Source organism: Vombatus ursinus, unplaced genomic scaffold (assembly GCF_900497805.2).
Source record: "Vombatus ursinus unplaced genomic scaffold, bare-nosed wombat genome assembly UNPS02014794.1, whole genome shotgun sequence".
In the NCBI taxonomy this organism is placed as follows: domain Eukaryota; kingdom Metazoa; phylum Chordata; class Mammalia; order Diprotodontia; family Vombatidae; genus Vombatus; species Vombatus ursinus.
The window spans coordinates 20,700,109-20,769,248 of NW_020954572.1; the positions used below are offsets into that span (position 1 = coordinate 20,700,109).

General features: G+C 47.7%; 4 protein-coding genes and 1 pseudogene across 7 annotated transcripts in view; 2 read left to right on the forward strand and 3 right to left on the reverse strand.

Annotated features, from left to right (window-relative positions):
• Positions 1–6,033: 6,033 nt before the first annotated feature.
• Positions 6,034–32,113, forward strand: RPAP1 (RNA polymerase II associated protein 1). 4 transcript variants are annotated; one of them, XM_027869954.1, is made up of 25 exons: positions 6,034–6,090; positions 15,820–16,085; positions 16,510–16,658; positions 16,936–17,028; positions 17,259–17,379; positions 19,016–19,237; positions 19,604–19,780; positions 20,798–20,913; positions 21,180–21,281; positions 21,476–21,577; positions 21,818–21,985; positions 22,335–22,508; positions 22,685–22,819; positions 22,916–23,086; positions 24,307–24,464; positions 25,526–25,696; positions 25,841–26,042; positions 26,486–26,595; positions 28,103–28,298; positions 28,517–28,669; positions 28,962–29,104; positions 29,252–30,008; positions 30,835–31,011; positions 31,400–31,459; positions 31,592–32,113. In XM_027869954.1, exons 2-25 carry the CDS (start codon positions 15,905–15,907, stop codon positions 31,739–31,741), a joined length of 4,188 nt encoding a protein of 1,395 aa, XP_027725755.1. In that variant the 5' UTR covers positions 6,034–6,090; positions 15,820–15,904; the 3' UTR covers positions 31,742–32,113. The 4 variants fall into 4 exon arrangements, with proteins under 4 accessions (XP_027725755.1, XP_027725757.1, XP_027725756.1 ...); XM_027869956.1 differs by having other exon boundaries at positions 19,070–19,237; XM_027869955.1 differs by having other exon boundaries at positions 6,057–6,095.
• On the reverse strand, positions 13,008–13,428 carry LOC114048842 (annotated as a pseudogene).
• A 5,012-nt stretch (positions 32,114–37,125) lies between the features above and the next one.
• Positions 37,126–47,657, forward strand: LTK (leukocyte receptor tyrosine kinase). Its single transcript, XM_027870068.1, is given in 22 exon segments — positions 37,126–37,238; positions 38,513–38,659; positions 38,990–39,155; positions 39,615–39,765; positions 39,906–40,010; positions 40,012–40,053; positions 40,214–40,370; positions 40,476–40,658; positions 41,656–41,754; positions 42,587–42,739; positions 43,428–43,526; positions 43,727–43,922; positions 44,271–44,361; positions 44,793–44,857; positions 45,061–45,190; positions 45,393–45,490; positions 45,720–45,812; positions 45,945–46,046; positions 46,281–46,415; positions 46,518–46,608; positions 46,998–47,396; positions 47,398–47,657. Coding segments are annotated over 22 exon segments (2,865 nt in total). The 5' UTR covers positions 37,126–37,195; the 3' UTR covers positions 47,518–47,657.
• A 96-nt stretch (positions 47,658–47,753) lies between these two features.
• On the reverse strand, positions 47,754–59,662 carry ITPKA (inositol-trisphosphate 3-kinase A). Its single transcript, XM_027870069.1, has 7 exons — positions 59,135–59,662; positions 50,180–50,276; positions 49,763–49,979; positions 49,408–49,612; positions 49,158–49,259; positions 48,948–49,019; positions 47,754–48,843 (listed from the first exon to the last, which is right to left on the reverse strand). Exons 1-7 carry the CDS (start codon positions 59,660–59,662, stop codon positions 48,640–48,642), a joined length of 1,425 nt encoding a protein of 474 aa, XP_027725870.1. The 3' UTR covers positions 47,754–48,639.
• Positions 59,663–65,631: 5,969 nt separating this feature from the next.
• LOC114048925 (carbohydrate sulfotransferase 8-like) overlaps positions 65,632–69,140 on the reverse strand; it is a 4,089-nt gene continuing 580 nt past the window's right edge. The window contains exons 2-4 of the mRNA XM_027870091.1: positions 68,242–68,410; positions 67,817–67,936; positions 65,632–67,276 (exon numbers count right to left, since the gene is read on the reverse strand). Of these exons, the coding sequence (XP_027725892.1) occupies positions 66,429–67,276; positions 67,817–67,936; positions 68,242–68,278 (1,005 nt within the window). The 5' untranslated portion in view covers positions 68,279–68,410 and the 3' untranslated portion in view covers positions 65,632–66,428. The remainder of the gene's footprint in view (positions 67,277–67,816; positions 67,937–68,241; positions 68,411–69,140) is intronic.

Below are 69,140 nucleotides of genomic sequence, written 5' to 3' on the forward strand. Positions count from 1 at the left end.
GGTTTCTTTTTTTAATTATTATTTTAATTTTATTATTTTCAATTTTTCTTATAAATAGGTTTCCATTGGCATCCAAATTAATGAGATCATAAATACATTTGAGGTCTGTCATGCTATCTAATGTCAGCTATTATTATTAGTCTCTAAGGTCCCTACTAGGTCATAGGATCACAAAAATTATGATCCTGTATGTGAGGGGATGTATATATATCACCTTGTGAGGTGGGTACGAATGTGAGGGAGAGTGCCTATTTTTGTGGGCATTATTATGAAATAATTCTGTTAGATTTTGTAGATGGATAAGGAGAAAATTTATATGTACGTGACTGGGGGAGGTTGCTTGTATAATATATGCCAATAAAAGCTCCCTCTACTTCAAAAATTCATTGCTTGGAAGGAGTCTAATCAAATCAACAGGAAATGTATTTGGCCAAATGTAGCAGCAACAGCAGCTGTCCTAGGAGTTCTTGTCCTTAGAACATAATCCAGAGCCAGACCTGGATAATCCCATGGGAACATGGAGGAGCCATGGAGGGCTGTGTTTGTAGGCAGGGGCAGGAACAAGCCCTATTGAAGCTTAGGACCAAACTCAGAGACCATGCTAGACTGCCGGGCACCTCTATTCCTCTCCTTTCTAATCCAAGAGGTCCTGACTCTGCCACAGGTCTTGCTAGGAACTTCTGTACCTAAGTCAACTCCCACCACTGAGTCAAGTCATATGGAACTTTAGTTGCAGGTCATGGAGAATACTGTCCCATATGGGAAGGGGATAATAGAGGCTCTGGGACACTGGAGAGATTATATAGAAGGGGACAGAGCAAGGTGGGTTGCTTCATATTTTATTTTATTTCTAAATATGTTCTTGATATCTTTTATTTTTACACCATTTTTATTTCTTAATATAGTCCTTTCTTCTTTCCCAGAGAGCCAACTCTCACCCTTGTATAAAAAAAAAAGAAAGAAAAATCAGTAAAAATTATGAGTCATTTGACTCATTGATAAGAAGGAAGTCCACATACACAATAAAAATATTTCTAGTGGCACTTTTTTGTGATAACAAAGTGTACACACTGCTCCACACCCATAAATCCCCACCTCTAGAAGGAGGGGAGGGAATCACATTTTCTCATCTCTTCTTCTGGGTCCAAGTTTGGTCATTATAATTACAGAATTTGGTTTCGATTTTTGTTGTCATTGGTGTTTCCATTTAAAGTGAAGCAGTAATTATGTGCATTATTTTCTTCCTTCTTCACTTTGCATCAGTCCATATATGATTTTATGTTTATCTTATGGAGCAGTAAGACTTCCTATTTTTAGCTAACCGTTTTACTAATTAGTTGTTAAGTTCTGTTGTTTCCATGTGCTGAAGGACTACAAGCACTGCCAGTGCCCTCTAATCTTGGCTCCTTCTAAATAGGGGCTCTGGGATAAAGTACCTGGTGTCCCACCCTAGTTACTGCTCTTTTCTGCCATCTACTGTTCTGGTGGGCTTTTTGTCCCAGAATGGATCCGGTTGTGTCTCAGTTACTATAAGGTTTTGAAAGGAACAGAGAAAAAGTTGGACACAGAAACCAACATTTCAGAATAGCGGGATTTGCTGGTTTTCTAATAGCAAGCTTCCAGCAGGTACCAGAGCATCTGTTTAATGTTCTCAGTGTTAATGTCTACCCTTCAGTTGCCAGGTCAATGGGGAACCACGCCCTATCCTGGGATCCTGAGAGGCTAAGACAGAGTGTGTTCTCCATCAGGATTTGGGTTAGCCTCAGTCCACATTCATCTTGCCCTGTCTCACTAAGGAGTGAGAATTAAGGACTTCACTATTTGGGAGGTTAGGTCCTCATAATGCAAGGCTCCTTTGCTCATGAGGCAACTAGGAGGCTCAGTGGACAGAGTGCCGGGCCTGGAGTCAGGAAGACACATCTTCCTGTGTTCAAATCTGCTAGGTCTAGTAGGTCAAATCTAGTAGGTCATACCTACTAGTTGTGTGACCCTGGGCAAGTCACTTAATCCTGTTTGCCTCAGTTTTCTCATCTGGAAAATGAATTGAAGAAAGAAATGGCAAATCGTTCCAGTATCTTTGTTAAGGAAATGGAGTCACGAAGAGTAGAATACAACTGAAAAATGACCAAACAACAACGAAACCTATGCTCACGTCAAGGCTAGCCAAAGTCAGCAGCCACCGGTTCTGTGATTTGAGTCTGCAACTTTCACCTGCTCATTGATGAAACTGCAAAACAAGAGACCAAACTTTTTGTTCTCCTCTCCATTAATACTATTTTGCTTGGTGAACTTATCTGTTTCAAGTCATCCTCCTAATCCCCCAGGTGTACAGCGTGGGCATTATCCTTGACTCCTCACTCCCTCTTATTCCACTTACCCAATCGCTTGCCAAGTCCAGCCGATTCTGGCTTCACAACATCCCTCATATGCTCCCTCCTCTCTCCTCAGACTCTGCCACCACTCTGGCTCAGGCCCTCATCACCTCACACCTGGACTATTGCAATAACCTGCTGGTTGTTCTCCCTACCTCAAGTCTTTCCCTTCTACAATCCATCCTCCCCTCAGCTATCAAAGTAATCTTACTAAAGCTTATACCAGAGGTGCTAGTCCTCCCTGAGCAACTTTTTCAGGACTGCTCATCTACCTTTGGTGTCTCCCTGTCACCCAACTCTCACCTGTGGCTCCAAGAAGTTGTAGCATGCCACCCTGGTAAAAACCACCTCAGCAAATGGGCTAAAACCAGGTTGAGGTAACTGACAGGCCCTAAAGCTGTCGGTGAGTTAGGGAGATGTCTACCCCAAGCATATGAAGACATCCCCCGGAAGAATGGGTGGATGAGAACAATTTGTTCCGATGGTGGCCATGAAGGAGGCTGAAGTAACCACTGTGATGAGCTTAAGCTTGGTTAGACATTGAAGATGCCAAGGTCATCCACTGCATCCCAGCCATCACCGGTCGTTCTGATGTTTGCCTTGCCCCTGGACTTTGTGGACTCTGGAAGAGAGAGTAAGGCTGATGACTTTGTGCAACTCCACCTCACTTAAATCCAATTCACTCAAAAGTCAAGACATCACTATTTTCTGAATCCTGACCCCGACATCGTGATGTCATTGGTCCTCTTCCAAAACAAAGGACTGACAACAACAGAAACTAAAGCTTAAGTCTGACTCTAGTTCGTTAAACTCTAGTGTCTCCTTATTAACTCCAGGATCAATTGTACAATCTTTTAGGCTTTCAAAGCCCTTTATAAAATGTCTCCTTTCTAACTTGCTAGTCTTTTTCTACTTTACTCCCTTCAGTGTACTTTATGATCCAGTGGCACTAACCTTCTTGCTATTTTTCTCTCACAACACCCCACCTCCTGACTGTGCATTTTTGCAGGGTGGCCCTCATGCTTAGATGTCCTCCTGCCTCATCCCCTCTTTCTGACTTCCCTGGCTTCGTTCAAGTTCCAGCTAAAATTCCACCTTCTTTAAGAAGCTTTTCCCAATGGATCTTAATGTTAGTGCCTTTCTTCTGTTGATTATCTACAGTCTATCCTGTCTATAGCCTGTTTATACCTAGCTATTCACTCTTTGTTTCCCTTAAGCTCCTTGAGAACAAGGATTGTCTTTTGTCTTTCTTTGTATCATCAGTGCTTAATACAATGCCTGGCATATAGTAGGCAGTTAATAAACACTTAGCTAGCTGTGTGACTGTGGGCAAGTCACTTAACCCTGTTTACCTCAGTTCCTCATTTGTAAAATAAACAGGAGAAGGAATGGCAAATCACCCCAGTACCTTTACCAAGAAAACCCCAAATAGGGTCACGAAGAATTGGACATGATTGAAAAATGACTGAAAAATAACAACAAAAAAATGATTGTAGACTTGATTTGGCTTGACTTCATTTCACAATTGAGGTTAAGACTTAAAATGCAAATACTCCTGGGGACTGGATTGACTGAGACCAGATGTGTTCCAATCAATTAATCATTTATTAATAACCTAATATGTACCAGGTACTGTGCTAGTCTCTGAGAATACAAAGACAAAAAGCTAAATAATAATAACTAACATTTATGTAGCGCTTTGAGCTTTCCAAAATGTTTCCTATTCTCTTCTTTGATCCTCACAACAGCCCTGGGAGGTAGGTGCTATTATTATCCCTATCTTACAGATGAGGAAACTGATACAGACAGAAGGAAAGTGACTTGCCTAGGGTCACACAGCTGGTTAGTGTCTGATGCCGGATTTGAACTCAGGAGTTTCAGGTCCACGTGAGCATATGATAACCTTAACACGTATAGGTATAGACAAAATGCAAAATGTTCCAAAAGTCTTAATGCAATTTCAAAGCCTATTAAAGTCGAAAACTATCGTAAGACTTTTGGGACACTTGTAGCTATGGGTTGATTTTTTTCCCTAGCATCTGGGTAGGTGGGGCTTTACAAAGAGGAAGAAAGAGGGTACTGGGGATGCTGAATGATTTACTCATATCTGAAAATGTAGTTATTTTGCATATTATATATACATTTGTCTGGGTCCATCCTCCCTACGGGCCTGAGGACTTGTCCTGTGGGATTTTGAAGATATGGTTCTGTTTCATTTCTGGGAAAAATAGGACTTGGGGTCCACTGAGGGTAGGATCACACTATACCCAGACCCTAAGGAAAACCTTGAACTTACCTAAGGTGTTTCTAATATACTTTGCCCACAGTCATCTTCCTCAGACCCACACACCTTGACCCTAAGGATGCAGATTGACTGATAGGGGCTGCCCTATTTCCCCAACCTCCCATCCCCTTTCATACTCAATAATGTAACAGAAAGAATTATATAGATCGCATTTATACAGTGCTTTTTCAGCTACAAAAATCTTTCTTCATAAAAACTCAGGTGGATCTATGTGAATAAGGTGGGTTGTTGATGGTCAAGGTTATTTATGTGGGAGGGGGGAATAAGAGTAGAGGTATAGATTTGGAAAAGGGGGTGGATATCTGAATCCATCTGAGACTCGGTATAACCAGTGGTGTTATCCATGGGAATGCACAGGTATTGATGAAAATCACATGTACATCAAGAAGTTATCAAGCTTGGGGATGTAAACTCTTTGAGAGCCCGGAATACACCACCTTGGTATTTGCACCTCCAGGACTTGGCACATTTGGAGTAGAGGAGACTGTTGGGGTGCTAGACCTGTAGTTTCATGGGTATAGAGAATTTCCCAGGAAGATCCAAGGAGAGATGACTGTGGGCAGAATCCAGCCTGAGATCTGAGGTCCTATGGATAGAGAGCCCTGTTATCCTCATTTTACAGAAAAGGAAACTGGCAGGCACTATGCTAAGTATTTTACAAATATCTCATTTGACCCACAAAACCACCCTAGGAGGTAAGTGTTATTATTAGCACCTGAGGAAACTGAGGCAGACAGAAGTTAAGTGACTTAACCAGGTCACACAGCTAATAAATGTCTGAGGCTAGATTTGAATTCAGGTCTTCCTGACTCCAGGCCCAGTGTTCTATCCACTGCATCATCTAACTAGCAGTTGGAGAGAGCGCGAAAGGTTTCAAGCAGGAGATGATGACTGGGACTCTTTGATGTGGAGGTAAGGAGAGTACATTCCAGGCATGAGGTAGGGCCAGTGCAAAAGTATGGAGATGAGAATTGGATGGTGAACGTTAAAAAACGGAGGAAGGGCCAGCTTGGCTGTGAGAGGGGGAGCCAGGATGTTTAAGGAAGGAGATGGCATATACAGGTAGCTGAGTGCAAACTCGTATGTGATGGGGTGAGTGTGTGTATACGTGTATATGTGTATATGCATATGTACATATATGTGTATACATGGGCGTTTCCTGGTCCCTCCAGATTCCTTCCTGGATCACTGTAGAGCTGGAGCACGAACGCCGCCTACTCCTGCGTGGCTCAGATAGCAGAACTCCCGATCCCGCCCATCATGGTATTATCGAGAGCCTCGCCACGCCTCCCGGGCGGATCCCGTTTCCGAGAGGGGAGGAGCCCGGGGCTGCGGGGCGGAAGTGCTTTCTTGGCAGCGGAAGTGATTGGTACTGCGGGGCAAGATGGCGGCACCCAAGGGGCCTTAAAGCAGGTTAGGTGGGCATCTCAAGCGGTCTTTTTACCGGGTGGAACTTCAGCCATGGTCCCCGGCCCGGGTGCAGAGCTGGGCATCCACTTCCTGGTTTATTTGCCCGATACTGGCGCCTTCTCTTTGGGAGACCCGCGGGTCCGCGTGGGAGAGTGGGGAGTGAGAGCGCTTTTTTCGCCCGGGGTGCGTGGAGAGCCAGCGGAGATATCCCGGGCTCTGGGGGGAAGGAGAAGTCCAGGCCTGGGAGCTCGCCCCAGCGGCTGGTGGCGTTCTGTTCTTCTTCCACCCCGTGGGACTTGCATTAATTCTGTTATTTCCATTTGAGTTCTCTGGTCTACACTGAAAGCCCCAGTTCAATTCAGCAAGCATTTAGTGAGCGCCTACTACATGCGTGTCCTCTACTGTAGGGCAGGGACTGTGTTTTTGTCTTTTTTTTTTTTTTTTTTTTTTGCTTTCCCAGCACTTGGCATAGTGCCTGCCACATAGGAAACGCTTCATAAATATTTGTTGAACGACTGACAGTACATACAGAAACAGAACGATCAATCGTCGGTCCATAAAAACAAAGAAAAACGATTTCTAACACCCAATCAACAAACATTGATTAAGAAGAACTATTTATTAACGTCTCATTTTGTGCCAGGTACTGTGCTAAGTGCTTTACAAATATTAACCTCATCTGGCCCTGCTATTATCCCCGTTTTACAGCTGACGAATCTGAGGCAGACAAGTTAAGTGACTTGCCCTGGATCATGTAGCTTAGTTAGTGTCTGAAGTCAAAGAAAATCTTTTGACTAAAGACCTAACATTTTACTGCTCCACCTGCCTGTTCTGAGTCTACCGTGTGCTGGTATTGGGCTAGATGTAAAGATAAATATAAAAAAAGTGAAAGTCTCCAACTTAAGGAGTAGATTATAATTCTTTTTATTCTGAAGTTATCTTGAGCCAAATCTTAGAGTTCGAATGTGTGGGCAGCTTGTAATTTGCAAAGTGCTGTCTGGACAGTCTCTATTAAAGCAGCTGGAACTCAATATCTGATCACTTAGCTCCTTTGAAAATTAAGGAAAATAGCTTATGTTATTGCAGTGTAGTGTAATGGGTATTGGATTACTGGGGTGAGAGTCAAGTCTTGGCTCTGGCATTTATAAGCCATGTGATCTTGGTCTAGTCTAGTCCCTGGTCTGAGTTTCTCAGCAGAATGGAGTAAGGGTGTGGTCTCTATTGTCCCTTCAAGATTTAACCTCTCTTCTGATTTAAATTTCCCAAGTTAGATTTGTACTTTTATGGGGGAGGATACACCCAAGACTTGCCAGCACTTGGGTTTTTGTTGTTGTTGTAGTATATATTTTTGTATTTGCGTTTGTAGTTTTGTCCCAACAATAAAAATTGGTTGTGTTTACAGTGTGGCAGGCACTGTGCAAAATCCTGGGGGTTTTGTTGTTTCTGTATTGGTTCATTCGTGTCTGACTCTTGGTAAAAGTCATTTGGCATTTTCTTGGCAAAGATATTGGTTTGCCATTTCCTTCTCCAGCTTATCTTACAGATGAAGAAACTGAGGCAAACAGAGACTTGCCCAGGGTCATGCAGCTAGTGAGTGTGTCTGAGGCTGGATTTGAACTCAGGTCTTCTTGACTCCAGGCCCAGCATCTATCCACTGGGCCCATTAGCTGCTGGGGATACAAATACAAAGAGAAAGACCCTACCCCCAAGTTGCTTGTATTCTAATCTGAGCGTTGTGGCCTTTATGGTTGTTTTGGTTAGGGGGGTCATAGGGCTGACGGAGAGGACCCTTGGAATTGATTGACGTGGAATGTTAATTGTAAGGGGAAGTGGAGGGGAAGAAAGGGTATCCACCAAGCAGCATTCTATGAAGATATCCAGTGAGCAGAAGCATTATGAGTCTTCGTAGCTACGGAGAACTTTAACCAATCAAGATTGAAAGGGCCCCATGGTGCACATTGGAGAGCCAGGTCAGAGGCAAGGAGGCATGGTATGAAGATGACTGGAAAGTAGGGGTTCTTTTCATGGTACCATGCAGTTATATAATAGGAAACAGTGCCTTTTTTCCCACTTATGTAGGACCAGCTTGGAATGCCTGCCTTTTCTGAAGTAAGCAGCCTACCTACCTGTGGGTGTTTTGTTCAGTTAATCTATAAATATTCATTTAATGCTTACACTGTGCAAGCTGCTTTACAAAATACAAGCCCTAAAAAGACATGATCCCTACCAAATAAGAATTTAGAATCCCAGACTCTATATATTTTGGACCAAGTGGATAGATCAGAGCAGTCAAACTTTTTTTCTGGCATTTAAGGCCTTGTGAAATTTGTTGCTAATTACCTGTCCTCCCAACCTTCGCCTACCCCCTACCCCCATTTTTCTCCTAGAAGCATGTTGTTGTAGTGGAAAGAATTCTGGTTTTGAAGTCCTTTCTAGATGGTCAGACCAGGCACTTTTTAGTGTCTCTCTTGCAGGGGGCTCTGCATTGTTCTGGAGCTTGATGCAACCAGCGTAAAAACAGGAACCTCTAGAACACAGGTTTCTTAAATTTTTTTTGTTTCATGGACACCTTTGGCAGTCTGGTGAAACCTATGGACCCCTTCTCAGGAAAATGTTTTTAAGTACATAAAATCAAATACATAAGATGACAAAGGAAATCAATTATACTGAAATACAGTGTGTGTATGTGTGTGTAGATAGATAGATATCTATCTACACACATATATACACACACATATATGTATATATTGTGTATATATCTCTCACAGACCCCCAAGTTAACAACCCCTGCTGGAGAAAACCTCACTGTTCTTTGCCCTGGGTTCTGTGCTAGACCTTTTTCATCATACCTTTGGCTTTCATAATCTCCCTGTTATTAATATACTAATGATTAGAGAGTTATTGAACATCGTTGTCTCTATTGTTATATCTTTTAAGAAATTTTAAATGATTTTGTTGTATGGGTGGGAAGAGAACTCATCCATTTTGAAGGCCAGGCAAAGGAGAATAGAACTCTTTTTCCAAAATGCCCTATCCTTATTAATTTTCTTCTCCTAAAACAAAGCCAGAAATGGAAACAACCTGAAAAGCTTTTTAAAAGGGACAAAAATCCCAAAACAATTTTGGGGGATGAGAGTAAAGGGTAGCACTTTGTTCTACTGAATCAAATGCTTTTTAAATAACAAGCATTCAGAGCAGTGGGATCTTGTATTCCCTGGATCTTTTGGGCAGTTGTGTCATGGTAAAGATGTGGTCTGTCACTTGTGAAAGCCTGTTCCCGGTTAATATCCTTATTGAATATGTCTTCAATGTGTGTGAAGATGATTCTCATAAAAATTTTATATAGAAGGGAAAGTAGGACAAATAGGTTCATGGCTGTCAATATTCTCTCTCTTTTTTTTTTTTTTCCTTATTAACAAGGTTTTTTCCCACACCGTTGGTATCTTCTCCTTCAGACACCTTGTGATTTTATCAGTGCCCTCACAATGGTGTCACCTTCAGTGCAGCTCTCCTTTATGAGCACTTGGTCAGATTCAGCTGGTTTTCTCGGCTTTGTTCCCCTTCAGTGCTATTTCTACCTCCTCTCTAAACTCCTCTGAGACTATGATGTTAGAGTCTGACTCTGGTAGCTATACTGGTCCCTAATATCCTTTATAACAAACAGAAAAGTTTGTTATAAAAATCTTTGCAGTTCTTTTCCATTTTTATTTTGTTTGTTGTCCTCCTTCATTTTTGTCCTTAAATTCCCCTGAATAACTGCTTGATTTTGTCTCTTAGAAAGCTTTCTTTAAAATGATTTTAATCCCCACTGTTTTCTTTGCTTTATGAGGCAATACTGCTTATAATCTTCCATGCTCTTTGATCGTAAAACCTTTTTTTCTCTCACCCCCTGAACTTGTTTTGGTATTTTTCCCCCCTTTAAAAATTTTTTTAGGTTGTTTCTAGTTCTGGCTTCAGTTTTATGGAGAACAGAATTAACAAGAATTAGGCATTGTGAAAAAGAGCTTTAGTCTCCTCTGCCTGGCTTTCTAAATTTCCTATACCCTCCATCCTACTTATCCAACAGTCTTTCCTAAATCCTTCCCAATTATACATCTACTCTAGTAAGGCAAGTCTCCTCACTATTGCTTATAAATTAGCCATGCTGAGTCCTGTTTGTATACCTTTGTTCATTCTGTATCCAGTTCAATCCAAGGTGTGTTAAGTGCCAACTATGTGCAAAGTACTGGATTAGTTGCTGGGGGTGCAAAGTCAAGAAGAAAAACAGTCTACAGCAGAATACAACATGTATAAATACATAGATGATAATTTGAGGGGAGAAAAGGCACTAATAACTGGGGGTAGGCGGTAGCACATGATGTGAGCCTTGAATGAAGCTAGAGATACTAGCTTCTAGAGAAGCTGGAGAGGTAGAGATGTAGAAGGCACCTTGTTTTGTGGCAGTCCTCTAGCATAAGGGAGTCCCTTCTGGGAAAATGTAGGACTCCCCTATTGACCCTTGCTTTCTATCATTGGGTTCTTTGTGCCCCTCCTCTCCCAGTGTAGGTGCTGCTGTCAGTAGGGTAAGTCCTTGTCTGGATACTCAGTTTATGTCTAAGGAAAGGCCCATGGGCCAGGCAGAGACATGGGGGGGAAACAACCCTTTAATGAGTTCAGGTGCTGAGAATAGCATATGATAACGGTGGGAGTCAGTCCAGTGCAAAGCTTTATCACAAGCAGTGGGGAAAAGGGGAAAGGGAAGAGAGGAAAACGATACCCACACATAACACATATACACATTAACATAGAGCATAACTCATGTAACAGCACCTTTCCATTAGGAAGCCTATAGACATGGGTCTATTGAGCAGGAGGTGGGTGTTCAGCAGGAAGGTATGTTCCTGCTGGAAGGGAGGTGGTGCTCCAGCAGGAGTGAGGTTCTTATACTCTGATTTTGGGTGGCCCTCTTGGGATCAAGGCAAAATATTATTTTGGAAGGTTTGTTATTAGGGAGAAAAAACAAACTGGTAGTAGACAAAATATTATTTTGAGGGATTATCAGGGAGAAAAACAAGCTGGTGGTAGATGAAATATTTTTGAAGGACATAGCTGTACCAACCTTCGAAAAAATGTTATTGTCAGTATTTTTCCATGAGTGTATTCTGTAAGCATACAGCCTTCCTTAAGGAGAGACTGTCATGGTGGTCTCAAGAGCATCAGGCCAAGTTTTATAATACACTAATCAATGGCATTGAAGTAGGAGAACTGCATACTAAGTTCAGGTAAAAGTAAGTCCAGTATGATTGAAACATAGAGTATGTAAAGTGACGTAATGTTACATAAGCTGGTTGAAGCATGATTGTGAAAGATTTTAAATACCAATCAGGGAGTTTGTAGTTTATTCTAAAAGTAATAAGAACCACTGAAAATTATTGAGAATATCACTGACATGGTCAAGCAAATGCTTTATTTAAGAAGATATTTTGGGGGTAGCAAGGTGGCACAGTAGATAAGAGCTCTGGCCTTGGAATCAGGAGGACCTGAGTTCAAATTCGGCCTCAGACACATAACACTTACTAGCTGTGTGACCCTGGGTGAGTCACTTAACCCCAATTGCCTTAGCAAAAAAAAAAAAGTGTTAAAAGAAGATATTTTGACAACTGTGTAAAGGATATATTGGTAATGGGAAAGAGTTTTATAATAATCCAGGCAAGAAGTGATGAGGGCCTAAATTAGGTTAGTAGTTGTGGGAGCAGATAGAAGATAGGTGAGAGATTTTTTGTTTTATTTTGAGGTGTTTTAGAACCAAACCAGTATGTGCAAGGAACAACAAGCAGGTCAGTGTACATAGATTGTAGAGTGCATGGAGGGGAATAAAGTATAAAAAAACTGGAAAAGTCGGAAAGGAACAGTTACAAAGAACTTTCAGTGCCAAACAAAGGACTTTGTATTTGATCCTGGAGGCAATAGGGAGCCAGTGGAATTTATTGATTGTGGGGGTAATGTGGTCACACCTGCATTTTAGGAAATTCCCTTTAGCAGCTGAGTGGAAGATGGATTGGAGTCTTGAGGCTAAGAGATGCCCCCCAGAAGGCTATTGCAGTAGTTCAGGTGTAAGACAATTATGGCCTGAACTAGAGTGGTAGCTGTGTGAATAGAGGAAATGTTACGTCTGTGTGAGATGTTGTAAAGGGAGAAATGACAAGATCAGGCAGTAGATATGTGGGGTAATTGTGGAGTAAGGAGGTGAGGATGACCCCAATTGTGAAAGCCTGAGTAACTGGGGGTATCTCTTTTTTTTTTTAAATAACAAAAAATATGTTACTAAAATACAGGATTTACAGAAGTTTCCAGACAAGCTATACAAAATGGTCACAAACTTTTCCTGAAGGGAGGTTTCTACACTTGACAGCAGAATCAGGATATTAATAAGGACTATGATATTTAATGTTCCCTTTTTTTGTTCACATCACCAAACTTATCCATCTATAGCATCTAAGGAGTTAGACTTGGCTAGAGGGCAGATTCTGAAGTGCAACTGGTTAGTTGCTTTAACCAGTGCAGTTAGCATCACCATAAAAAGGGAAAAGGAACCCACAAAACTGGAAGAAAAAAATGACACACGGAAGTTAACTGACAACTCCGTTCATTCACAATGCTTATACTTATATCATGGTGGAAGAAATGAATAAAGGCAGAACTGTGTCACAGTTTTTAAATAATTTCACAATAATCCAGATGATACTCTCCTCATGTGTTACAACAGTGAATCCAGACAAGACATAGATTTGCTTAAGTGCATTTAATCACCAAAGGACTGAAGATGGTCTGTGTTTTTGTTCTGTAAAACGTTTCCTAGACTGTCCATTAAATGCAAACAAAAAAGGAAAAGGTCTTGACTGAACAGGAGAAGTGATGCACACTTGATGCTGAGATTGAATTTAAATATTTTTCATGGCATGTGTCCTAGTGGCTATTTCTGTGGCTTGGGCTTCTTTGCTCTTCCATTGCTCTGCTGCATTATTTGCTAATGGATCTTCTGGATTGAGAGCAGCCCTGTACAGATCTGCAAGGTTAGAGATCATTTGTCTTTCAATATATCTAAACATATTCTTCCCAACTTGTTTACATTAGAGTGATAAATTTTTGTCATGAAATATACTTTAGGAGCTGCCATTGGATATTTTGGAAGAAATAGTTCAGATTTAAAAGTCCCTTCCTCAAAGGAGGAATCCTGTGGGCCTGCAGAACCACATGAAAATAATGTAGGTTGCTTTTATCTGGTTCGTCTTTTATCCCAGGAACTGGTTCTGCCAACAAACACTGGGTTTCCTCAATAATCCTTCGAGATGGTCCAACCATCTTGTCTGATCTGAAATTCATCCTCAGGGTCTCATCCATAGCTTTGCTTGTCTCATGAATGAGTCAGATGGGTGGTACTCTTGACAGTTATAAGAAAGTTCAGAAGAAAGGAGAGTTTGAGGAAAAGATAAATTTGGTTTTGAACATGTTGAGTTTGGGATGTTTAGATATCCATTTCAAGATGTCTAAAAGGAGGTGGTGATATGAGATTATAGTTCAGGAGAAAGACTAGGGTTGGATATGTAGATCTGGGGGTCATCTATATAAAGATTGGATCCATGGGAACTGATAATATAAGTGAGAAAGTATGGGGCAAAAAGAGCTTTGGGGATGCTTACCACTTTTTTTTGGTAAATAGTATTTTATTTTTTTCCCAATTACATGTAAAGATAGTTTTCAACATTCATTTTTTATAAGATTTTGAGTTTCAAATTTTTTCTCCCTTCCTCCTTCCCATCCTTCCTCCCCAAGATGGTAAGTAATCTGATATAGATTATACATGTACAATCATGTAAATATATTTCCACATTAGGCATGTTGTGAAAGAAATATCAGAACAAAAAGGAAAAACCAAGAAAAACAAAAAAAAAGGTGAAAATAGTATGCTTCAATCTGCATTCAGACTCCATAGTTCTTTCCATGAATGTGGATAGCATTTTCTATCATGTCTTTTGGAGTTGTCTTAGATCATTGTATTGCTGAGAAGAGCTAACCTAATCATAGTTTAATGAGTCAAATTAAGTCAGACATAGATTAAACAGAACAATGTTGCTATTACTGTGTACAGTGTTCATCTGGTTCTGCTGACTTCACTCAGCATCAGTTCATGTAAGTCTTTCCAGGTTTTTCTAAAATCTGCCTGCTCATTATTTCTTATAGCACAATACTATTCCATTACATTCATATACCACAATTTGTTGAGCCATTCCCCAATTGATGAGTATACCCTCAATTTCTAATTCTTTGCCACCACAAAAAGAGCTGCAATAAATATTTTTGTACATGTGGGTCCTTTTCCCTTTTTTATGATCTCTTTGAGATACAGACCTAGTAGTGGTATTGCTGGGTCAAAGGATGGGCACAGTTTTATAACCCTTTTTACGTAGTTCCAAATTGGGGATGCTCACTATTAATGAGCATTGTGTGCATGGAGAGCCAACAAAGGAGACTACCGAGGCGTGGTAAGATAAGACAGATAGGAGAGTTGGAAAAAGAGCAGTATCATGAAATCAGACCTAGAGGGGAATATAGAGGAGGTGACACAGAGGTTTGCGAATCCATATGACTGAAAGGGTGGCAGCACCCTCAATGAAATAACAAAATTGGAAGTTCCATTTTGAACACATTGGTTTGAGGTGTCTGTGGGACATCCAGTAGGAGGTGTCTAACAAGCAATAAGTGATGGGAAATTGGAGAATCAGGAGAGAGATTACAACTGTGTTTAGATTTGAAAGTCATCTTTGAAAAGGTTTTTGTGAGGATCGAGAGATTGTAAAGCACAGCACAGTGCCTGGCACATAGTAAGTGCTATATAAATGTTAGCTATTATTATTATCATCTGCACAGAAATTACAAAATCCTTTCTCTAGTATTCCCTTCGATGATCCTTCATTGCCTCACTTGTCTCCTCCAAGAAGCACCTTCTGCTCTGAACCTGCTCTGATCTCTTCCTTCTTTGAATTTCTATCTTTAGCAGCCACATGCCCTGGATTTTCCAGGACAGACCTAATTCTGAAAAGAATGTGTACTTTTAGTGAGGCTCTGTAAGAGGAAGATCCTTTGTCAGGTTCTATGTCCCAATTTTTTGGTTTTGGAAAATATGGTCATTTTACCTGTTACACTCCTATTCACCACCATACAATTGTTCTCCAGTTGTTTTATGTATATTAGTTTTATCTTTTCAGATTTTCAACTCCTTAAGCACAGAAACTGTGGCTTATGTTTTTCTTATAATCCTCATAGTAGTTAGCACAGTTCTGAGGACATGAGGGGTTCAGTAAATACTTGTTGAATGATGACAAAGGCAAAGTAACATAACTTAAAATGACATAACAAACATAAAAGAGCAGAAGGGTCCAAGGCCAAACTCCAGTGAGAAGTAGCCCCACAGCCATGGGCAAGACCTTGAGGCTTTAGGAAATGGGAATAAGACATCTATTAGCTGTGTCACAGTTTCTTAGGGAGGAAACACTTTGCACACTAACAAGTCCTGTATAAATGTACAAGCATAGTAGAATGGAGTGAAAAGAAAGTGACACAGGATGGATTTAGCTGACACAGACCCATGTGGGGGCAGTGTGCCCAAAGCAGCATGCAGAGAAGCAAGGGTCAAGTGAAGTAGACCTCAAGGAAGCCAGCTAAATTATATCCATTGTGCTGAAATCCTCACAGGGACTCTTGTGTGGCTCCCGGAGGGGAATAAGAGAACCCCCTAGTCTGGAACAGATCTCAGTGGGGAGGACTCCCCAGTGACAAAATGCTGTCGAGACCAAAGCCAGGAGAGTCCGAAGCGGACTTGTTGCGATTCCAGAATCAGTTCCTTTCTTCAGGGGCTACCCCAGCTGTACGAATAGCAAAGAAGGTAAACAAGAAGGACAGATATGTTGATGAGGACCCGCCTGTTCTGCAGGATCAGCGGGATGTGGTAACATTAGACAGTAAGTTGTCACGTCACAGGGATGGAGTGGAGGGATGGGGTCAGCGTTCGTCCTTTGGGCCTCTGTTTCCTGAATATTTACTCTTCTCTTCTCTTCTCTTCTCTTCTCTTCTCTTCTCTTCTCTTCTCTTCTCGTCTCTTCCACTCTGTTCTCTCCCTTTCTTCTCTTCCCCCCCGTCTCTCCCCTGTCTCTTTTTCTCCTTTCCTTTCCTCTCCTCTTACCCCCTTCCATCAGACTCACCACATCATCTGTTACTATAACTCTTTCCTTCCGGGTCCCACAGTGCCTCTGCCTACTGTAGACAACTGTCCCTTTTCTTGCTCTGAACTCTTAGTTTGCTAATTTGCATCATAATCTTCTCTCAGCCCTGATTTCTTGGGAAGGGCTGGGGGTCCTTATGTTTGTTTGTTTTTTGTCTTGTCAGAGCTTCCAGATTTACCCCCCACTCTAGTCCCTGCTCCTCCAAAGAAGGCCAGGCCTAGTCCACGCTTCACGCTGTCTGAGGACCAAGACCCTGAGGACAGGCTAGATCAGCATGACCAGCATATCACAGCTGTCTTCACCAAAATTATTGTGCGTCTTGCCCCTGCCTTTGTTGGGAAAAAAGAATCTGGACTGGGGGCAGTGCTAGAAGTTCTCTAGTTCTCCTTGTTACAGGAAGGGAGGGAGAACCATTTTAAGAAGTCTATATTTTTTTCTCCTGCCAGGCAGAATACAGGGTAGGCACCACTCTATTTGCAAGGGTGAAGGGTGAGGATTTGCTTCTCATCTGTGGTCCTGCTTTTCAGTGGGATTAGAGATCACCAGTGGAGTCTTTACCTCTTTAGTAGATTTTGTTTTGCTTCCCCAGGAACGTGATACCAGTGCAATGGCTGTGACCATGCCTCTTCCCAGTGGAGTGGCTTTCCCCTGTGTTTTCCATCGCTCACAGAAAGGCACCCAGGTAAACAAAGATGGGATCCCAGGCAGATGGTAGGAACAGGTAAGGGAGATGGTTGAACCTCTGTGGGAAGCTCGGCTAGGAAGCCATTTCTTTAGACTGCCCTGCCTTCCCCAAGGGCTATAGTTGTGGTCCTCCTAGGCTGAGTACAGCTTCTTATACTTTGTCCTAGAGACACCTTAGTGGAAGCATGGTAGCCACTATTAGCCTAGCTTTTTTTCCCTGCTCCCCAGGGGAAAACAGCAACATCTGGAAAGAGAAGCATTTTTGCCCAGGAGATTGCAAAAAGGAGGAAGGCTGAGGCAAACAGCACACCGATGGAGATGTCCATACCTACCCAGGGCCAACAGGAAGGTGAGTTTTCATCTATGAGGCTCTTTAGAATGAGAACTTTCCGGGATATATTTGTGGCTATACTCTTTTCTCTTCCCATTTGGAGCGGGCTTTGGGACCAGCCATTGTGGCATATGCCTGTAATCCTTACTACGATGGTGTCTGAGGTGGATGGATCGCTTGAATTTGGGAGTTCTGAGCTCTAGTAGGGCTACAGCAGATCAGGTTTCTGTGCTAAGTTGACACAAATGTGGTGTGTACTGGGAACAGAGAGCCACCAGGCTACTTAAGGAAGGGTGACCCTGCCCAGGTCAGAAAAACAGCCCTGGGACTGGGGTTGGATCTCAGTAAGGAATTGTCTCCCTGTCCCTGCTTAAACTCCCATGCACAAGGGAGATAATAACTCTGAACATGGGTTCAATATTGCGTCCTAAAAGAGAAAAGGCAAGAAATTATCTGGCTATTGGAGAAGTCTAAGGTAATAAGTGAACCTCTTTCCAAAATTGTAGTGACAGTGATGTGAGCGAAGGATTCCTTCCTTCATCTCTCAAACTGCTGGTAACAGTCTGGGGTCAGATTTCAGCCCATAAGGTGTGGAGGAGAAACCTCCAGAAACAGGTTGAGCTGAGAGCCAGCCAGTGTGGCAGAGCGAAAGGGGAGCTGGACGTGGAAAGACAAAATGAGCTGATGGAAAGTGAAGTAAGCCGATTATGCCAATGTAAACACAATAAGATGAAACCGAGTGCTGTGGATGGTGCTGATGCAGAGTGGCTCAGAAGATGGGCAGGAAACAGTGCATTACCATCAGACACAGTTGGCATTGTTGTTGGATTTCCTGAACTGTTTTTCTTTTCTGTTTAAATCTTTGCCACAAGGCAAGGCTTGCTGCAGCTTGTACCCCTTGAAAGACAGGTGAAGATTCAAAAATAAATAGGATGTTAAGTCAAAAGGCATCAATTAATAATTTTTTAAAGAAAGAAATGTGTACTGTACTTTGAGGTGGCAGAGACCTGGGTTGAAATCCTGCCTATGGCACTGACGCCTTTGTGACCTCAGGCATCGCTAAAGTTCTTGGTTCCTCATCTGTGAGTTGGGCCTAATGCTGTCTCGAGTACTTACCTCACTGGGTTATTGTCAGGATCCATGGAAAGAGTGTCTAGGAGATGCTTTTTAAGCACCTTTTCATGCACTGTATATAAAGCAGCCATTCTGTGGTCCCAGCCTCTAGGAAACCCTGTGTCTAATGAGACATGTCAGGGGTGAGAGGGAGAGAAGTAGCTACTGAGTGAGTGTGAGGATCTGACGGTTTCACAGAAGTGGGTGGGCCTAAGGGCAGTGTGATAACGCTACCCCTCCTCTTTGAGGCGTCTCAGAACCCCTGATCCCCTTTCTAGACTCAGGTCAGATGCCATCTCTTGCAGAGGACATTTTGGTTGTCATTTCTTATCTGTCCCTTCACCCAGATTAATTTGTGTTTATTTTATATTTACTTAGTAGTTTACATGTTGTTTCCTCCTAGCAGAATGCAAGCTTTTTTGAAGGTAGGAGTTGTTCTTATTTTTGTCCTTGCAGCCCCATTGCCTAGTACAGTGTCTGGCACACAGTAGGTGCTTAATAAATGCTTATTGAATTGAATTGAACCGTCAACCTTTTTCAGGATCCCTGACATCTAAGGCACTAGGACTTAGGGTGGAGGGCTCGTGTGTTCCAGAGACTGGCAAGAGTTCCCAGGGGCCCCAGCTCATCACTGGAGAGGGCCTCCAGAGTCAGGATGCCAGGCGTGAGATCCAGACCATCCATGAGGAGAACTTGGCAAAGCTGCATGCCTTGGGCCCAGAAGAGATCCTTCAGGAGCAACAGAGGCTGCTTGCCCAGCTCGGTAGGGGGATGGATCAGGGCCCTCTCAGCTGGAGCTCTCCTGGGAACTCAGCTTTCGTAATGTTGAAAGACTGGTCACATTGATTAGTTGGGAGGAAGTGAGAGGGATGTTCATCCTCCTAAAGATGACTTCTTCCATAAAGCCCTTCTCTTTGTCCCTGTTAATGAGCTGTGTGGGATTGGTGGCTGAATGGGGAAAGAGCAGGGAGCCCACATAATATAAGAAGGCTAGGGCTGCTGCTGTGTGGAGAATTATTTTATTCTCAGCGCTCATGGGTAGAAACACAAGAGACCATGTCATCTAGAAGTCAGTCAGAGATGTGTGGTCTCTCCATTCTCCCTGCCTGCCCTTCCCTGTGCCTCCCAGATCCCGGCTTGATTGCTTTCCTGAAGTCGCGGCGTAGCCCTGCTGGTCAGGCGGGAGTTGAAAGTATGGAAGAAGAGAAGTCGGGAACTGTTGTTCACAAGACCCCCGAAGAGGAGCCAGTGGGGCCGCCACCTCCCAGTGGGTACAAGTGGACACAGCCAGAGCTGGCCACCTCAGGTTTGGAGGAGTAAGGGAAAGAGCACCCCATATCCCAGACCTGTTAGAAGGGCAAAGAGAAAACATGCCCGTCCTGGGTGGCCAGCCCCAGCCCCACCGCAGAATGTGCTTAGTAGGTGTGCGTGTCCTCTTCACTTTGCCTCCTGCTGCGTCTCTCCTACTTTATCTGCTCTAGTGTCTCGAGAAGAATCACCACAGCATAAGAGCCAGGACACTGACCAGGAATCCGATCTTTTGGGATGTCTTTAATCCCCGTTAGAGCTGGATGCCTGGACTGGTTCCACCCCTGGGGTCCCTTCTGCCCTTGCTTTTGGTGGGGGTGGGGAAAGGATGTTGCCATCATGAGCCTGACTTGGATCTGTGCATGTATGCTAGACCAGAAGCAGAGGGGCCAATGGGAGCAATCATTTTCCAGGAACAGGATGATTTCATTAGTAATTAACAAAAGAACAAACCTAATTACTGGCGCTGGGAACCTCCTGCCCCTAGCACAGCCCAAGGGCAGCTGGGCAGGACTGGCAGGAGATTGAGGGATGGAGAGAAGACAGAGATTATGTCTCTGTGGGTTTGGGGGTGGAGGAGGGGAGTGACTATCCTGCTCCTATAATGTACAATGTCTTCCTTTCCCCTAACCCCAATACACACATGGTGTCCATATTGTATTCTGGCTCCTGGGCAGGAACTTAGATCAGTGGGCATGGGGAGAATGACAGCCATGCTTCTCCAAGCACCATTTTATTCCTCCACTTCTTTTTTTTTTTTTAAATTCCTCTTCTTCTCAAAGGGTTGCTAGATCTCTTTAGAGTGGGTTCAGCAAGAAGTGCTGCTCTCCCATGAGGCAGTCTCAGGGACTTCAGATGAGTGAGACCATTGGCTGACAGGAGTTGTCTGTGTCTTAGTTGGGGCTGGGTGTAGTACTTTCCAACTTTTGATTCAATCCCCTCTAGTAAGGTGAAAACCTTGGAGTCTGGCCCCCAGTACCTTAAAGAGATGATCTAACCCTTTGCTCCTCCCCAGCTCCAGAATTGCCTGTGACCCCTCACAAGGAGTGGCTTCACATGGATGCCGTGGAGTTGGAAAAGCTTCAGTGGACTCAGGATCTGCCCCCACTCCGGCGGCAGAAAACCCAGGAGGTGAGGAGGGAGGGCCCAAGAGATTTCTCAAGAAGGTAAGACTAAATAGGGGGGACATATAGTGACAATTTCTGCTTCTTCTTGGCTGGAAACAAATTTCTTGTCTCTTCTGTCACCTCCCTGGCTTGGACCTCTAGCCTGGAAGAGGAGTTTGATTCCTGACTTACTGAGAAGATGAAGGTGGAGGATTACAGTGTATTAGGTGTGAGGAGGAGGAGGATGCTGGCACCTCGGGCCACAACCCTTTCTTTCTTTCTTTGGATCAGGGAATGCAGCAGGCACGTTTCAGTCTCCAGGGAGAGCTGCTGGCCCCTGATGCTGACCTGCCCACTCATCTGGGCCTGCATCATCATGGCGAGGAGGCAGAGGTGAAGCCTGGGCCCAGGGATATGGAGTCATGGGAGCTATGCTGGTGGTGTGCCTGGGGGAGCCTTGCCAAGGGTTTTTAACATTGATAGTGTAGGGGAAGCACCCTCTGGTTCTTTGCCATCATGGAGCCGGGGATGCCAAGAAGCCCCAGGCTGGGCCTGAGTATCAGTTTTATCAATTCATCTCCTTCCAGAGAGCAGGATACTCCCTTCAAGAGATATTCCATCTGGCCCGTAGCCAGATCTCCCAGCAGAGAGCACTGGCCCTGCAGGTGTTGGCCCGAATCATCTCTAAAGTGAGTGAGCCTTCTCTCCCTCCCCCTGCTACTTCCTCTCTCTCTCAGTTCTTTTCTCTCTCTAGTGTCCTGCCTCTTTTTATCCTATCTCACTAATTCAGAAAAATTCCTTCATGTGAGTTAGCATGAGAAATGAGGGGAGCAGGGACCAGGGCGCAGGGTGCCGAATAGAAAGACTGAAGACCTGTTGAGGTCATTGTCTTCTCTGAGAATTCTCCTCTCCTTCCCAACCTTTTCCAGGCCCAGGCAGGTGAATTTGGGGGTCAGCTGACAGACAGTGTCCTGCGCCTCCTATTGGATGCTGGTTTCCTCTTCCTGCTGCGTTTTTCATTGGATGACAGTGTGGACAGTGTTATTGCAGCTGCTGTGTGGGCACTACGGGCTCTATTGGTGGCCCCTGGAGACGAGGTAACCTTTGGTTATAGAAACACTTCCTCCTCACTTAGAGGAGATGCAAAGGAAAGAGTCAGATATAGGTGGAGGGTAGCACGGAGATACACATGTTCCCTTCTCTTGTGGTCGTTGGGCTGAAGAGATGGGTTGAACCCCTCCATCATGTCAGCGGGACAGAACTCTTTCCATAATGGATTTGCCTCATTCCAGGTTCCCTGCCTTGTCCTTCCCTTTCTTTGTAAGTAGTCCTGTACACAATAGTCACTGAGTTTAGATGTCCCCGGGAAGCACAGGACAGTAGCCTTGCTCTGGAGTCCAGATTAGAAGGACTACTCTCATCTTCATACATTTCCTCTTCTGGCAGGAACTCCTGGACAGCACCTTCTCCTGGTATCAAGGAGCAGCTGTATTTCCCTTGATGCCATGCCAAGAAGAAGAAGAGGAGGAGGATGAAGAAACCCCCGCAGAAAAAGCAAGAAAGAAGAACCCCCAAGAGACCCAGCCCCCACCAGATCTGGCCCGACGTGATGTTATCAAGGTATGGATGACTGGGAGCCAGATTGGTGTCTGTGCCAACAGTAGACCTGAGGCTGTAGGGGTGCATGCATCAGAAAAGGGCTGAGGAGGAAATGGATGTCCCTAGCACTTAGGAAGCTTTGGCTTCCTTGAATTACTGTTTTTGTCAGTATTTCTGTCTCCTTTGACCCCACCAAGGGTCTCCTGGCTACTCAGCTGCTGCCTAGACTTCGATATCTACTTGAGGTGACCTACCCTTCACCCACTGTGGTCCAGGACATTCTTGCTGTCCTGATCCGAGTGGCACGGCACTCTCTAGAGTCAGCCACAAAGGTAATGAAAAGCAGGGGTGGGGGGGGTGTAGATGGGGGAGGGATGTAATCAGAATCTGTACCTTGATTCCCAGTGTCTTGGTCCTGCCTCCTCTAGGTCCTAGAGTGCCCTCGGCTAATAGACACCCTGGTTCGAGAGTTCTTGCCCTCAAGCTGGTCACCTGTGGGAGAAGGACCAGTTTCGCGACTACATGGCATGCCCTGTGCTGCTGCTATGAAGCTGCTCCGTGTCCTGGCATCAGCTGGAAGGAATATTTCTGCCCGCTTGGTAAGCAAGACATGAAGGCCAAAACTAGGAATAGACAGCAGAGAATGGGTCACTGAAAAACAAGATTGAGAAAGCCCATCTGAGTGTAACAATTAAAATGTAAGAGTCGTCCCTGTCATTTAAACCAGGGCTCAGATCCTACACTCTCTCTCTTCCTCCTGTAAAACTTGAAAAGATCCACTGAGTAGGAACCATATTGAGTAGATTTGAAAGCTTTTCTCAGGCCCACCCATCTTGTGATTGTCAGAATTCAGGTGTGTTTCACTCTAACTACATTAGATGTAAGAGGCTGCTTATGGGAAGACCATTGGTGCTCCCCTAGACCAGAAGGGAGCAGGCACTTCTTATTTTTTTAAATAAGTTTTTACTGATGTCTTCTGTTTTTTCAGTCATCAGAGTTATCCCCAGTATCCTTCCTCCTCCTCTTCCTCCTCCTCCCAGAAGCCATCCTGTATGACAAATTTTTTTTTTATCAGCACAATTGATCAATACATTGAAAAAGGTCCAAAAGGTGCAATGTCTAACACCTGTGGACTTGTTTGGGATTGTCCTCTCTTATCTCTTCAAATCCTGCTTAATATCTATAATTTTGTTGTGTTCACTTTTGAATTTTTGGTGTGTTCTTTCCATTTACGTTGTTGTAGTCACTGTGTATGTTGTTTTCTTGGCTCTGCTTACTTCACTCTTCATTAGTTTATGCAGATCTTTCTATGCATCTCCGTATTCATCACACACATCATTTCTTACAGCACAGTAACATTCACGTACCACACTTCATTTAGCCATCTCCCAGCTGATAGTCGTCTATTTTGTTTTCATTTCTTTGCGGTTGAGTCAGGCACATATAAATATATATTCATCTCTCACCTGGAGCTAAAAACTTTTGTCTAGATCAAGTCCTGCCAATACCCTTCTCCTGCTACTGGACTCCTTTGCATAGATCTTTATGCTCCCCATATATAGTGCTTATGTAGCCCTATAGAGTGCATATATAGCCCTAAAAATGTGAATGAGTGAATGAATGAATTAATCTTTGCCCCTTACACCTGAAATGTCACATCAGAATGGAGAAAGGAAAGGTCAAGGCCCTGCTATGGAAATTAAGCTTTTTGCCCTTTTTGAACCACTCCCTCTGAGTAGAAGGGGTGTGTTATCCCTGATATCCCAATGGAAGAATTGGAGTTCTGATCTGTCTTCCGGTCTCTGGGTGCTATTCCTAGATGAGTGGCTTTGATCTTCGAAGTCGTCTGTGTCGCTTTGTGTCTGAGGCCCCCCAGGAATTGGCCATGCCCATCCAGGAGGCTGAGCAACTGAACACTGAGTCCTTTAGGCTCTGGGCAGTAGCTGCTACCTATGGCCAGGGTGGAGATCTTTACAGGTGAGAAATATTCTGCTTCAGGCAGGGAACATCTTCTTTGGCTGTTCCCATACAGGTCTGGAATGAATACTGGGGACCCCAGCCAGTTTCTCTGTCTATCCCATGCTCAGGTATTATCTGGAGGGTGTGAGTAAGATTTGGGGAAGCTATTTGCATATGTATGGCAGGGATCATGGAAATTAGAGCTGGAGAAGACTGAAGAGATTGGCTGGGTAATGCAGTGGATAGGAAGACCTGAGTTAAAATCCAGCCTTAGACACCTACCCTAGGCAAGTCACTTCACTTCCTTTTGACTTAGTTTCCCCACCTGTAAAATGGGGATAATAACAGTACTACCTTGCAGGACTGTTGTGAGGATCAAGAGATAATCTTTGTAAAGTGCGTAGTGCACCTTAAAGCACTCTATAAATGCTAGCTAACTATTATTGTTAGTTTGTCCCTCTTTTGCAGGTGAGAAAAGGGAGTCCCAGAGAAGTGAAATGACTTCCTCTAGTCCCCCAGCAGAGCGAGCATTTGGACCAGGTCTCCTGACTCCAAAACCAGTGCACTCTGCACTGTGGAGATCCTGCTTTGGGCTCCCCCTACACACCCCTGCACACCCCTGCACACAGTCTGTGGGTGCACTATCCCAGTGCGAAGGCATGACACCTTTTTTATTTGCATGTAAAAAGTGCTGAATACCTGTTTGTCAAGTCGAGTTGAAGGGAAGCCTTGGGAAAGATGTGTACAACCTGAGGGATGTGGTCCCTCTGCTTCTATCCAGTTAATTCTTGACCTTCTTCAGGACCAGCTTAAGACCCATCTCCTTCCTGAAGTCTTCCTTCCTGTCCCTCCTCCGCTCCCTGGAATTTCTGCAGAGCTTACTCTGTACCACTCACTTGGTGTTTGATCGGTACTGGAGTGATTACACCTCATGTCCTTCCAGCTGGGTAGCAAGCCTTTTGACGGCAAATGTTGGGTCTTTTGCCGGTTCGTGTTTCCAGAACTAAGCACAGGGCCCTTCATACAATAGGCATTTGATAAATACTGGATGGTGTCTTCTCCCCTTCTTTCTTTACCAGAGAACTCTACCCAGTGCTGATTCGGGCCCTTCAGGCACTACCCCAGGAGTTGAGCGTCCGGCCCCACAGCCGACTGGCCATGCATCGAATCTCAGCCTTAATCACCTTGCTCACCCGCTTGACCCAGATATCAGGCAGCAGCAACACAGAACTCCATGCCCCAGCCAGCACGTGAGTCTGCACCTGTGAGCCTGCTCCAGGGGTGGGTCCTACCTGCTTCCCTCCAATACTTCTAGATTCCTGGAGCACTTGGGTAGAGATAGAAGAAGGGAACTGTAAGCCTTCACTTTGCACCTGTTTCTTTTGTCCTTACAGTAACCCTGCTGAGTCCAACCTGTCGCCTGTCTCTCCCTCAATCACTTGGGTGCAAGTGTCTGGGCTCCGTCCTCTCATAGAACCAATTCTTCGACAAGTCCTGAAGGAGCTGCCCCAGCCTGACACTTGGAGGGCCCTGGTCCCACTGCCCACTGCCTGCCTGCTCTACCTAGCAGCCCACTATCAGGCCTGGAGTCATCAGGTGAGCCCCTACTTGTACTGAACTCCATGTCCCACCTGTGAGTAGTTCACCTTTTTTTCCCCCCTCTTACCTCTTTCTGTCTCCCCTATGCCTAGTGAACTTCAAAGGAGCATGTTGGGTATACCTGGAAGACCAGGGTCATCTTTTCAATTTTCTAACTGTTTAGCTGTCATGGACTATGAATGTTTGGGGCCTGGGGCCAAGAGAGGCCCCTGGATATTTCATTCTCAGGGTGAAAAGCCTGGAACTCCTCCCTACTTTATTTTATTCTGTTGGTAGACTAGGGTTGATTCCTGTCCTCTTCAACCAACCAACCAACCAATCCAGGAGGCTAAGGGTGTAGAATTGAGGGTGAAGAAGGAACTTAGGACACCAGCCTTTCCAGCAGGGTTGATGACTTCCTCTCTGTTCAGCTAATTTTAGTATTTCTTGGTTCCTTCCAGCCAAAGCTGTGCCCTGGAGAATGTCTTCAGGATGTGGAGCGACTTTCAGAGGAGTTGGTATTGCCCCTGCTGAGTCAGTCTACCTTTCAGGGCCTATGGGATTCACTCAGGTATAATTGCCTGAAGCAAGGCCCCATCTCCCACATGGTATCTTTCACTTGTCTCACTTGTCCTGCCTTTGAGGACAGTACAGCCTTTGAGTGCTGAGATCTTCTGGGAAGAAGTCTGAGCATAGACATATGCAACGTGGCTGCATATTCACTATGTCCCCAGATACTGCCTGAAGAGCTCCTACTCTGGGGAGCTGGGTGTGCTTTGGGGGGCAGGCCTGGACTGTAGGCCCTTGTGTGTCTCAGCAGAGCCCATATGGCCCCCCAGTAGATCTTAGCCACAAGTCCTAGAAGGAATGGCCTTCCTTCACAGAAGCTCCTGCTTCAGCCTTGGTCCCATATCCATTTCTTTTCAAGGGAAGATGCCAGGAAAAAATAAAACAAAACCCTGTCTTCTCTCATCCCTGCCTTTTTTCAGTTCAGTGCGTTTATACACACATTCATCAAGGTGCCGTGCTAGGTGCTGGGAATACAACACCAAAAACATGAGTCTCTGCTCTCAAAGAGCTTGCATTCTGCTGGAGGAGTGGGATAGGTATATGGATAAGTAGAGAAAAGGTCATTAGAAGAGGGAGAAGAGAATATTAACATTTGGGTGGGGGAAGGATTGTATAAAGGTGGCATCTGAGCTGAGCCTGGAAGAGAAGGATTCTGAAGGCAGAGATGGGGAGGAGAAAGTACTTTCCAAGTATGAGGGACAAAGCCTGAACAGAAACATAGGCAGGAGAAAGACTGTCTAGTTTGGGGGACAGTTCAGGTTACTTTTAATATAGAGAATATTGTGAAACGGGAATAATGTGGAATTGGTTGGTAAGATAGTAGCTAGCCTAGGGAAGGCCTTTAAAAGCCTTTTGGGAGAAGCATTGGGAACTGCTGAGGATTTCTGAATCAGGAGAGTAATGCGATCACATCTGGGCCTGAGGAAGGCTTTTTGGGTAGTTGTATGAAGGATGCATTAGAGAGGGGAGAAACTGGAATCAGGAAGAAGAGTTGGGAAGCTGTTGCAATAATTGCCCGGGTGACCGGTGGTGAGGGGAAGTGTGCGTGAAAAGGGGGTGAATGTGGGGGAAGCTGCAAAGGCAACATGAGCACGTCTTGGTGACGGGTTCAGTGTGGGATGTGGGAGGGAGGACAATGAAGAATGAATCACAAGTTGGGAAGTGAGAGATTGGTGGTGGCCTCCATGGAAAAAGGGAACTCTGCGGGAGGGTGTGCTTGGAAGGATGAAGAGGAATCAGTTTCCTTTTGGACCTGGGAAGTTTTGAGATGCCTGCAGCATGTCTCCAGGGGATGTCCAACAAGCGTTTGGTTATCCTGGACCAGAGTTCAGGAGAGTAGTTAGCCCGAGGATGTAGAATTGAGAGTCATGTGCGTATATGGAAGCTGATAGGTCACCAGAGGAGAGACAAGAGAGAGAGGAGTAGGTCCAGATAGAACTTCCAGGGACAACCGTCATGTGGAGTGCTTTTAGGGAGTCTGATTCGGGTCTTTGTTCTGCTGTTGGCAGGCGCTGCTCCCTGCTCTGCAATCCTCTGTCCTGTGCCTCAGCTCCAGAGTCCATCCCTAGCCTTGTCTCCCTGGGTTGTGGGGGAGGCTGTCCCCCACTCAGTCTGGCTGGATCATCTTCAGCCTTCCCTTTCCTTACCTCCCTCCTCTCTCTTCTCAACACCCTGGCCCGAATTCACAAGGGGCTCTGTGGCCAGGTAAGTCCTTGGACAATGAGTTTTCTGGATGGGGGTTTGGATCTCGAGCTCAGTAGATGAAAGTAAGGGAGAAAGAAGAGGGCAAGTGGGCAAGTAAGATAGATTTCCGTTCTGTCTTGCCCTCTCTTGGGATTAGACGGAAGGGAGTGGTGCATACCAGGAAGCCTTGGGAAGGCATAAAAGCTGGGTCCCAGAGGTTGAGCACGTTCCTTCCACAGCTTGCTTCAGTGTTGGCTGCCCCAGGGCTCCAAGATTACCTGCTTCATTGTGGAGCACCCTCTCGTGCCCCGCGACTCACTCCATTCTTGGCATGGGCTCTGAGACATGAATACCACCTCCAATACCTGGTGCTCACCCTGGCACAGAGAACGGTAGGTCTAGGTTTTTCCCCCCTTGTTCTTTCCCCTTTCTTACCTTCATCTCACCTGTGATTTTAACCTTCCTGCTACCTCCACTCACTTTGCTGTTTACATTGGTTCCTCTTGCTAGCTTTCCCCTTCCCCAGCCCTATCAGAATCCTTCTCTCTACCTTGCTCCAATGCAGTCAAACCTTTTCCCTGTCCTCTGTCGAGTATGAAACCAAACCCCCAAGTTTGTATCGGCCTTGCCCCTCTCTGCTTCCGCTCTTACTTCCCAGCCTTCCTTGTGTCTTCTGCTCTGCAGGCTGGGCTCAGGCCAGATCCAACCCCAGATGCCATTCTCTATCACACTGTGGCACTGACACTCATGAGTCACCTGCTGCCAGGCAGTGAGTACCTGGCCCATGAGCTGTTGTTGGGCTCTGTCTTTCAGCCAGAATTTCTCCCGTAAGTCTGGGGCTTGCTGAGGAGGAGCATGACTGGGGGGTGGAGTTGGGGAGCCTTGAGGAAGCTGTGCCTCTTTGGGTTGTATCTCAGGGATGGTGGGGGCTGTTTGCTACCCTAATCTTCTCTCCTTGTTTCATCGTGCTGCAGGGAAGGAGCTTCAGGAGGGCCTGAGGCGGCTGACTTTTCTGACAAGCTAAACCTGGGCAGCAGCCAGAGGCCTGGATCAGGACGAGGGTCCCTACTGGCAGAAGCATGTCAGGACCTGCCAGGCATTCGGGGCTGCTACCTGGCACATTGCACACTGCCCTGCCCTGCCCTGCTGCATTCCCAGGCCCTGTACCAGGGAGAACCCCTTCACATTCCTTCGTTGCTACTCCCCGTGCCAAAGGAGCCACTGCTGCCTGCGGACTGGCCCTTCCTCCCTCTCATTCACCTCTACCACCAGGCTTCTGGCCCTGTCTCTAAGGCCCTACCCCCCAGCTCCTTGGGCATAGCCACTCATGCCCTGCAGTGGGTGCTGGTCCTAGAGAGCTGGCGCCCTTCCAGCCTCCAGGTGATACCTCCTGCCGCCCGCCTGGCAAGGCTTATGTGTATATTCCTGATGGACAGTGACCTGTTTCGTGAGGCCCCCATCCAGCGCTACGTCATGGCCCTGCTTGCCCAGCTTTGCCAGCCCCAGGCACTGTCTCTCCTGAAGCTGGACTGTCCCTTGCCTGGCCTGGCCTCCTTCCCCGACCTCTACACCAGCTTCCTCGAGCATTTTGAAGCCGTCTCCTTCGGGGACCGTCTCTTTGGCACACTGGTTCTTCTTCCCTTGCAGCGCCGATACAGTGTCACCTTACGCCTTTCCCTTTTTGGGGAACATGTGGGAGCCCTTCGAGCCCTTGGATTGCCCCTTTTCCAGGTAATCAACTGACCAGTCACCAACAGTTGTTGAGCTCCTCTCATGTTTGAGCCCTTTTGAACATTGTAGGTCCCAGAAAGCACAGAACCCACAGTCCTGCCCATGAGGAGCTTATAGTCCACCTGAACACAGTAGACAACAAAAGGCCAATAGTGCTGCTGAATTACATGGTTCTGACTATCAGTGCTGTGGGATTGCCGAGTAAGAGACATGAATGGAAGCTGCAGTAGGCAAGGAAGGGTTCATACAAAGTGTCCCAAAAGTCTTGGTGCAGACTTAAGCGACTGAAGCTTTAAAACAAAAACAAAACTACACCAAGACTTTGGGGAAACCTTGTCTAGAGGTTATGGAGCATGGGCTCGATCTGGACCTTGAAGATCCTGGCCTGATCAGAACTAAGTTCCAAGGCTGGGGAACAATAAAGAATGGGGGCCAGGTTCTGAAGGGCCTTGGGTTGCGTTGCTCCCTCCTGTAGGCAACAAGGGAGCCAACTGTACATTCCTGAGCATGGGAGTATTTCTGTGGGGAAGAGTGTTGTGCTGGTGGCGTACAGAAGGAATTTGTCACTGCATCTCTCAGAACTGCCTGTCCTCACTCTGTAAGGCAGCACCAGCTCCAGCCATGGTCTCAATCCACGTCAGAGCCAGAGTCCCTGTGGCTGGGCTTTCATGTGGCTATCAGTTTTCTTGTCAGAAGTAGAGTTCGCTTCCTGGTTCTGAGTACTTGCCCCTGGCCCTGAAGTGCTTTCCTTCAGAAGAGGAGAGGGAATTGGGGTCAGCTGCATAGAACCAGTTTCATTGCCCAGTGTCTTCTTTATCCCTTACAGTTGCCTGTGGCCCTGGAAAACTATACAGCACCCCCAGAAGACAACCTGGAGCTCCTGAAACTTTATTTCCAGGCCCTGGTGATGGGTACTTTATGCCCACACTGGTGTCCTGTGCTCTATGCTGTGGCTGTGGCCCATGTCAATAGCTTCATCTTCTCCCAGGACCCAAAGAGCTCAGTAGGTTATAACCTTATTTCAGTAGGGCATTATGATGGGGAAGGAGCTGATGACTTAGCTATCCATGACTTAGTCTCCAGATCCTTTGAGGAGGGCATGGGGTCCAGCTCCAGAGGGGAAGAGCAGTGCTAGGTGGTTAAGAAGGATTTGGGGGCAGCTGGGTGTTGCAGTGGATAGAACACTGGCCCTGAAGTCAGGAGGACTTGAGTTCAAATCTGGCCTCAGACCAAACACTTGACACTTACTAGCTGTGTGACCCTGGGCAAGTCACTCAACCCTAATTGCCTAAAAAAGAAGGATTTGGTATTTGGTGGTGTTGGGAGGAGATGTCCTTTCCTGCATCCTAATGAGATCTTCCACAGCTCTGTCCGTGTCTTCATTCTTCTAGGACATGGCGATAGCCACCAGCAAGTGGATGCTCCAGAAGACATGGCTGCTGGCCAATGAGGTGGGTGAGGCAGAGGTGGGGACAAAAGAACCAGGAAGCATCCCAGAGGGAGAGCAGGGTTTTAGGAGGCAACAGGCCAGGAGGGTAGTTGTTTCCTCCTGCTCACGTGGCTGTCTCTGTCATTTTTCTCAGTGTCTCAAGCAGCACCTTCTCTACTACAAGCTTCCCAATGTGACCCTGCCTGAGGGCTTTGAGTTGTACCCTCAGTTACCTTCTTTGCGACAAAACCGCCTTCAGGATGTAACCAATGGACTACTCAAGGATGGGGTGCCAGAGTCTTAGTGCCACAGCCTGCAAATGGACAGATGACCATGTTCTCCTGGGGACCCCAAGAAGGATTCACTTTCCTAAGTGTGTACAGATGTCCTTGATGTCCTAGAGAGATGGGATCATCTCCAAGAGTCAGTCCAACAGAAAAACTTGTCCTGCAGAGACAAGAGCAGGAGGCCTCCTTCAGGCTCTGCTGGGAGCCTGATGGACTGATGCACTTACTGGGTCTCAGACATCCTTGTTTCTGAGGATGACTGAGCCGCGTTCCCTGCGCTGGGGCAGCCGTGAGGGGTAGGCCGGCCAAGCTGTACCTCCTCTAAGACCAGGGTCTGATAGTTCAGTGGCTGTGTGTATGCACTGAAATAAATAGTTTCTTCCTTTATACTCTTCTGGCCACATGACTTCCTCTTATGGCGATCGTTGGTGCCCGTGATGTGCAGCAGCATCATTTCAGAGTTAGGGATGGCTGCAGATCCCTTGGCTCTGTCCGCCACGGCCAGATGAACCTGTGCTTGGACAGGCACATCTCTGGCCCTGCATTCTCTGATCAGACCACTTTTTATTGATAATTAAGTGCTGTAGAGTCTGGGTTTGGGGACAGTGCTGTCCATACCTCTGTTTTAGATTTCCCGTTGTTGTTTATCTCTATCCATGTCTTTTCCAAGTGGATACTTTATCAGGACCTGTTTGTTTCTAGGAAGGTGGTCAAAGGATGAGTAAAAGCAAGTGGTGGGAGGTTGTAATGAGCAATAAGGGATAAGTTGTGCTTCTCAGCATTTGGGCTACATTAGGAATCATACAAGTGAAGGTTAAGGACTGCTCAGGAGGGAAGATAAGGGGTTACTTGGGCCACATCTGGAATGAGGAGAGCAAGAACATGTGGCCAGCTGTTTTGCCCCATAAGCCCACCCTCAGGATTGGAAGCTAGTCCTGATCAGTGGTGGCTGTCATGAGCACGAGAGTGCCTTCTTAAGTGTAAATCACTGCTTCTGGATCTTTTTCCCAGGCCTACATGAAATTAGCTATCTCAGCAGCCCAATTGGAGTCATAACAGCCTCCTTAGTAGCAATTAGTCAATATCTGTGTCCATCAACCTCTAATTCAGAGATTGGGAGTGGAGGGAAGGAAATTGGTTCAGAGGCAGTAATGGGAGATATCACACCATCTGCATGTACAGATAGAGATAAAGTTCTCAGGTTTTTCATATCCTTTGGTTTCCATTTTAACTTTGAACTTTCTGTCACATAAAATCAAGGCTCAAGACACCCAATGGTTTGTTAACAAAAACAATAAATACGGTGTAAAGCAAAGCCCTCTTGTACAGCTGTGATAATATTAGAGCACTGAACAACACACATTCCTTTTCATGGGCACATATACAAGAACAATATGCCCATCCCGTCCCTCCTGTTCCTTTGGGCAAGGTGCCCCAAATCACCCTGTTTAAGAAATTTTTAAGTTCTTTAAAGGGGTTTTGGTGGTGGCAGAGATGTTTAATTCATCCCTGTAGGGCCAGGGGTGGAGAACCTGCAGCCTCAAGGCCACATGTGGCCCTCTAGGACCTCAAGTGCAGCCTTTTGACTGAATCCAAACTTTACAGAACAAATCCCCTTAATAAAAGGATTTGTTCTGTAAAACTTGGACTCAGTCAAAAGGCCAAAGCCAAGGACCTAGAAGGCCACATGTGGTTTCGAGGCAGGTAGGCACCCCTGGTAGGCAATTCCTTTCACTATAGTAACTTCTAGTCTTAGAGAGGTACCTGAGTAACTTGCCCATGGCCACCTAGCTAGTATAATCTGAGGGAGAACTTGACCCTAAGTCCTGTCTCTCCAAGACCAACTCCAGCCCCGCTACCATGCAAAGATGGCAGACTTGGGTTGTTCTGATGCTTGCAGTATACATACTTGCAGTGGATAGAGCATCGGGCCTGGAAGACCTGAGTTCAAACCTAGCCTCAGATACTTCCTAGTTTTGTAATCCTGGGCAAGTCACTTAACCTGTGCCTCAGTTTCCTCAACTGTAAAATGACAGTAATAATGGCACTTACTTCCCAGAACTGAGGTAGGGTTGTTGTGAGGATCAAATGAGATAAGATTTGTAAAGTGCTTAGCACAGCACCTGACACAGAACAGACAATAAATGCTTGTCCCCTTCCTCTAAGAAACTACCAGGACTATTAATCTATCTGAGTCTCATTTCTCTTCTGTGTAAAAGGGGGATAATACCTGTAGCGCTAGTATTTATTTCAAATGATTGCTTTGAGGCACAAAAAAAATTTGAATGAATGAATAAATAAATTAGAAAATATTAAACACTTACTATGTGGCAAGGTAAATTCTGGAGATATAAACACAAAAAGGCTTCCCTGCCTTAAAGGAGCTTCCCTTTTATTTCTAATAGGGGGAGACAACATACATAAGAGGAATATTTTGGTATGAGTGCCTGGAACCATAAGGGAGTCACAATTGACCCATTCTTTCAAGTGTCTCTGGGCTACCTCTCAAACTCAGTACTCTCAAGTTTGCAGACTTGGTCTCCAGCTTGTAACCACTACTCACAGATTCTTAGGGTTGGAGTAGTGTCTAGGTCTCCCCAAACTACAGTTCAAAAGACCCATCTGGTAAGTTTAATAGCCAGTAGATCTCAAAGCAAAATATTTACCTTAGTAAGAACTGTAGTTACAGAATATCTGCCAGCCCCCCTCCATTAACCTGGGGGATAATATCCCACATATACACACGTCACTGGAAAGAGGGGGAACAAATTTAGGGTATGCTGGTCCTGAGGCACCACCATCAGGACCCATATGACCAGGGCATCTTATGTCTTCTGGCACTGCAGAGCCCTAATGTCATTTCACTTCATGGAGTCCTGCTTCACCCCAGGCACAGCATCTCTGCTGGGTTAAGATGTTCAATTAGGATCCCTAGGTCTGCTGCCTTCCAAAGTTTTACTCTCAACTACCAGGGATAGTTCTTGATTGAATCCAAAATCGGCTCTCTGCTCTCAGAGGTCATGCTTTTTGAAGTTAATTCTTGTCTTGAATGTGCCTCTCTGTCTGTGATTATCTGGAGTATATAAATTTCTGTTTTCTGCCTTGAGTCACTGAACTCTCTGAACTGCTTCTTCCTTGAGTGGCCCCTTTTGATTAAGTAGCTCCAATGCTAGATGACGTGGATGATGATAGGTTTGGGGGAGGGAAAAAAATCCCTGACCTCTGGTAGGAGCTCAGAGCCATATTCCACAAAGCTGCTTGCTGCCTCCAAGAACTTACACACTAAATCAAACTGTCCTCGGGGCTTGGCAGACTTAGTCTTTTTTAAAAATGATTTTATTTTTTTTATTTTTTCTATTAGGGAGTATTTATTTTTCTCTTCTTCCCCATTAAAAAAAAAAAGTAAAACCCTTGTAACACGCATAGAAAAAGCAAAACTAATTCCTACATTGGCTCTGTCCAAAAATATATGTCATTCTGCAACTTGAATCCATTTCCTGGAATAGTGGCCAGTCATTGATTCCATCAGAGTTTTCAGGTCTTACAAAGATGTTTGTCTTTACATCTGTTGTTATATAAATTGTTTTCCTGGGTTTGTTTATTTCACTCTGTATCCGTTCATACAAGTCCTCCCAGGTTTCTCTGAAACCATCCCTTTTATCTTTCATTATGACATAATGGTCTTCCATTATATTCAAATATCATAATTTGTTCAGCCATTCCCCAAATAATGAGCACACCTTTAACTTCCAATTTTTTGCAACTATAAAAAGAGCTGTCCCTGTGTACATATGAATCCTTTGCTTCTTTCCTTGATCTCTTTGGGCATACGCCTAATAATGGTATCACTAGGTAAAAGAGCATGCAGAGAGCTTAGTAACTTTCTGGACCTACTTCCGAATTGCTTTCTATAATGTCCTGTGCCATTTTGACACCAACAGCACATTCATGTGTCTCTTTTCCCAAAACCCATTCAAAATTTGTCATTTTCTTTTTTTTTTTTCAATTTTGCCAATCTGATGGGTGTGAGGTGAAATCTCGGAGTTTCCTTAAAATGTGCATTTCTCTATTAGTGATTTGAAACATTTTTTAAATATGGTTCAGGATTGGCTTTTTAAAGTCTTCCAGGGATGTGACCAATCTCTACCCAGCCAATGGCTAGCTGCCCTTCCTGTTCAACCAAATTACTCCTCCCCACACTTTGTAAACAGTGACAAAATATTATCTGAATGTTTTTACTTTCTAAGGTTAAGTGCACTCAACAATCCTTGCCCTGTAAGAGTTTACAATAACAATTTGGGACTCAATATAACCACAACAACAATTAGCTAATTGCTAATAGCATTTTTATAGTGCTTTAAGGTTTGCAATGCACTTTACATGTGTTATCTCATTTGATTCTCAGGACACTTCTGTGAGGGAGGTCCTATTATTATCTATTATGCCATTACAGATGAGGAAACTGAGGCTGAGAGAGGTTATGTGACTTGCTTCTTAGGGTCATGTAGCTAACAAGTTTCTGAGACAACATTTGAACTCAAGTCTTCCTGACTCCAAGTCCAGCATTCTATGCATTATCCCACTTCATGCCTTACATTTGTATCTTACTTACAAAACTTTCAGACATACAAGCTTGAGAAATAAGAAGGGCAGGTACTTTACAGTGAAGGAAACAAGACTCAGAGAGAGTAAGAATTTGCCCAAACTCACACCAGGAGAAACTAGAACTCAGGTCATTTGACTGCCTAGTCCAGTTCCCCCACCAGGGTGCAAATCCTTGTATATGAAATGAACTGTAGTAAAGGAGTTTATGGTGTGGTGTGTGTAGGGATGTGGATATGTAAGACGGTATAGTATAGTATTCAATGTTAGTTTCTGGGCCCATTAACCCCTAATCCAGAGACTGGATAGAATAATCAGAAAATTAAAAAAAAAAAATTACACCTCAGTGGACATACAAATCCCGCTACTCCATCTCTCCCAGGCAATGTCTGATAAAACTGCACAGCACATCACACCTTACAACTCTCTATCAATGTGGCAGGGAAAGGACAGACTGTTGTCCGATTACTCTGCCTCTGAATTTCCTCCCTTAGCTTCCTAGGGCACCCATGTAACTGGGGCACAAAAAGCCAGGGCGTTATGAGCTGCTGTTTGGCCTCTCCCCATATTTAACCCAATAATCCAAAGACCCAGTGGCCAGAGTCCAACGTGATTTTTGGTCAAAAGATTTCCTCAGAGGACTTGGCAAGAGGCATACGCAGGACCCTGGTGCAGAGGCACCCTCCACTTCCCTGGTTCCTGAGCTGCTCTGGCCACGGGTCTGAGACGGGTGTGGCTGGGGCGGGCTCTAGGACCCTGAGGGGCCCTGGGGCGGCTGGACATTCCTATAAGCCTCAGGCTGTCTGACAGTCCAGCACAGCTGCTGCGGAGTCCTTGCCCGCACCTGGCTGGCCTGGGAGGGCTGGGTGATGGAAGGCCTGCTTCACTTGCTGCTGTGGCTCAACTCTGGGGGTAAGCTCCATCGCCACTGACCGCTTGTATCCAGCACCTGAGAGGCCCCACCCGGCCTCGCCCAACCTGCAGGAGGTCGGGACTGGACTGAGGACAAGCTGAGTCTTCTGGCCCCCAAGCCCAGAAGCTCCTACTCTCTGCAGCCTGTCAGGGTGGAAGGGGGTAGGCAGGGGCTTTGGGAGGGACCCGGGAACAGCCTGCACTTCCCAGGTTCACAATAGGGCGTCTTACAATGGCCGGGGTGGGTAGCGTGGCCCAGATGACCCCTCCACTTTTCCTGTGATGTCTCTGCCCTCCAGGGGGCCCCTCCCTGAGTATTGCACCTGGATCCAAGTCCCAGGAGATTAGAGGCACGCCTGGTTCCGGTCCTTTCACTCGGAATAGATTTGAGACCCTGGGAAAGCTGGGGGAGACTCGGTTTGGAGGGAACTGAGGGAGAATGATGTGAGGAGCTGAGGATTGGTAGAGAAAGGGCCCAGCCCAGTGGGTCACTGAGCTGATGGGGAGGTAGTTCGTCTCCGAGCTCTGGATTCTGCCCACCAGGAACGACAGAAAGGGCAAGCACTCGGGAGAGGGAGAAGGGATGTGTGTGACGTGAGAAGGGGCCATACAGATAGGTATCTCTTTGTGCGCCTGTGGTGAGGGTCCGGATGGTTTTTCCAACGCAATGAGTAGAGAGTTCTGCCGAAAGCTTCCTGACCCCTAATTCTTCTTACTTCCCTGTCTAGTGAAGCATCTCTATCTCTCCCTGCTCCTCACCTTGCTTTGAAGGTAGAGCGCTCTTTAACCCAACATTAGGAAGCAGGTTTTGAGGGGTTAAGCCTAAAGCTTTACCTGCCCACCACTAACACTGTAGAATCACAGGGATTATGGGATTTTACAGAGAGAAAGAACACGAGGCCATCTAGACAGGGGTTCTCAACCTGCGATCTACAAACCTGTGGATAGATTTCATGAGGTCCGGCTAACTTGGATGGGGGAAAAATACATCTTTATTTCGTTATTATTGGTTTTCTTTGTAATCCACTGTATTTTATTTTATTCTGAGAAGGCATCCATAGGTCTCACGAGACTGCCAGAGGGTTTATGACAAAAAAGGCTAAGCATCTCTGATCTAGACCTAATTTTACAGACCAGGAAACTGAGGCCCATTTTCTTGCTCAAGGTCACACAGCCGTTAGTGCCAGAGCTGAAACTCAAGCCAAACCCAATTGGCACACCTTTCTAATCCACACCACACCCCTCCTCCTATCATCTCTGGATTTCTTCTGCAGGTGCCATTCTTTGCTCCTCGAGCTCCGAGTCTCCAGTCCCTTCCCTGTCACCCCCGCCTCTGACGCCTCCTGTCTCCAGACTCGAGAGGACTGGTGTCGCCTCCCAGAGTGGCACTCAGGAGCCAGCAGCTTCCCATGGCCTCTCCGGTGAGACCTCGAGTCTCCCTAGCTGCAAGATCGCCCCTCCCTCCCAAACCCCACAGCTCCCCTCCTACTCCCGTTTCCTAGTCTCAAAATCCTGATCCCACGCCCAGACACTTCTAGCCCCACCACCCCACCTCCGTCTCACTGCTCTAATCCCTGGGTCCCCCAAGGAAGCCACGTTGAGCTCCCTCTTGCAAGCCTTTCTGGACATCAGCTATGAGCGGCTGGACTGGATGTGGGTGGGGGATGCGAAGCCTAAAGGTCCAAACCTCAGTGACCTCCGCCTTTCTCCCTTCCTCTCCCCCTTCCCGTCTCCCCTGTCCCCCGAACTAGAGGAGCAGTGGCTATTCTCCACCTGCGGAGCTAGCGGGAGGCGCGGCCCCACGCAGGCGCAGTGCGACGGGGCGTACGCGGGCGGCAACGTGGCGGTGACCGTGGGATCAGAGGGCTCCCTCCGAGGAGTGCAGCTCTGGAAGGTGCCGGCCCGAGATCGTTATCTGTAAGTGCCTGGGCTGGAAGAGCACAGGGCGGAGGCTTAGAGTGATTCACGCCAGCCCAGACACTGTGCTGGTCAAAGGACTGCCCCAACTGCGGTTAGGAAACATAGGTGATGAAAAGAGAAATAAGCGGAGGACGGATTCCTCCCAGTTAAGAGGTTTCACGGTTTAGAGACCCGTCAAGCCTAGATCTTTGGCTAGAAAAACCCATCCCAGCGAACCCTGGCCTGACCTTGCCCCCTTCTCCCTGCCTCACACATCCTGCTCCCGACTCCAAGAAAAAACAAAAAACAAAAAACCCACCACCAAACCTTTATGGAGATACAGATAACATCTATTGAGCAAATTCATCACCTTGAAGTCACCAGCATAGGCACTTAATCCGAACCCTAACTTTCTTGTGGGGAGGGATCTGAGCCCTGGATAGAGATTGCTAAGAAGCCAAGGCTGGCTGCCCACAGGATCTCTGCCTACGGGGCCGCTGGAGGCAAAGGTGCCAAGAACCACAACTCCCGGGCCCACGGGGTCTTCGTCTCGTCCATCTTCACCTTGAGCCAAGGGGAGCTGCTTTACATCCTGGTGGGGCAGCAGGGAGGGGATGCCTGTCCCGGAGTGAGCAATGGGGGGTATGGGAAGGGAACGGGCGGGGGAACGGAAGTCGCTTGGAGTGTTTAGAAAGCGGGGCTAGGATGGAGAGCTCTGGGAACCCACTGTCTGTTCCCTCCTTGTCCTGTCCCACTCTGTACTGGCAGGGGAGCCCGGAGAGCCAAGATGTTTGCCTCGGGACGTCTTCAGCAGCGGAGGAAGAAGAGAAGGCGGCTGGAACCCCAGGGTCCCTGGGTCCCAGGCGCCGGGCGGGGGGGGGGGGGGGGGGGGGGGGGCGCCTCCTACGTCTTCCGGGTAGGTCCCAGCTACTCCCCCACCTCTCCCAGGGCTCCCTGGATCCTTCTGGCTCTTGTCTCCACTCCAGGACCTAAGGCCCCTCCATCTTCCCCGCTCCACGTGAAGGAGGGTCCTTGGGAGAGTGACCCCCTGACAGCGCCCATGACCTTCTCAGCAGCTGCAGTCCGGAGAACTGGAGCCTCTGCTGGTGGCTGCGGGCGGCGGGGGCCGAGCCTACCTGAGAAGGCTACAGAGAGGCCCGCTGAGGGTCACCGGAGAGAAGCTGGAGAACCGGACCTCTGCGCCTGGAAGTGGCGGGAGGGGCGGGGCCGCAGGTGAGAGGGCGCCTGCTGCCTAAATGACCGGCGGGAGCGTGCCATGGGTCCCCACGACTTCCTTGGGGCTGCCTGCTCCAGCTCAGGCTCTTGTCCGTTCTGCAGGTGGAGGAGGCGGATGGAAATCGGGGGCTTCCTCGGCACAGGGCGGTCGCTCGCTGCTGGAGGGAGCGGAGGGCGGCCAAGGCTGTCCCGGAGCCTGGGCTGCGCTCCGCTGGGCTCCAACTGGCGGCTTTGGGGGCGGGGGCGGACCTTGCACCGCGGGAGGCGGTGGCGGAGGCTACCGAGGTAGGTGACTCCCCAACAGGGCTGGAATAGAAAGAGGTCTCTCAGTTCTGGGAGTGGGGAAAATCGGTAGCTCGCCCTATTCTTGGGCACCACAGGCATGGCCGTGATTTGTGGGATCAAAGATAGAGTGCACCATTTCAGGAATCGAGAGCTGCCCAGTCATTTGGGGGTGCGGGGTGAGAGGAGACAGCAACCAAACAGTAAAATGAATAGTAAAAATATTGTCTTTAGCTTGTAAACTCTTCCCCCACTTTCCCTTTGAAGCCCCTGCTCTGGGATCTACCAGGCAAATAGACAGCCGCTCCAGCAGTCAAAAGAATCCTGATGTACCGCCCTTCAGTTTATCTTCATCCCTACCGTTGATGTTCATTTGAATATGACAGGGTTTTTCCTGGCACCCCTGAAATCACACTATGCATGTTCACAAGTCTTTCCCTCGGATGTTTTTCTCATACTTCGAAAGAATAGGTCCCTTCTTACTGGGCTTACAATATAATAAGATGTAATGTGATTTCAGGGGTGCCAGGAAATGCTTTGTTTCATAAACAAACATCTCTGAAAATGTTGGAGTTGAGGCCAGTGTGATTTGCTTTCTCCCTTCATAACCAGACAATGGGATTGTTACGGCACTCACTACATACTCTCCCCTAGACACCCTCAGTTCTCCATTGCTCAATATCCCTGCTCCCTTTCCTCAGACTTGCAAAAAATGTGTGCTAGATGGAAAGGGCCCTAGCCTTTGGGACCCCTGAGTTCCGTGACTAAGTCCCACTGTGTCGTTTCAATAACAATAGATTTGCAGTCAAATGACCTGGATTGGAATTCCAGCTGTGTGACCCTGGGAATGTCACTTAAACTCCCTGAATCTGAGTATCCTCATTTGTAAAATGAGGAGGTTGGATTCCATGACATCTGTGGTCCTTACCGGCTTAAATCCTATGTCTGTCATAGGCCATATGTCAAACGTTTGTCTCTCTACCCCTCCCTCCCTCCCCAGGGGGTGATACTTCAGAGACAGATGATCTTTGGACAGATGGGGAAGATGGTGTTTCCTTTGTACATCCCAACAGTGAGCTCTACCTGCACCCTTTGACAGGTAAAAGGCTCCACTCCCCTCATATTCCCCATATTACCCTTAACCTTCTCTGAAGTCCTTTGCATGCTCATTGTAATAACAACAGTTGTATTTATTGTTGTTGTTCAGTCCTGTCTGACTCTTTGTGACCCCTTTTGGGGTTGTCTTTGCAAAGATACTGAAGCAGTTTGCCATTTCCTTCTCCAGCTCATTTTTACAGATGAGGAAACTGAGGCAAACAGGGTTAAGTGACTTGCCCAAAGTCATATAGCTAGTAAGTGTCTGAGGCTGGATTTGAACTTAGGTCTTCCCTGACTCCAGGCCTAGTGTCCTATCCAATGCATCACCTAGATGCCCCTAGCTGCATTTATCCTGCATTTAAAAAGCTTTACATACATTGTCTCATTTGACCATCACAATAACCCTACCTTTGAGATAGGTCCTATTATTATCCCCATTTTACAGAGGAAAGTTAAGTGACTTGTCTTGGGTCATTCATTGGATATGCATCTAAGACAGGTTTGGCTGACTTCAGGTCCTGTGCTCTGTCCCTCATGCTATGCTGTACTCCCATCACATATATTGGGTCTGAGGTCCAAATGGAGCATACAATCTGAGCAGTGTTTCATTGATAGGTGTGTGGGCTATTTGTTAACTGAGACAGGGGCCTTCAAGCCTGCGGGTTCTCAGAGCTGTTCTGATAATCCCTTATTCTGCCCGCAACTTTGACAGAAACCTGATACACTTCTGGCTCTCTCTGTCTCTGTCTCTCTCTCTGCTTCTTCTCTACCTTGTGGTGAGGCTTCCCTGGATTTCCCTTGACCCTGACATTTCTTGTTCTGGTGCTCAACAGTCATGGAAAACCATGGTGAGGTCCATATCAAGCTGCACCCTAACTGTAGCCACTGTCCTTTGAAAGAATGTCATTGGAAGGCTGAGATCAGAGAGGCTGTTTGCATGTGCCCAGAAGGCACCATGTTGTTTGAAGATAACGTTACTTGTACAGGTACCACACTGCCTCTCCCTACCTCTCCTCAAGGTATATCATCTCACCCCAATCCTTCTTCTAGCACTTTCAGACTAGAGCCCACAAAGCCTAAGGTAGGGTAGGGCTAAAATACGGGAAAGGTGGACAGGAAAAGAAAGCTGCATTTCCTCATCTCCTCCTTCCAGCTGGGATGAGGCACAATCTACTAATGATTAGATGGGTCCAGAACCTTAATTATGGCAGGGTGACTGGGACTTTGCCCCAAGCTACCAAAATTTTGAAGAAAGGTGCTGATGACATTTTTAGTCCTTCAGCAACATAGGAACAAGCATGCTTAGATCCTGCCAAGAATAATTAGTTAAAATAGGAAGCTACCAGATGGCAGTTTTGCCCCACCCCTCAGACACGCCAGGTAAGCTCTTATCCAACCTGTCCCTGCTTCATTTGAAATGGCCTTACAGTGTCCATGGATCTCTGCCATGTTCTCCCCCTCCCCGCACCCCATCCCAGGAAACACTTTGTGCCAATTGCCCCCAAGTGCTAGAAATTGCTGGTTATGACTGTAAGGGTACCTTACCTTGAATAACCTTCCAGGTTGGAAGGATTTAAATTCAGTTTCCTGGGAGGGGAACTCTTCTCCTTTCTGGAGTGTTTCTCATATAGACATAGTTAGGGGGTCTAGCCATAACTGGGCTTCTTTTCACAGAACTGCCCACTCCTCTGAGTCCTTTGATTCTGACCATGGTGGTGGTGGTGGCGGCTTCAACCCTGAGCCTACTCTTGATCTGTGGAGGTCTGATAGTAGGTAAGGAGCCCCTACTGGATCAGCCATATAAGATTCCATCAGAGGCTGAGCCATGAGAAGGCAAAAGAGCCTTGGGGAGCCAAGCCCAGGTGGGCAGGGCCTTCAGTAGGAGGTAGAGTTCTTGGTGGAGGAGGGAAGAGCCTGGGAGATGGGTTTGGTAGTATATGTGCCATGTACAATCCCATGCCTGCCGTCTACAGCACACCAGCAGAAGTGGTGGGGCTTGTGGGGGACAAGGCTGCCAGGCACCGAGTTCTCTCTCAGCAAACTTCGCACGTCAGCCATCAGAACTGCCCCCAACCCCAACTACTGCCAGGTTGGACTTTGTCCACCCCTGCCCTTGCCCCTCCCACCAGGGCTTCTTGAGGTTCCCAGAGGCAATATTACTCTGCTCAGGTGAGACTCCTCAAAGCTCTTCTCCTAAGGCCTGTTCTACCTCACCCCACCCCACCCTCCTTCCCATCCCCCTTTCCTTCCTTCAAGCCCTCCACTGTTCTTGTTCCTCACCAGACAGAATTGCTATTTTCCAGGACTTGGGTTTTAAAGAGTGGGAAGGTTTCAGGGGGGCCACTAAGAGCTCAGCTACTCCAGGTCCACCCAGCTGGGTATGCAGTAGGTGCTCAACAAATGTCTGTATGAATAAATGAAATACAGGCTCTCGTTCACTCTATGCAATTGTCAGTCCTTTGAGACTCTTCCTAGATCCCTGGCCAAAATCCCTGATTTTGACTTGTCTTCCTACAGAGCACTGGGACATGGTGCCTTTGGTGAGGTGTATGAGGGGTTGGTGCTAGGCATTGCTGGTGGTCCCATACCACTTCAGGTGGCTGTCAAGGTGAGAAGTCTAATCTAGACTCAGTATGCTCAAGATGATCATAAAATCGTAGACTTAGAGTTGGAAGGAACGTTAGAAGCCTTCAAAGCCAACCTAATTATTTTATGCTTTAGGAAACTGAAGCCCAAGCTGACCCAGGGTCACACAGCTAGTGTTTGTTTGTCTAGTACTCTGTCCACTACACACTTTATTATATAAGGAAGGACTGAAACACGTGTTTATTAAGCACCTACTATGTGTCAGGCATTGTGCTAAGCACTTTACAAATATAGCATTTAATGATAACAATGCTGGAGGGAGGGAGGTGCCATATACGGGTACTAGGGTCTAGAAAGGGGGATTAGGGGGACTAGTCTCTCTCAGTCGATGTTGACCCTGTCTCTCCCCAAGATCATGGAGTGATGATGTCTCCTCTTTTGTCTTCTCCTTAGACCCTCCCTGAGCTCTGCTCCCAGCAGGATGAAATGGACTTCCTGATGGAAGCTCTCATCATCAGGTATGCTTTAGGGCTTGGGGGATAAACAGAGGGGGCATCCCTCACTCCATCTTTTCTAAGACCTACAAAGTTGCACGCTGGCACATATGGGTACATGTGTGCGCGCTAGTGCGCACATCTCTTTCTGTGACTATTTTTGTGTCTGGTTATATTGTGCTCGTTTGCACACTTGTGTGTGGGTTTGTGTGTGTGTGTGCCCTCAGTAAGTTCAGCCACCAGAACATTGTGCGGTGTGTCGGGCTTAGCCTCCGGGCTACACCTCGACTCATCCTGCTGGAGCTGATGGCTGGTGGGGACATGAAGACCTTCCTAAGGCACAGCCGGCCTCACCTGGTGAGCACCCCTCCCTCAAATACCTGTATCCATGAAATCTTCTGAGTCACCTCCTTACTACTCCCTTGCTCTCACCTAGATATGCCAAATTCTCCATCCAGCCCAAATAATCTGACTCATCTGGGGCTCCATCCTGAGTCCCCATCTCTCTGGCCTTTGGATCCTTAGATGGAGTGACCCTCCATCCTCCCTTGGTTCCCAGGGCCAGCCTTCCCCTCTGACCATGCAAGATCTACTTCGCCTTGCCTGTGATGTGGCCCAGGGCTGCCACTACCTGGAAGAAAATCACTTCATCCACAGGTTGGGGAGACTCCAGGGAGGGAATATTGGCTCAAGGGGACACAGTACCTTAGCCCCAGGCCCCATGGATCCTTCAAGTCTAACTGCATATATCACAGGTTGGGGAAGACAGATAAAGAGGAAGGAAATACCTTAGGAAGGAGGGACAAGAAGGCCAATAATGGGCAGGGAGGTTGGGGATATCTGTCAGGTACCTCCTTTCCTGGGAATTGAAGCAATGGCTCTACAGGGATATCGCAGCCCGGAACTGCCTTCTGACCTGCAGTGGGCCTGGCCGAGTAGCTAAGATTGGTGACTTCGGGATGGCTCGGGACATCTACCGGTGAGGGGAGTTGGATAATACCTAAAGGAGGGAAGGAGAACGTACTTATAAATGTTGGAATAGCAGGAACAGAGGGGATCACATGTCCTGCGGAGGATGTGTTGACACCAATTTCGTGCTTCCTTTTTATAGAGCAAGTTATTATCGAAAGGGAGGCCGTGCTATGCTACCTGTCAAGTGGATGCCCCCTGAGGCTTTCCTGGAGGGCATATTCACCTCCAAGACTGACTCCTGGTAACAATATCCTATCAGCCCAACCGTGGGAAGAGGCATTCTGGGCTGGGCTTTCCCTTTGCTTCAAAGGTGGACTCATTAAAATGCAGCTCTGGCTGCTGTCCGTCCATGCTGAACATGGCCTGGAGTGAGGGGTTTGGGGGAGCCATGTGATCCAATAGCTTGAGGAGGAAAGTCTGAAGGTGTAGCTATTGTGCCCAGATGGTGTCAGGCTGATTCCTGGCTATGGCACAGGTCTTTTGGGGTCCTGTTATGGGAGATCTTTTCACTGGGCTACATGCCTTACCCTGGTCGAACCAACCAGGAGGTGCTGGACTTTGTCACTGGAGGAGGCAGGATGGACGCCCCTCGGAGCTGCCCTGGTCCTGTGTGAGTAATAGGTGCTACCATCCAGTGGATGATGCCCAGAGAGGTGGGGGGGGGCAGGGCGAGAGCACTGCACCGGTGCAGTAATACCAAGATTCACTCCAGGTACTGGATCATGACCCAGTGCTGGCAACATCAACCTGACCACCGGCCCAACTTTGCTAGTATTCTGGAACGGCTCCAGTATTGTACCCAGGTGGGATGGCACAGGGAGGCTTCATACTGTTTATTATCTGGGGTCCTAGGATCATACACCTAGAGCTTGAAGGGGCCTTAGAAACCACGCAGTCCAACCCCCTCATACTACAGATAAGGAAACCAAGACTCAGGAAGGTCATGGGACTTGCTCATCACACGGGTGGGATTGAAACCCAGGTTTCCTGATTCTGGGGCCAATGAATGCTCTTTCCACCATACCACGATGCTTCTCTCCTGAGGAGGTCTTAGGTCATACATAATGGAAACTATGGAAAAAGAGAGGTCTGAGAGACCTCCTCAGATCCCTGAGGAATACTTATCCCCTCCCTCTGAACCAAATTTCTCCTTAACAATGAAATTTGGCACAACCATCCTCTCCCATTCCAGGACCCGGATGTGCTGACCACACCTCTGCCAGTGGACCTAGGGCCAGCACCAGAGGAAGAGGGAATCTCTGTGCTGGGGAATGGTCTCTCAAACCCCCAGCTAGCTAGTGGGGGCATGAACACTCTCCAGCCTCAGGAGCTACGGGTTGACAATCTTGAGACCTGGGGAGTGAGTTGCCCTGCCTCCAAGCGCCCTAAGCCTGGGGGCCTCCAGCTGCTGGACAAGAGGCAGAGTCTATGGAATCCCACATATGGGTCCTGGGCCTCCCCAGGTGCAGAGGGTGAAGACTCTGGCATTGAAGAGAGCAGCACTTCCTCCCCCAGCCCCTCCCCCACCTTTCCTAGCTACCCTGGTCATCCAAATCCCAATTCCCTCCTGCCCCTGACTCACCACCTCCCTGACATGTGATGATGGGTTATGCTCCTTATCGGGGTGGGAGCTGGGAGACAAAGGAGGAGTCTCTCAGGCTGACATTGTGGCACCTAGCCCATCATATGCCAGTATAGTCATCTCAGCTTGACCCCGCTGCAACTCTTGTTTCCTGAAGTTTGTGTCAGGCCTGGGACTCCAAACTGGGGGTTCCTTTACCTTTGCTGATTCTGCCCTCTGAACTTGTATCTATAGTGCACTGGAATAAAAAGCTAGGTTATTGTGGTGGAAGGGTCGGGTACAGCCAAATTATCAGGTAGGCTCCATTGCCCAGGCTGCTGCCCAAGTACATGGCTACAGATTGGACCAGGAAAGACAAGTCTGAGTGCACAGCTGGCTCTACAATTTCTGTCCCCATCTGGCTGCTTCAGGCTGACTTTAGACCTCACCCTCCTTTTCTTCCTTCCAAGGTTTCACCCTTGCTTCTGGGCTTGGACAGATAATACTGCTGGCTGGGAGACAAAGGGGCAATAGGATTATAGATTATGTTGGATGGAACCTCAGAGCTCCCTTCCTCAGTTTACAGATGAGGAAACTGAGGCCCAGAGATGTTAAGCAACTTGCTCAGGGTCACACAGCTAACAAGTGTCTGAGACAGGAATGGACCAGATGTCTCCACCACCATTAGTCTTTGTATTTCACAACACACTGGTGAGGTCAGGCCTTGATAATGGCCAAGGTTCCTTTCAAAGCCTAAATTGTTGGATTCTATAGGAGGGAAATGGGGCAAGGAGACACAGTACCCTGCATCAATGAGTTTTATTGGAGAGGGAAGGGAAGGAGAGAGGCACCCACCCCTCCTCCCTAGTGTTGAAAGGCTGGACCATACAGGTCAGTTATGAAATAAAACTCCCAAATCAGCTCCCTTCCTCCCCCCTCCCCATACCCAAAGGGCTTGGCAGCAGTCCCTCTCTCCCAGGGATGGGCAAGGGGAAGGAGGAAAAAAGAAGCTGTTGCTCCTTCCTCTCAATTAGTGTCATTCCTCTTTAGGAGGGCCGGAGCTCTGGCATATGTACACTCCTAGCCGTCAGTCAATCTGCAGGGCCCCCCCTCCCAGTGGAGGCCAGGAGTACTGCAGTCTCTGTCTTGGAATCCTTGGGATTGCAAGCCTGGATTCCATAAGTCCTGTGCATGCAAGACCAGCGGGCAGCAGCAGCCGGAAGGTGTATCCGATGGTGGCCCAAAGAACTCTGGGGTGGGGAAGGGATCAACCTCATCTCTCAGCCAAGCTCGCCAGGATGCTGATGAGATTGTCCAGCCCCAGTAGGTATCCATCCTCTCTGTTGCCTTCTTCCCAGGGCCGCCTGTGGTCCAGGGTCTGCCCATCAGGCAGCTGAGTGGTCTTGCCGAAGTCAATGAGCCACACACCTGTGCGACGGCTGTGGTCGTGCACGAAGAGAAGGGAGCTGCCGATTACCTGAAACGGAGTTTGCTCAGTGGCCACTAGGGTTCCAGACCTTGCTCCACAAAGTCTATGCACCCAACCCTGTCCCAGCCCACCCTACCCAGGCTGCTTCTCACCTCATGTCTCCGGAAGAACTCAGACACGCTTAGGGTGTCTCTGATCTGTTGCAGTCGGTTCAGATATTTCCTCTGGACAGGGGAAAGAAAGGGACAGGATTAAAAAGAGGGAAGAAAGGGGAGAGCAGAGGGTTCACTCCAGGTTATGTCCTGGGATTCCAGATTCTAAACATCCCCATTCCCACTCCCACCCCCACTCCCGGCTCTTACCAACACTTCGGCATCGTCTTCTACAAACTCGGCGAATACCCGAACTACCTGCTCCCGGCTTCGGGTCGTCTTGAAGTCGGTGCTGCAGGACCCATCGGCTTTCTAAAGGAAGTGGGAAGGGAAGAGGTGAATGGGCTCAGGCTGGGGAGAGTCTGGGGGCTGAGGGGACAAAAGATACCTCTGATGACTATTTAGAAGCATTGGCGCCTCTATTAGGGAATGCCTGGAGACGGGGGCGCAAGGCACTCACCTTGATGCCCTCGATGCGAAAGCCCAGCGTGGTGCTGGAGCTGATTCCCTCCCGCCACTGCATGTAGCGTGGCTTGGTAACAGCGCGCTGCGCGTGCTCTTCATCGGTCGGCGCGGAGGGGTCCACAGCCACCATCTTCTTGTACATATCCTTGCGAAGCTTGGGCCGCTCTCGCGCCTTGGTAAGCTCTTCTTCCAGGTAAGTCCTGGCGTAAAGGCGACGGGCGGGAGACCGTGGGGTGAGGGAAGGTGGGCAGGTCTAGGTCTGAGACTAAGCCCGGGCGCCAGACATGGCCCTCCTCCCTCAGCCCCTTCCCCTCCGTATGGGGCACCCAGCTACTCCGCGGGGCACTCACCTGACACCCATCTTGCAGTCAAGCACGCAGGGCCCGTCGAAGCCGGCCAGCAGGTCCTGAAGCTGCAGGTAGCTTTCGCCGTCGCGCTCCACCACGCCGTGGAACGTGGGCACGCAGCCTCGAAGCGCGTCGCCCATCAGACGCGCTAAGCAGCTGCGCTCGGGCTCTGAACAGCGCTTCAGGATCATCCCATTTGTTCCTGCAGCCTTGAAACTTCCTGAGGAGTGAGAAGGTCATCGATCAGTCCCCCGCCCCAGCCAGGAGGAGCCCCTGATGATTGTTACTTTCCCCATCCCCTCCTCCAGCACCCAGTTCGATGACAGAAGTTCTCCTTTCCCTGACCCACAGGCCATCCCAGGTGGAGGCCAGTGCTCTTCTATACTCAGCGCCCACGTCTGGCCCATTTAGGCTCCTTACCCGTGTGACCCGCCAGCTGCACCCAGGCGTAGCGCTTTTTGAAAGGGCTGATAACCGGCAGGTTCACCATGGTTCGGATCTTCTGCCAGGGATTTCTCTGAGGAAGAAAGACAAGGGGACAGGAGTAGGGTCTCATGAGCTCTACGTCCTGGGTGGGGCTCTCAGCCTCATATAATTAAATGCAATGCCCCACAGTCCTTCCCCTTGGGGTCGGCTTCCCTCTCCCTTCAGTCCACAAGTCAGAGAGCTCTCAAGCTAGGGGCGGGACACAGGGACAGAAGGTCTCACTCGCCCTACAAGCTTGGGCGGGGGGGGGGGGGGGGGGAGAAGGGTCGATGGGCGATTAGGAAGGAGGCAGTACCCCGGCACTATACCATGGGCACTGGGTCCCATTCTCATGCTATCTTCTCTTCCACTTTAGCACCCAGCTGAAGGCCTTGCCTCTTTCTTATCTGACAGCAGTCGCAGGCACTGGGGCTCTGCCACGTGTCTAGGGACCGTAGGGCAGCAACAGAGACCGAACTACCCAGCCTGCTATACTCAACCTGGATGGGATTACGATCAGAGCTGGGGCAGAAAATTAAGGAGAGGGGACGTTTGAGGACAGACACTCCCGGTGCCCAGTAGTCCCACCAGTTTCACCTGTCCTTCCCTCCCCCCCCACCCCTGCCCCCTCCATTCACCCCGCCCCAGATCTTACCACCCTAGTTATCTGTGTCCTTCTCCATCCCCACCCCACCCCACCTCTACCCTACCCCACCCACCCCACCTCTACCCTACCCCACCCCACCCCACCCCACCTCACCCCACCTCTACCCTACCCCACCTCTACATCTTCTCTCTCCATAAAAACGTAGTGTCCCGGTTCGTTTAGGGCATTTATAAAGTGATCAGCTTGCTAACTTCCCAGCTCGGGTGTTAACCATTTAATCCAATCAGCTAATTAATCAATCAACAAACATTAATAAAACTCCTACAACGTCAGGTACAGTGCTAGGCGCTAAGAATTGAAAGACAAAGAATAGTTCCTTCCAGGAGCTTATAGGGGGTGGGCGGGGGCAACAAGAAGTAAAGACACACAAGTAAATACTATACATATATAGATATGCAAACATACACATGTGGCAGACCTGTGATTTCATCGGTGTAGGAAGAATTTCCTATATGGATACAGACTGGCCTCATCTCTCAATTTTAGTCTTAGAAAGTTGCCTGAGCACTGATAATGACTAATAGCATTTATATAGAGCATAAAATTTGCATATACATACATACATATGAATAGACAATCACAGATTTTGAATAGCCCAGGGTCACACAGTTGTGTGCGTGCGTGTGCGTGTGTGTGTGTGTGTGTGTGTGTGTGTGTGTGTGTGTGTGTGTGTGTGTGTGTGTGTGTAGTAACTGAGTGGACACTAGTAATTGGGAGGATTAGGAAAGTCTTCATGCAGGTAGTGTTTGAGCTAATCTTTAAAGGAAGCTAGGATTCTGAGGAGTAGAGAGGAGGAAGGGGTGCGTTCCTGACCCAGGATACAGATAGTGCAGAAACAGGGGAAAGAGAGATGACATGTCATTTATAAGCAATAGTAAGTAGGTCAGGTCTAACTCGAAAAGTAGAGAGCGTGAAGGTTAATGGTGTGTTCCCATGTTCCACCTTTTAAAAGAGGATCTCTGAGGATGGGGCAGTTCCTTAACCCAGGGATTCTTAGGCTTTTTAAGAGGGAGACCTCCCTTTCATGTCCTCAGAGCAGTGAACCTAGGGGCAGGAAAATGAGGTATGAGTCCTATGCTTTATCAGCCGGGTATGGGAAGGAGTGCTAGATCAGCAGCCCAGAGAGACCAGAATTTGAATTGGACTCCGTGCATTAGCTGTATGAATTTGGTTTCCTTATCTGTGAAATGAAGATAATAATACCACTATCTTACATGACTATCTTAGTGGTCAGATCCCTCCTCCCAACTTACCCAATCTTGACATGATTATGTCAAGTGCTTTATAAACCTTAAAACAATTACCACATACCTCTAGTAACTATATTATAGGCATCTAGATGGCTCAGTGGATAGAGCTCTGGGCCTAGAGTCAGGAAGACCCCAGTTTAAATTCGGCCTCAGACACTTGATACCTGTGTGACTCTGGGCAAGTCACTTAACCTTTGACTTAGTTGACTGCAAAGGAGGTCAAGGAGAGTTGGACATCATTGAACTATCTGAACAAGAAACGATCTTACATGACTGTTGAAAAGATCAGATGAGATGATTATGCCAAGTGCTTTTTTTAAAAGTGCTTTATAAACCTTAAAATATCATTTATTATCTGGAATCAGAAGACCTGTGTTCTGATCCCTACTCTGCCATTTGCTACCTGTGTGATCATGGGTAAGTCACTTAAAAGCCTCTGAGCCTCTGTTTCCTTATCTGTAAAATAATCGAGTTGCACTAGAGATGGGATTAAGGTCCCATACAGTTTTAAATCCTATGATTATATGTCAGTTTTGGGAGGTGGGAAGTAGAACCTGGGTTGAGGTGTTTAGGGGAGGAGGTTCTGTCTTCTCCCTGTGGTAATCCTAGCAAATAAGCTGATCCCATGGCATCAGCAATCAGACGAGACAGAGATCTATCAAATAATGCTCTGAGATCAAAGGGAGATGGACGGACAATCTACTGACTAGAGATCACTGCCTTATCTAAAGAAATGTATTTCCTTTTTTAAAAAAAAAAGTAAATGTATTGTTTTTAACATTTATTTAAAAATTATTTTTGCATCCCAAATTCTCTCCCTTCCTCCCCTGCCCATTGAGAAGCAATATGATAGCAATTATACATACGAAATCATGCAAAACATATAGGAATGTGTTTCTAATGAGGAGAGTATTGAATAGCTACTCCAGGGGCTGGTGTGGGGTGAAAGGAGCAGTTTCAAAAGGCTTTGGGGCAGGGAGGTCTCTATCCCCCAGTCCCTGGAGGCTAGCCCAGAGAGTTAGCAACCTAGCCACTCCTCACAGTCTAAAACTAAGGCATTGAGGATTTCACCTCCGTAAACCCTCTCCGACACAGCCCCTTCTCTCTTATACTGCTCCCACCCTGGCTCAGGCCCTCATTTTCTCAAGCCTGGGCTACTGAAAGAACCTGCTGATTGGTTTGTGTGCTACAAAGCTCTCCCCATTCCAGTTCAACCTTTCTCCATTTAGCCACCAGAGACTGTCCTAAAGCACAAGTCCTCCCAGGTCACAACCCCCAGCCCCTGCTCAATATACTCCAATGACTCTATCATCCTCAGGATCAAATATTTTTTTTTTTTAAAATCCTTTGGCATTCAAAGCTTTTCATAACCTAACCCACTCCCTTACATTTCCTTACTTCTTACGCCTTATACAAATCCCTACCACCCCACCCCATGTACTTTTTGGTTCAGTGACACTGCCCTTCTAGCTGCCCTTACACAAGACCCTGGGCAATTTCACTGGCAGAGCCTCACACCTGAATAGCCGCCTCCCTCTTCTTCTCTGCCTCTAGGATTTCCTGGCGTCCTTCAAGTCCCAGCTAAAATCCCAGCTTCTATAGGAAGCTTTTCTCAATTATTCAATTCTGATGCTTAATTCTCTATTGATTATTTCCTATTTATTTTATATATAGCTTGTCTGTATGTTGTCTTCCCCATTAGATTGTGGGCTCCTCAAAGGCAGGGACTGTCTTGTCATTCTTTGTATCCCCAGTGCTTAGCACTGTGCCTGGCATGTAGAAGGCACTTAATAAATGCTTACTGACTGGGTAACTCATGGGGGGAGGGATATGACCACTAAAGTGTGGTGAAAAAACAAGTCCTTGTCCTTTTGAGGGGCTCTCCTCAACCTCCCTGGGATGATAAGTGATGCCTTCTGAGGCTGGGAAATACAGAGATGGCACTTCAATTTGCAGTACTACAAAGCATGACATAACATTAAGAACATATAGAAGTCAGTGGGAATCATGGTGAGTAGCTTTAAGTTCAGAGGAGCTGAGTTGCAATCCTTACTCAGCTCACTTGCTCCATGTGGAACCCTGGGCAGGTTTCTTATCCTTTCTAGGCCTCAGAGGTTCCTCATCTGTAAAATGAGGGGGATGGGCTACATTACTTCTTAAAGTCTTTCTTATCCCTGAATTTATGATCCTAAGAATTAGCTTCTACTCCTCATTCTTTTAATTTACTAGTCTGTGACCTTGGGCACAAGTAACTTAATGTCTCAGAGACTACTTTGATTTCCTCACCTGCAAAATGGGGTTAATAACACACCTGCCTCACCTATCTTACATGCTTAGGGTGGGGATCAAAAGAAATACCGCAAGAAAAAGCCCAGTTAGGTTAACTTCATTGCCATCAGATAAAAATGAACCCCTTCTAAGTGTTCCCTCAATTATGTGGGTCAGGTATTGCACTTTTGCCTGGAGAGAATTTTCAGACATAGAAGGAGGTGACTGCAAGTCCGAACTTCCTCCCCACCCTCAGCAAAATGGATGAAGTTTGTCTCAGTCCTGTCCTACCTCTCAGGATATTGTCCCCTTTGCAGCCTCTAAGTGTTCAGGTTCTTCCCCAATGATTTTATTGGCCAACCAGGCCTCCACCAGGGCCAGCCCTTCCCCCTCTCCTTCCCCACCCCACCCCCCACTCTAAAATTACCTGCCTTTCCACTGCACCATCAAATCAAAACCTCCATTCCCACAGGTAAGGAGAAAATAATTTGCCTAATCAGATCAAGTAATTCACATTACACAGACCTAACCCTCCCTTGAGGGTATTTGCATTTGAAAAAAGGAGCTTGTGGACTATCAAGCTATATCTCTCAATTGGGAAAAGTATGGAGACTGAGGGTAGCCTATAGGCTAAGAAAGTCAGTAGAGGAGTCTGGAAGACCTGAATTTTATAGTCCAGCCAAGATCCAAAAAGGTGATGTCACCTTGGGCAAGTCACTTAACCTTTTAATGCCCCAGGACACTTTCTGCATTTATCGGAGGAAGCTTCCATCCTAAAAAAAAAGGGGGGGTGGGGAAGGGGCAACAGGGGCATTGGCAGCCATGTGGTGCAGTGGATAGAGTACCAGCCCTGAAGTAAGGAAGACCTGAGTCTAAATTCAGCCTCAGACACTTACTAGCTATGTGACCCTGGACAAGTCACTTAAGCCAAATTGCCTCCCCCAGAAAAGGGGGGGGGGAGAATATGGGAGATATTTTTGAATTTGGAAAGCCCCCTGCCTCTTCACAAGCTCTGTGCTCCCCCAACCCAGGACAGAACAGAAGCATACAGGCACTTCTAAGAATGTAAAGTATCCTCATGAGGCTGATTTCTACCCCATAAGCAAGTAGGGATGGAAGGAGAGGTTCAAACAGGAGACTGCATGGGAAAATGGAATAATCATAAGATTGAAAGTAGAGGACTTGGGTTCAAGTTGCTCTGCCATTTGTCGATGATGTGACCTTGGGCAAGTCACTTACTCTAAATTTCCCATCTATAAAAGAAGGGGATTAGAGGAGATGATCTTCAATCTCCCTTCACGCTCTTGATCCTTGATCTATTACTCTGATTTCATAGAAGTCCCAGTCCCTAGTTCCTCAACACAGCCTCCAGACAAAGTCACAAAGTTTGGGAAAAGACCCCAAAGTGATCAAGTCCCAATTCCCCTCTCGGAAAGACCATCCCCTCTTCTAAGTTAGAAGCTGGCTTTGCACCCAAGATTCTAGCTTTTACGCTCAGACCAGATCGTATTGAAAGGTCAGAGATGCCCAGGTTCCTGACCACTTGTCTTCCAGGATCGGGGGCCTTAGGTATAGGTAGGGGTATACTCCTTGGCTGGCACATATATGCAAAGAAGCAAATCTACACCCCTGTTTCTGTGCAAGCCTTCGCCTTTGCCCGTCTGCTCCCCGCCCTCCTGAAAGTAGTTTCCTGGCACAACCCAAGTTGGGACAAGGAAGGGGCGGGGGACCCGAGATGACTGTCGTTGGTAACCCCTGCCTGAATCACAGTCCAGTGGACTGGCCAGAAGCCAGCTCCAGTCTGGACCAGGCTGAGCAGGTACAGCTGTTCTGGGAGCCTGACCAAGATTGGGCTAGAGTCAACAGGGGAACCCGTGCCCTTCTGGTGTTGGGGAAGCCGGGTCGAACCTGGGGGCCCCGCCTCCAAGCGCATCCGGCCCCTTCCCCCTGGCAGGTGCATCCTCCCCGGGCGCCGCTTCCTGCCTGTGGCCAGGGTGATGTTGAGTCGAACTCAGTGTCGATGGGTCCCAGGGTAAAGCATGGTGTAAGAGAAGACAGAAGGGATCCTCACAGTCTCGAGTCAGGCCAGGGGTAGGAGAAAGGCCTCGAAACTCCTGGGCGGGGAGGCAAAGTCCGCTTGTGTCCCTCCCCCGTCCCCCAGGCAGCTTCGGTCAACAGTCCCCAGCTCGCTTATCTCCCGCCGCCGCTGTTTGCCTTCGGGGAGGCCCACTGCAAGGCTGGGGGATGGTAAGAGATTGGGGAGAGCAGCCCTGGGTTCCCAAGGCCCGGGACCATAATAGCCTTTCTGTGCCTCACCTAGTCCGTACTTAACCCGGGACCGGGAGAGGCCCGAGCCAAGGGCAATCCCTTCACCACCAAGAGCCCAGGTCTCTTGCTCCCTCTTGATCCAGGCCTCCCCAGTATCGTATCGAGTCCAGGAAGGAAGGGAGGCAGGAGACGAGGGAGGGAGAGCAGCGAGTGGCTGCCCCCGCGAGACCCTCCTCACACCTCGAGCACCCACCGGCTGCGCCCCCGCCTGCCTCTCAGCTGTCGGGTTTGAGTGGCACAGCGGCCGCCCCCGAACTGCTGCTGCTACAGCTCTTCGAGTAGGGGGGATGGGAATAGAAAGGGTGATGAGTCGAGACTAAGGCCTAGGAGGGAAGGCGACCTAAGGAGTCCCATCGCCCCAATTCCCGGGTCGTCCACCCACACACATTTCTTCTGCGGTCTCCTAGTTTCCTTTTCGGACTAAGCAGCATGAGGCCTTCCTAGGTTTTTGGCCCTACCTCAGTCCCTAGAGCAACCTGTCTTGTGCTCACACCTTGGGAAAGGGAACGTGTGTGTGTGTTCACGCGCGCGCGCACGCGCGAGCGTCCCTCTAAGAAGACTTTTATTCCTTTTTTTGTCATTAACCCCCTCAAAATGCCCAGGAGACAGATATTTTTAGCTCTAGATGGTGGGGAATTGAGTCACGGAGAGATTACGTGACTTGCCCAACAACGTACACCAAGTTTGCCGCAAAGTCAGGAACCTCTCCATGGATAGGTCCGGCAGTCCTCTGCCACTGCACCCCACTATTCCTACCCCTGTCCTATCCCTCGGCCCCGCTCGTGTACTCCCGCTTCCAAGCGGCCAGAGAAGGTGGCCCTCCATTCTCAGGGTAGACCAGGAGCCACCTGGTCCAGAAAAGCCAGAAAGACCAGGTCCTGAGAAAAGGTTCAAAGGTGCTGCTTTTGAACTGAAAGATCCTAACTTCTCCCTCCTCCCTGGTTTAAGTGTATGCCCCTGGCTTCCCTCCTCCTCTTTTCTCCCCCCACCCCAACCCCACACTCTACTCCCCGGGGCTCTTATGTAAGCTCAAAGATGGAACAGCTCTCTCATTCTGGCCTCAGTCATGAAACGTGGGCGCCTATTTTAAGTATCTTACGGTGCTTTGGTCAGAGAGAGAAAGGGACAGAAGACCTAGGTATGGGGAAGGGTCAAATGTGTCTCAAGCAGTAGCAGGGAAAGAGCTCTTTGATTCCAGAGTTTTCCCATTTCCTATAGCCTCCAGCCAAAGAGAAGCAAGGGAGAGTTGCTTCGCCTCAACTTACCTCCTTACAGAATGACCATCCCACCCCATTCCCTCCCCTCCATCGGGACAGGGTTTTGAAACACAGGTAGACTCTCGCAAGTAGAGTCCCAAGGTCTGGACTGAGGGGAAAGGGGGGGGGGGTGTCACCTTCCCTCTGGGCAGATTCTAAGCCCTCCCTCAACCCAAATGGTCTCCTGTTCCCACGTCAGGGAGTAAGCTGCCTGCCGGGAGCCCAGAGCAGACGGCGGCGGCTCTGAGAGCAGGAGCCAGGACAGCCACTCCACACCCACTCGGGAGAAAGAAACCGTAGCAACTGCGGAGGATGGGAAATACGACGTCCTGGGGTGGGGGAGGTAGCACCCTCCATTCCAAGAGCTCCTGAACCCTTCGCAAGATTAGGACAAGTAAGCCTCTCCAGTACCTGGGACTCCTCCCTCTGAGAACTAGAACTGGTGGAGTGTTATGACACGCTTCTCCCATTCAATTTAATGTAATAAACATTTATTAAACGCCTACTGTGTGCAAGGCCCTAGGTTAGGCGCTGAGGATGTAGCTCCAAATTCAAGTTCTTCTTTCCCAGAGCTTACAGGCACATTAGGGGGAATCAGTCTTGGGGCAAAGGTTGCTGACCACCTACTTCATTCTCCAGATACTCCGTCCCGGAGTTCAGGCGCTGTCAGGATGGCCCATCCCTTGAAGAAGTTTCTGAGACATAATGTCACTTTACCCATTTCCAGGGGCTCTGGGGTCCTCCCTCAAAACCTAGAGGGACTAAGTCCGCCCAGGCTGGCCCGCCCACTCCCGAGTGGGGGAACTCATCTCTAATTTTCCCCTACTTCTACCAACAGGCGTTCTAGGGTGTATGGGCAGCAGACTGCACCTGGAGTGGGATAGGGACCAAGGCGTAGGGGCGCTGAAGGCACCTTCTAATACAGCCCAGACCCCAGGTTTAGGGTGCCCCTGGGGCTTGGCTTCCTCGTCTCCCCTCCCATACTCCCAAGAGCTTTCCCTGCCAGTCACCTACCAAGGAGGTGATGAGTCCCGAGGGAACAGCTCCCAGTGCTGTCGCCTCTTCTAGCCCTACCCCGCCCCCAAGGTCGACCCTGCCCCGCCCCGGTTCCTGTCGCCGCTTCTCCCCCACCTCCCCGTACCTGGACCACTTCTTCGCTCTGCTCCAGCTGCACGTTGCCGCGGCTCCGGCTCTCGCTGTCGCTCAGCAGATCGTCCTCGGAGTCCTCGGGCAGCGACGAGGAGCCGGTGGAGGAGACCGACGAGGTGGAGAGGCGGCGGGGCTGCTGCAGGTGCGTGGAGCCCGCGGTCTTGAGCCAGCCTCCCTCTGGCTCCGGCGGCCCGGGGCTCGACAGAGCCCCATCCGGCTCCTCTGCGGTCACGGTCAGCTGCGGGATCACCACCGGGGCCGGGGCCCGGGCCGGGGTCGGGATCGGGGCCGGGGCCGGGGCCGGATGCGACAGCCCGTTAGGGACCCGTCCTCCGCGCCGCTTACCCCGGGGAGCCCGAGGGCCCCCGGCTGCTGCAGCCGCCGCGGCCGCGGCACACCGAGCCTCGAAGAGCAGGCGCAGCTCCCCGACGCTCCGCCTCGGGGCCCGAGCTAGCGCTGGGCTGCCATGCCCGGGGTCCCCCGGCTGCGCCATGCCCGTCGGGCCACCGGGGAGTGTCATGTCCCGGGCTGAGCAGCAGAAGGCGAGCCCACCAGCCCGCGGCGCCGCGGGGACTGGGGACTCTCGGCGCCCACAGCTCCGGTCGCCCAGGGGGGCGGGGCTGCGTGGGGGCGGAGCTACCCCGCACGATCCCCACCCCCTGCCTTCTCCTTTCATTTTCAGAGAAACCCTCGGGCGGGGGGGGGGGGGGCTCTCCGGGGGGGGGGGGGGGAGGGCGGGCAGAAATTAGGGCCCCAGCTCCGCCCCGACTCTGGGAAACCCCGCGGGGGACGGGCCCAGGAGGAGACGCGAAACCTGGGGCCCAGCCCCCAGTGGCGTTCGTGGGGAAGAGGCCCACTTCCCAGAGACTCAGTCTCCGCCTCCAGGCGTTTGGCTGAGGATATCTGGAGGCTTGCCCAGTCCCTAGCACCGCGTTCCAAGGCTTTGAGGTTGGGAGCGATTCGGGCGGGGGAGGGTCTGGGGACTTACTCCTGCACAGACCCTCAGCTCAAGGCCACGTGCCTTTACCTCTGTACCCGAGGAGAGGCGGGGCGGGCCGGAGGAGGAGGAGCCCAGACCTTCCTCGGGCCACCTATTCCTTCACCCGCCTTCTCTCTTGCATTCCTTGGCTATTCCTCGCTCAGATCGTTTCCCACTCCTCACTGTCTCCAGTGCTTTTCCAGGCTCTGAGACAGCCTCGCCGCTCTGCCTTTTCTGCCCAAGGTTCTCTGCCACCCGACTCTCTTAAAGAGTTCCCACCCTGTGGGCGTGGGCAGGAAAGCAAAGGACTCTGCCCTGGAGAAGGAGCTGGGCTACCTAAGGCAAGGTCTGTTTTTCAGCTAGGTTTCTCCTCCCTTTGGCATAGAACAAGGTCAGGGGGAGGAAACCTTACCTCCCCAGGTACCAAGAGCGTCACCGTGGCCTGGGAGCACAGGCCCATGCTTGTGGAGACCCTGGCAAGCTTGTAGAGGACAGATAAGCAGTCCCACTGATTGATCCTTAAATCCAAAACCCTTCAATATAGATATAGTACTTGCCCCAGGAACCCAGGGCTGGGAGTTTAAACACCATAGTCTTGTCCCAGATCTCCCATTAACTAATTGTGTCACCCGAGGTAAGTCACTTAACGGAGTTTCCTAATCTAAAATAAATTATAATAAAAAAATACAGCATCTACTTCACAGAGATGTGAGATAAAATAAGATAAAATATGAAAGCTCTTTTAAAAGAGTCTTGCAAATGTTAAGAGATGCTTGGCATAGTAGATAGAGGGAGCTACGCCAGGCCTCAAAAAGACCAGGGTTCACATCACGCCGCTGATACTTCGTGGGTGACACTGGGTAAGGCTCTGGGAGCCTCCTTTTCCTAACCTATAAAATGAAGATCACTCACCTATCTCACAGAATTGTTATGAGGATCAATGGAGATAATAAACGTAAACCAATTTGCAAAGTATAACACTATAAATGTGAGCTGTTATTGTTACATGAAATATAATAAGTCATGGAATATGAGTCCTGGAAGGGACCTTAGAGAATCTAACTTTACAGATGGAGAAACTGAGGTTGTGACCTCTCTGGGTCTCAGTGTCTTTATCTCTAAAATAACAACAATAACAACAACTTAAACTTACAGAGAGCTTTACTATTGATAAATCACTTTCTGTGTGAGGTAAGTACAAGTATCATCCATTTTATAGATAAGAATCTGAGGCAAGTTAAGTTACTTGCACAGGGCCACACAACTGGAATGAAAGGGGTTGTGACTTTGAAAGTGTTCTGTATCTTTTCTTGTGTATATTACAACCAAAGTGGGCTGATTCTAATAAGGTGAAATTCAATATAGATCTAAATAAAGACAGTGGTCAAGTCCCTTAACCTCTCAGAGTTCAAGGAAATTCCCCCTTGCAGAGAAGGTGCCAAACTTCATTGGTTATAGAGGGACTTTCCTCACCAGGCAGTTCCCAATACCTATGAAATCTCAGATCCAGGAACTAACCCTAACTCCATAATACATCTAAATTATAGGTTCCCTTAGGGCAAAGACTACATTTTTTACCTTATATCCCCCCCCCACACACACACACCCTTTCCCCAGTAGTCAACGTGTAAAGATTAACTGGCTGTGTAAGTGAACAAAACTAAAAGAAATAAAAGGGACACAGCCTTTGCATTAGAGAAAGAGGCCTGATAGACACTGATAAAGATAAAAAGAGGAAAGTTTTCTCATTTTATCAGCTTTATAGGCACAGCATAGAACTATAGTGAACAGTGTAGTCTCAGAGTAAGAAGAAGGAGATAGGTAGGAAGAAAAGAAAGAAATGGAAATTGATAGGAAGAGAAAGCAAAGGAAATATTGAGGGGGGAGAAGAAGGATGAAAAGGAGGAAATGAAGAGGAAGAAAGCTTCCAGGACACGAAGCCTCAGGCTCTGCTTCCTTTCTACTCCTTGGCACTCCTTTCTCCAGCTAATCTTGTGTGTGTGTGTGTGTGTGAAAACAATTTTAAAAAATTTTTTTTAACTTTTGTTTTTAAAACTTTGGGTTCCAAATTTCCTCCCTTCCTCCCTCCCTCATTGAGAAGGCAAGCGACTGGATACAGGTTGTATGTGTGCAGTGATGTAAAACACTTCCATAGTAGTCATGTTGTGAAAAACTAAAATATATTTCCCTTAATCTTATCCTACCCCCATTTATTCTGTTCTCTCTTTTGATCCTGTCCCTCTTTAGAAGAGTTTGCTTCTCATTACCCTCTCCCCTAATCTGCCCTCCCCTCTATCAACCCCCAGATCTCTTGTCCCCTTCCCCCCTTATTTTCCTGTAGGATAAGATAGATTTCCCTACCCCATTGTGTATGTTATTCCCTCCTTAAGCCAAATCCTATGAGAATAAGATTCACTCATTCCCTCTCACCTTCCCCCTTTTCGCCTCCACTGTAAAAGCCTTTTCTTGTCTGTTTTATGTGAGATAATTTAACCCATTCTACCTCTCCCTTTCTCCTTCTCTCCACATAATCCTGTCTTACCCCTTAATTTTATTCTCTCTCTGAATAATCTTGTAGGCTTTCTACAAGACTTAACATTGGATTTCTTCTCCCCTTCCTTCACATCCTCTTCTTCGGCTTCATCTATCCACTCTCAGGACTTCAACTATTCCCTCTACGCAAATGATCACATATATGTCTTCATCTGAGACCTCTCTTCCAAGCTCTATATCTAGAGTTCTTCACTTTTTGGCATATGATGGATGGACCCTTTTGGCAGTCTAGTGAAGTCATATAAAGGAAATGCAAAATTTCATTTAGAGATTGGTGAAGATAAAGATGCAGTTTTTATCCCATCCAAGTTCATGGACCCCTTGAAATCTAACCATAGACCACTTTGGGGAATAAGAACTCCAGCTCAAGATTCACACCTCCAAAGGGCAGCTAGATGATGCAGTGGATAGAGCTCTGGGCTTGGAGTCAGGAGGACCTGAGTTCAAATTCAGCCTTAGACATTTGACATAACACTTATTAGCTGTGACCCTGGGCAAATCACTTAACCCCAATTGCCTCACAAAAAAAAAAAAAAAAGATTCACACCTCCAGTTGCTGTAAAAATACTAACCTATATGCTTGTTGTTATCAAGTCATTTTTTAGTTGTGTCTGACCCTTCATGACCCCATCTGGGTTTTCTCTGGAGTGGTTTGCCATTTCTTTCTCCAGTCATTTTGCAGATGAGGAAAACTAAAGCAAACAGGGTCAAGTGTATGTTTAGCTCAAGCTAAAAAAATCTAAAACTGAATTAACATTTCCACCTGAAAACTGACTGCCCTGTCTCTATCTTTGCTTGCAGCCTTAGGATCATCTCTGCCTTCTCCTCTTCACTCATCCCATGATATAGGTCATACTTCAGGACCTTATCACTTATTACATTCAACTATTGCAGTAGCCTCCTAACTGATATTCAGTCTTTCCCCTCCATCCCATCTTATCATCCATTACTAGGATGATTTATTTAATGCTCTAGTATGAATGCATTTGGCCCACTGCTCAGAAACTCTTGATAACTCCTCAGTTGACTTACAGAATAAGGTCCAAATTCCTTAACTTGGCATTCAAGGTCCTTGTAAAAGTTTGTTGAATGATTGAATCTGTGATTCTTAGGATAGGGGATGAGAGGCTGCAAGTGTGAATGGGATATGTATCACTCTCTAGGTCCTTTCTGAAGTTTATTTCTCTTGTAGATGGGGGGATAGGTAGGGAGGATATGGAGGGAGGAAAGAAGAAAGGAAAGAAACAAGCATTTTTAAATTTTAATTGCCTACTATGTTTCAGGTACTATGCTAAGCACTTTACAAGCATTATCTCATTTGATCTTCACAACAGCTTGTGAAGTAGTTGCTATTATTATCCCCATTTTACAGATGAGGAAACTGAGGCAGACAGAGGTTAAGTGACTTGCCCAGGATCAGAATTAGTAAGTGTCTGGGACTGGATTCGAATTCAGGTCCTTCTGACTCCAGGCCCAATGCTGTATTGATTTTGCCACCTAGCCCCCCTAAGTTTTGCGGGTGAGGGAGAGGGGGCAAAGCATGCACTTTTGTGGGCAACTGAAAAGCTGAATATCTCCTCTAAAGCCACCAGAGGGCAGGCATAGCCCAAATACGCTGGACTCCAGACCCCTGCCAGGCCTCATAGTTACTTTCAGCTATTCCCCAGCCTTGGATAATCTTTACAAGCTGAGTTAGGAGTGCGATTCTAGTTGGAGGTTGGAAAGGAGTATAACTGATTATCCAGAAGCAAGGCTTTGTGAGGGAGAGAAGGAAGGATGCAAACTAACCCAGGAGAAGGCTGAAGGAAACCTGTAAATGGAGGACTTTTGAAACAGAAGTAAACTTTGCCTTGCTTGTGTGGTGCCAGACACTGACCTATTTCCATCACTGATGCAGGATGTCCCCTGTGTTTGGAATGTTTTAATCCATTTATCCAAGGCAGCTGTGTTTTCTGGAAAAAGTTCAGAGAGTTGCCTGGATCAGACCACTCAAGACCCTTCTAAATGCTAAAAGCAGTAGTGCTATGGTGCTATTACATTTGTAGACCCTTAGTGATATTTCTATAGCCTGGCTGGTAGTCCCTGCCCCATTCCCCTTCAGTCCAAGTTCAAGGCCTAAACATGTATATGTATGTACATGTGTATGTGTCTGTATATATAGATAACTATAATTTGATATCATTGGTTTCCTTTGTAATTCTACATATTTCATTTTATGCATGTAAAAACATTCTGAGGAGGAGGTCCATAGGCTTTGCTTAACTGCCAAAACGGTCCATGACACACACACACACACACACACACACAAAAGATGAGGAAGAATCCCTGCTTTAGCCCCAGAGTGTGTCCTCTCTCTGGCTTCAGAGGTAAGGATGTCTCTCAGGCTCTGACATGGAAACCCATTTTTCTTTTCTCTGGAATACTTTAACGTTTCCAATCCCAAACAGAATCATGGATTTTCCAGGGACCTCCTTTATATAGAATGGGAGGTGGGCATAGAATGAGGGACAAGATAGCAGGATGCCTTGATTAGAGGAGATCCATCTCTCTGAAAGTTATGTTCCTGAAGGCCTTAAGTCACTCTCACCTACCATGAATAAAATGTGTCACCACTCCTGTGGATGCAGAACAAGAACATTTATTCTTATAAAACAGTTTAAAAAAAAAAGATTTCCTAACTCTCTCAGGTGCAAGTTTCCCAGAAGCCTAAAGGAGTTGGGATCTGGAAAGAACCTTTAGCAAAATCAGCAATCCTAGCAGAAGTTCAGGTGAGAAGGTACCAAAGGAACAGATCGTTCAGATTTAATTGGTAACCCAAAAGCAAGGATTTGGGAAGGACGGGAGGAAGGAAGGAAAAAGGGTAGGAGGGAGGGAGGGAGAGAAGGAAGGAAGGAGGGAAGAAAGGAAGGAAGAAGGGAGGGAAGGAAGAAGGGAGGAAAGGAAGAAAGAAAGGAGGGAGGGAGGAAGGGAAGGAAGGAAGCAAAGAAGGAAGGAAGGAAGCAAGGAAGCAAGGAGCCAACCCAGGAAGAAAGCTGACAGAAACCCTTTGCTCCTCCCAGAGGGCATTCCTGTAATAGGAGGTAAATAAACTTTCCCCTGCGTATGTATAACACAGCTATAACTTGGGCTTGAGAAAGGTGTGTGTGGTTTGACATCTAGTGCCTGGGTGTCTGTGGCTGTAAAACTCCTCCTCGCTATCCCCACCCATAGTTGATTTACAAACCACTGCAATGTGACTGAGTTACTCACTGACTGAGTCACAGAGAAGCAATTGCCCTATATGAGGGAGCAACTCCAGCCCCTTGAGGTTTAGAAACCCAGTTGGGATTCCACTTCTTTACCCTCAGATGGGTTTTATGTTCCAGCCACCCTGGCCTCCTCGTGGCACCCTCATTCATTACACTCCATACCCCACAGGAAGAATGCCCTTCCCCGCGCCCCATCTTCCTTTTTGTTTCTTTGAATCCCTAACTTCCTTCAAGGATCGTTAAGGTTCGAATTCTGCCTCCTATAAAGGTCTTTCCAGATCCACCCCCCACCCCGAGCTTTTAGTGTTTTGATCCAACGAAATTTGCTTTTTCTTTATTTCTTATTTATCTTATATTTACTTCTCCTTGTATCTTTGTTTTACACCCAGGTGCACGTAAGCTTCTTGAGGGCAGACTGTTCGGTTTTATTTTATCTCTGTCCTCCTCCTAACTCTTAGGAACTTAACGAAGTCAGCCTCCAGCTTCCATCCAGGGCACGATAGTAGTCAGGGGTTCTGTATATGATACCCAAAGAGCGTAAAGTCGAGGAAGTACAGGTTGTAGAGGCCGCTCAGCTGTTCGGGGCTGAGCTGACCAAGGTAGTGGCGAGTGAGCTGGTCGTCCGTGCGCTTCTCGCTCTGGTGCACCTTGGCGGAGGGAAAGAGCCCCGGGCTAGGGATTCCCAGGAAGCGCAACGCTTGCTCCGCCTCCGAGCTCATGTTCTCGTGCCAGATCAGCACACCGTAGCGCACGCTACAAGGCGAGCAGAGCAACGCTATGGGCTTCCAGTGGACGTCCAGGTCGGCGGGCGGCTGCCGCAGAATGAAAGTCACGAACTCGGGGAAGGTGAGGTTGCGCTGGTTCTTCGGGGCCCGGGACCCGCGGACGGCGGTGCGTATTTTGTCTGCCACGTGCATGTAGTAGGGCTCCGAGTGCAGGAGCTTGTCCCGGTAGGCGGAGACGAGGCGCTCCAGCGGGTGGCGAGTGACCAGCACCGGGGTGTAGTGCTTCAACATGAGGTCGCACTCGCGGGGCTGGAAGGAATTGAGCCGCTGCAGGAGGCTCGTCGTGTGCAGCCTGTCCATCGCCACCTCGGCCGGGTCCCAGCGGCTCAGGTTGAGGGCGAGCAGCAGGAGCACCCGCCTCCAGTTGGAGCAGCCCGCCTTAGGCACCTCGCAGAACAGCAGGCGGTGATTGCGCTCCACCAGCAGCTGCCGGGCTACTTGCTTGGGCACGAGTTGACTGTCGGACTTCCAGAGGCCACGCTTCTTGCAGGCGGTGCTCAGCTGCTCCTGGCGGAGCTGCTGCGTGAGCTGCCAGTGGTCGGAGGTGTCTGTGCTGATAGTTTCCCTGTCTGTAAAATGAGGATAATTGTAGCACCTACGCTTCAGGGCTGTGACGATCAAATGAGTTAACTATACGTAAAGCGTTTTGCAAATCTTAAAGGGCTGTATAAACGCTAGCTGTTACTATCACTACTAGGGGGATGCCTGGTTACTCCACAATTTTCTCCTTTTACAGAAGAGGAAACTCAGAAATCAGATAAGGCTCCTGCTTTTAAGGAATTTAAGCAATCTTGCTGGCGAAGCATTGGGGTGTAGCCAGCCATAGTCAGGAAGGTGTGGGTTCAAATTCCTTTTTTGACTCATATAGTCTGGGTGACGATGGACAAGTCACTTAACTAACTTCTCGGTGACCTCAAGCAATTATAATTTAGTCTTTGAAAATAAGTTGATTAGTAGAAGGGGTTTCCTTACAAGGAATTCTATTACCGAACATTTCTAACAACACCACCACCCTCAAAAAATAAAAAAAAAGGAAAAGAAAGAAACGTGGCTATATACCTGATTAGGCCCTTGTTTCCCTCCACCGAACCTTTGCCTGAGTCACTTACCAGTTGTGGGGGTCTCCAGCTGGCGGCAACAGATCCAGAGCAACAGGAGACACAGCCCAAAACCACAGTACAGTTTGTAGGACAGCTGGCCCATCCTGGCTTTCAGGGGCTCTGGGGAGTCTACGGGATGGAATCAGGAGGACTAGAGATGGGGAGTCAGCCCCATGCATTCTGCTTCCCTCCTTACCCCCACAGGGCTACGGGGATTCCAGGGCCTCTCTCCGGGCCCTTCCCTCTCCACTGTCTCCCCGACTTCTTTGCGCCCTAGAGTTTCTGCCAACCAACTCAGGCTGATGTCCAGGGGCTTGTTTCTGTCGGGGGGGGGAGTCGTTTATACAGTTTGGAACTGGAAAGAGCCTTATCTAGTCCAATTTCCCTCATTTTAGATATAAAGAAATTGATACTCAGAGAAGTTATAGACTTACTGGAGGTCGCACAGGGACTAAATGCTGGACCTGGCATTTGAACCAAAATCCTTGTGACTCCAAATCCACCTTGGCACAGATGTCTTTGGTAGGTCCTCTACTGGTCCAGGCTCCAAACACTTCACTCCCTTGCCCTTTTTTTCTGAGGGTTGGAGCTGTCCTCACAACTCTGGGAAGAGGTAAGTGCTGTTGTTATTTGAGTTTTACAGATGAGGAATCTGAGACAGACTTGACCTGGGTCACAAAGTTAACCAGGATCACTTATTAACAGGTTTATTATGCTTATTATTTTTATTAAGGGGGAAAAGGGACTTGAGGGTAGGGTCCTTAGGCAGTAGGGTTTTTTTTGGGGGGGGGGAATGAATTATAAAAGGGACAGCCTTCTCAAACTGTGACTACCACAAGACAATCTGTGAATACACAACACAAGATTCAGGAGCTCTGGAAAATTATCCTCTCTCTCTGTGTCTCTCTGTCTCTCTCTTTCTCTCCCTCCTCCTCCTCTTCCTCCTCTTCTCTCCCTTTTCTCTGTCTCCTCTCCTCCCTTCTCTCTCTCTGCCTCCCTCTCCTCTCCCCTTCATCTTGTTTCCTTTTTTCCTCTTATCTCCTCTCTTTTCCCTCTTCTCTCTCCCCCCTCTCTCCTCTCCACTCCACTCTCCTCCTCTGTCCTCTATCTGTTCTTCTGTCTCTTTGTCTTTCTCTCTATTTGTCTCTTTCTAATAAAACTCTTTTTGAAAAATGTCAATCTTGTCCCCATCGATTTGAAGATAAAAAGGAGCTTTTAGACCATCCTCAGCCTGAAGGAGTAGAGAGAACAGAGCCTCGTAAAGGCAGCAGCTGGAGACGCACCATCCAACGCAAGCCAACCAGCCTTGATTAATGAATCAACAAACATTTAT

What these genes read in the sequence shown, in the direction of transcription:
- RPAP1 (XM_027869954.1), top strand. Translation starts at nt 15,905, where the DNA reads ATGCTGTCGAGACCAAAGCCAGGAGAGTCCGAAGCGGACTTGTTGCGA. An exon ending in ATCATGGCGAGGAGGCAGAG is followed by an intron (nt 21,282 to 21,475) that starts GTGAAGCCTGGG and finishes ATCTCCTTCCAG; the next exon opens with AGAGCAGGATACTCCCTTCA. An exon ending in GGCCTATGGGATTCACTCAG is followed by an intron (nt 26,596 to 28,102) that starts GTATAATTGCCT and finishes TGCTGTTGGCAG; the next exon opens with GCGCTGCTCCCTGCTCTGCA.
- ITPKA (XM_027870069.1), bottom strand. Translation starts at nt 59,662, where the DNA reads ATGACACTCCCCGGTGGCCCGACGGGCATGGCGCAGCCGGGGGACCCC. An exon ending in AAGACGATGCCGAAGTGTTG is followed by an intron (nt 49,020 to 49,157) that starts GTAAGAGCCGGG and finishes TCCCCTGTCCAG; the next exon opens with AGGAAATATCTGAACCGACT. An exon ending in AGTTCTTCCGGAGACATGAG is followed by an intron (nt 48,844 to 48,947) that starts GTGAGAAGCAGC and finishes ACTCCGTTTCAG; the next exon opens with GTAATCGGCAGCTCCCTTCT.